At 44.0% G+C, this 72,089-nt stretch overlaps 1 protein-coding gene across 1 annotated transcript; it reads right to left on the minus strand.

Moving 5' to 3' along the window:
* Positions 1–18,487: 18,487 nt before the first annotated feature.
* On the minus strand, positions 18,488–46,736 carry LOC116974562 (P2Y purinoceptor 2-like). The gene is made up of 2 exons (XM_033023162.1): positions 46,244–46,736; positions 18,488–21,929 (listed from the first exon to the last, which is right to left on the minus strand). Exon 2 carries the CDS (start codon positions 21,831–21,833, stop codon positions 20,778–20,780), a length of 1,056 nt encoding a protein of 351 aa, XP_032879053.1. The 5' UTR covers positions 21,834–21,929; positions 46,244–46,736; the 3' UTR covers positions 18,488–20,777.
* Positions 46,737–72,089: the final 25,353 nt, after the last annotated feature.

Genomic DNA, 72,089 nt, shown 5'->3' on the forward strand with positions numbered 1-72,089 from the left:
GAGAAGTTTGCAGCGACCAATTAACCTGTCAACCCACGTGACTGTGGTAAGAAACGGGAGAACTCAAAGGAAATCCACACAGTCACAGGAAGAACATGCAAATCCCAAGCAGACAACATCAGAGATCAGGATTGAACCCAGGTCACTGGAACTGTGAGGCAGCAGCTCTACCAACTGTGTCTCCGTCCTCCCACGCCTTCAACCCGCCTAGATCCTCTTGAGATCCTTTGCTATCTTCCTCAGAGTTCAATTGGCCTCCAAATTTTGAGAATGAAAATTACTTGTTTGGGCATAAAAGAGAGGAACTGAACTCCACAGAAAAGAAAAGGCTCGGGATCCATCTGTGCCTGCCCATGTAGATCCAAACCAGGTGACTTTGCAGTCGAACAAGTAGCCTTGGCATCCAACTCAAAGGCAAATGAAAAAAATATCCTGCTCAAGGTTGTGTGAGTTGGTAGCTTAATTGGCCACTGAGGAGGAGAATTTTGGAGTAGTTAATGGAAATGTGGAGGAAGTAAAATAGGATTAATAAAGGACTATTGTAAATGGGTGGTTGCTAGTCAGTGTCGGCTTGCTGGGTTGAAGAGCCCATTTTCATGCGATAAGACTCTATGACTCAATGACGTTCGTTTGGCATTGGATGAAGACAGCTTTGTTTTGGTCATCATCCCCCCCCCCCCTGCCCTCCCACTAATCAGCTAACAGATAGGCCATTCCTCACTATTTTACAATCCTGAATCATTAATTGTCCACTAAATAGATGAGAATTAGAATAAACCACGATTGGAAGGCTTGAGTGTAAAGGGAGAGGCTGAATAGACTTCTTTTCTTGCAGTGCAGAAGGCTGAGGGGTGAACTTATAATGGTACCATATATAAAACCATGAGGGTCATATATAATGTGGATGGTCATAGTCTTTGTCCCAGAGTAGGAGAGTGTAAAACTAGAGAGCATAGGTTTGAGGCAAGAGGGTAAGATTTCGAGTCATAGTCATAGAGTGATATAGCGGGGAAACAGACCCTTCGGCCCAACTTGCCAACACCAGCCAACATGTCCCAGCTACACTAGTCCCACCTGCCCACATTTGGTCCATATCCCTCTTAAACCGGTCCTATGCATGTACCTGTCTAACTGCTTCTTAAATGTTGGGATAGTCCCTTCATCAACTACCTCCTCTGGCAGCTTGTTCCATACATCCGCCACCCTTTGTGTGAAAATGTTACCCCTCAGATTCCTATTAAATCTTTTCCCCTTTACCTTAAACCTATGACCTCTGGTCCTCGACTCTGGGCAAGAGACTGTGCATCTATTTGATCTATTCCTCTCATGATTTTATACACCTCCATAACATCAGCCCTCATCCTCATGCGCTCCAAGGAATAGAGTCCCAGCCTACTCAACCTCTCCCTATAGCTCAGGCCTTCTGGTCCCGGCAACATCCTCGTAAAAGGATCTGAGGTGCAACCTTTACACACAGAGGGTGGTGGGTGTATGCAATGAGTTGCCTGAGGCAGGATATTGAGCCATGGAGCATGGGTCTAGCTTAAAGAGACATCTTGGTCAGCATGGACGAGTTGGGCCGAAGGGCCTACTTCTGTGCTATATAACCCTCCGACGCCTAAATAATTGCAGAGGGAGAGAGGAACTAAAGTCAGGATCTGATTGTCCTGAAGAAACTTCAGACAGCATTCCTCTCACCTACTGAACTGCTAGCATTTCCAGCAGGTGCGTGGATATTTGTAATGCTCTGCTGCTCCACTGTGAATGGATAACTATTCGCTATGACAATGAAGTGCTGGATGTTCACAACATTAAAATTATCCAAGCGATTTTTCACAATCCCAATGTCATTTGTTAGCCCGCTCTCTGTGAAATTCTGCTCCACTTTACACCACCATTTTATTTTCAAAGCTGATATGGAAATGAAATCACACTTCACCAAGGTTCACCAACATTGCAAGCGAGGGACTAAAGTGTACAATAGCAGTGAGGGGGACAGGTAAAGTGCGACAGACTGCGCAGGTGTGATCCTTACTCCCTCTGAACTATTCTGGCAAATCCACCGACAGGTCAGGGACATGTTGTTTTCCGGTACATTAAATTCATGGAACAGCTTGTGTCTAACTGTGCATCCTTCAAACGCCACCATCTTAACTAGTCAGATAAACACGGGCTGTGGCAGACAATACCAGCTGGAGGAAGACACAAAATGCTGGAGTAACTCAGCGGGTGAGACAGCATCTCTGGAGGGAAGGAATGGGCGACGTTTCGGGTCGAGTCCCCTTCCTTCAGACTGAGACTGAATCCTCTCACCGACGAGAGTTCAGCAACATCCTCCATTCCTTCGATCAGAAACGTCGCCCATTCCTTCTCTCCAGAGATGCTGCCTCACCCGCTGAGTTACTCCAGCATTTTAAGTCTACCTTCGATTTCAACCAGCATCTGCAGTGCTTTCCTACACAATACCAGCTGAAGGACAGGCTATTAACAGAGAGTGGTGAATCTGTGGAATTCTCTGCCACAGAAGGTAGTTGAGGCCAGTTCATTGGCTATATTTAAGAGGGAGTTAGATGTGGCCCTTGAGGCTAAAGGGATCAGGGGGTATGGAGAGAAGGCAGGGATGGGATACTGAGTTGGATGATCAGCCATGATCACATATCGAATGGTATCGAGTAGGCCATTCGGCTCGAAGGGCCCGAATGGGCCTACTCCTGCACCTATTTTCTATGTTTATATGTTTCTAAAACCTAGCTCATTCGGTGGCTCCTGAATGTAAGTGTGGAATAAATGGGCATACACAAGAAATGTGCCCCTGAAGGGCTGATCCGTAATTTTGACATGACAGCCAAGGAAATCATTTGCTCTGAATCTCCTCTATCAAGCCCCTTAACAATTTGGTATATTTCAATTAGATTGGCTCCCAGTACCAACTGATGTGAAGCCTCTATCAGTGGGCATACTTAGAGCATCACTGAGCTAAACCCCATCAAAGCAAATGGGACAAGGATAACGGGAGATTTAACAGGAGACTCTCACTGCTGATCACTAACTTACAGATGATCCATTATAATTGTTATCATCTTTATGATAACGGATTCTCCACCACACTGAAGATTTATTTAACGCAGTGCATTAAAAAAATCCATAACGGAGTTAATCTTGTTAGAGACATTATTATCCTCTTCCATAAGTCAAACTAAGACACTTTAACATAAATTGGACGCCATTTTAACCCCAGATAGACATAAAAAGCTAGAGTAACTCAACGGGTCAGGCAGCTTCACCGGAGAAAATGGATAGGTGACGTTTGGGGTCAGGACCCTTCTTCACACTGAGGAAGGGTCTCGATCCGAAATGTCACTTGTCCATTTCCGCCGGTGATGCTGCCTGACCCGCTGAGTTACTCCAGCATTTTGTGTCTATCTTTGGTATAAATCAGCACCTGCAATTCATTTTTATTCCATTGTCCTTTCAACCTCAGAGTCCGAACAGCAGATTTTTCTGAGAAATCGACCCTTTGAGATAAATATGATGAAATATAGATGAGTTCTGCACTGGACAACCAATTCCCGAACTTTTTCGCATCCCCACTCTGTGTGAAAGTTGCAGCCTTGACTCAGGTGATCTCAGGCAAGCAAAATCATGGGAGGAATTGATCAGGTAGATGCAAAGACTCTCGTTCCCAGATTAGGGGAATCAAGAACCTGAGGACATAGGTTTAAAGTGACGGGGGAAAGATTAAATAGGAACCTGAGGGGTAACTTTTCACACAAGTGCCAGAAGAGGTAGTTGAGGCAGGTATTAGATAGATAGATAGAATCTTTATTTGCCACGCAACCAGGGTTGGTGGTATTTGGGTTCGGTACATGATGGTACACTGCTTTAGTCACATTAACACATATAACAACACAGACCATAGTAATAAAGTGCATCCATACCACATCACAAATCACAAATCTCACCAACAGAACATAGTGCAAAAGAACAGACAAAGACCATAGACAAGACACTATATACATCAAGAGTCCTTAGTGTTGTCTGTCATTGCAATGTTTTAAGAAACATTTAGACAGGTACATGCCAAGGACATGTCACAGGCAGGTGGGACTAGTGTAGATGGGACGTGTTGGCTGGTTTGGGCAAGTTGGGCCGAAGGGTCTGTTTCCACGCTTACAGCGTGGAAACAGACCCTTCGGCCCAACTTGCCCAAACCAGCCAACACGTCCCATCTATGACTCTCCGTGACTCTATGACAAAAGAAGCAGGAGTTGGTCATTGGTGTCTTATGCTTCGTCCTCAATTCGATATGATCACGGCTGATCTTTAACCTTTACACCACTTTTCTGCACTAACCACACTCCCCTAATGCTCTTAATAGCTATGTCTTTCTTGAGTGGAGAATTCCAAATATTCCAACCCACTACCCACTCAGTGAAGAAATCTATGTCCTGAACGGCTGATCCCTAACTTGACATCACAGTCAAGGAAAATATTACCCCTGGATCTCCTCTATCAAACGCCTTAAGGATTTTGTATATTCCAATTAGATCATGGCATGGTAGCACAGCAGTAGAGTTGCTGCCTTACAGCGCCAGAGACCCAGGTTCGATCCTGGCTACGGTTGCTGCCTGTACAGATTTTGTTCGTTCTCCCTGTGACCGCATGGATTTTCTCCGGGTGCTCCGGTTTCCTCCTACACTCCAAAGATGTACCAGTTTGGTGGTTAATTTGGCTTTGTTGTTTTTTTATTGCAAATTGTCCCTAATATGTAGGATAGTGCAGTGTACATTGCTGAGTGGGCCGAAGGGCCTGTTTAGGCATTGTATCTCTAAACTAAACTAAACTAAACTCAATCTGCTCTCTGTACCATCTGATGTTAAGTGATGACCAACCATGATAAAACTTATATTTCTAGAAAGCACAAGACTATGCTTATTCCTTTAACACCATAAGCTGGTGCAGATATAAAAGAAACAATTAGAAACATAGAAACATAGAAATTAGGTGCAGGAGTAGGCCATTCGGCCCTTCGAGCTTGCACCGCCATTCAATATGATCATGGCTGATCATCCAACTCAGTATCCCGTACCTGCCTTCTCTCCATACCCTCTGATCCCCTTAGCCACAAGGGCCACATCTAACTCCCTCTTAAATATAGCCAATGAACTGGCCTCGACTACCCTCTGTGGCAGGGAGTTCCAGAGATTCACCACTCTCTGTGTGAAAAAAGTTCTTCTCATCTCGGTTTTAAAGGATTTCCCCCTTATCCTTAAGCTGTGACCCCTTGTCCTGGACTTCCCCAACATCGGGAGCAATCTTCCTGCATCTAGCCTGTCCAACCCCTTAAGAATTTTGTAAGTTTCTATAAGATCCCCTCTCAATCTCCTAAATTCTAAAGAGTATAAACCAAGTCTATCCAGTCTTTCTTCATAAGACAGTCCTGACATCCCAGGAATCAGTCTGGTGAACCTTCTCTGCACTCCCTCTATGGCAATAATGTCCTTCCTCAGATTTGGAGACCAAAACTGTACGCAATACTCCAGGTGTGGTCTCACCAAGACCCTGTACAACTGCAGTAGAACCTCCCTGCTCCTATACTCAAATCCTTTTGCTATGAAAGCTAACATACCATTCGCTTTCTTCACTGCCTGCTGCACCTGCATGCCCACTTTCAATGACTGGTGTACCATGACACCCAGGTCTCGCTGCATCTCCCCTTTTCCTAGTCGGCCACCATTTAGATAATAGTCTGCTTTCCTGTTTTTGCCACCAAAATGGAGAACCTCACATTTATCCACATTATACTGCATCTGCCAAACATTTGCCCACTCACCCAGCCTATCCAAGTCACCTTGCAGTCTCCTAGCATCCTCCTCACAGCTAACACTGCCCCCCAGCTTGGTGTCATCCGCAAACTTGGAGATATTGCCTTCAATTCCCTCATCCAGATCATTAATATATATTGTAAATAGCTGGGGTCCCAGCACTGAGCCTTGCGGTACCCCACTAGTCACTGCCTGCCATTGTGAAAAGGACCCGTTTACTCCTACTCTTTGCTTCCTGTTTGCCAGCCAGTTCTCTATCCACATCAATACTGAACCCCCAATGCCGTGTGCTTTAAGTTTGTAAACTAATCTCTTATGTGGGACCTTGTCGAAAGCCTTCTGGAAGTCCAGATACACCACATCCACTGGTTCTCCCCTATCCACGCTACTAGTTACATCCTCGAAAAATTCTATAAGATTCGTCAGACATGATTTACCTTTTGTAAATCCATGCTGACTTTGTCCAATGATTTCACCACTTTCCAAATGTGCTGCTATCCCATCTTTAATAACTGACTCTAGCAGTTTCCCCACTACCGATGTTAGACTAACTGGTCTGTAATTCCCCGTTTTCTCTCTCCCTCCCTTCTTAAAAAGTGGGGTTACGTTTGCTACCCGCCAATCCTCAGGAACTACTCCAGAATCTAAAGAGTTTTGAAAGATTATTACTAATGCATCCACTATTTCTGGAGCTACTTCCTTAAGTACTCTGGGATGCAGCCTATCTGGCCCTGGGGATTTATCGGCCTTTAATCCATTTAATTTACCCAACACCACTTCCCGGCTAACCTGGATTTCACTCAATTCCTCCAACTCCTTTGACCCGCGATCCCCTGCTATTTCCGGCAGATTATTTATGTCTTCCTTAGTGAAGACGGAACCAAAGTAGTTATTCAATTGGTCCGCCATATCCTTGTTCCCCATGATCAACTCACCTGTTTCTGACTGCAAGGGACCTACATTTGTTTTAACTAATCTCTTTCTTTTCACATATCTATAAAAACTTTTGCAGTCAGTTTTTCTGTTCCCTGCCAGTTTTCTTTCATAATCTATTTTTCCTTTCCTAATTAAGCCCTTTGTCCTCCTCTGCTGGTCTCTGAATTTCTCCCAGTCCTCCGGTATGCTGCTTTTTCTGGCTAATTTGTACGCATCATCCTTCGCTTTGATACTATCCCTGATTTCCCTTGTTATCCACGGATGCACTACCTTCCCTGATTTATTCTTTTGCCAAACTGGGATGAACAATTTTTGTAGTTCATCCATGCAGTCTTTAAATGTCTTCCATTGCATATCCACCGTCAACCCTTTTAGAATTAATTGCCAGTCAATCTTGGCCAATTCACGTCTCATACCCTCAAAGTTACCTTTCTTTAAGTTCAGAACCATTGTTTCTGAATTAACAATGTCACTCTCCATCCTAATGAAGAACTCAACCATATTATGGTCACTCTTGCCCAAGGGAGCACGTACAACAAGACTGCTAACTAACCCTTCCTCATTGCTCAATACCCAGTCTAAAATAGCCTGCTCTCTCGTTGGTTCCTCTACATGTTGATTTAGATAACTATCCCGCATACATTCCAATTCTTCTCCTTAACTGATTTTTATTCTTATAGGGGAAGTGTCACAACTAAAAGGGTGATTTTAACAAGCTGCCTTTTGGAAAGATTCATCAGTGACAAGGATGAGCAATCAATTGGTCACGAACCATCATTCAGAGAAACTATTTACATGTGCATCTAAAGATAATTGGGACAATTAATCTCCAAGTTGATTTGCTTATTAATCTAATTTTCCTGATTTGAAGATGGTCAATGTTTGCAAAAAGTTACAGTCACAGAAGAACTTTAAATGTTACACGTACTGTTTATAAATGACCATAAAGGCAGACAGTATTTGATTTTGGTGGAAAGGTATAACTCATAATAACCTCTCCTATCCTTGGAGTTTATTTCTGTTGATCAATACTGTACAGCAATGAAAGTTGATGGAAGTGAATGGTTTTAGATGTAGTCTCTTCTGTTATAATGGTGAATGATCACATGTACTTATGTCAGCAGTAAAAGTAATTGGAAACTATTTGTAGGGACCTGGGACATGGCCGGTAATCAGTTATTGAATTGCCACTGATCTGCTGTGTCATCAGACTAAGCCAGAAAGTGCTGATGACTCCACACTGTACTACAGTTGCATGTTATCTTTCACAGAGCTAAATACATGAATTATCTGTCATAGTGGCAGTGGGTTTATAGGATTGCTTGAGAATTAACCAAAGTCAAAGTCATAGAAACATATATCCTACCCACCAAATATCCCTCACCCATTTACACTCACCATACTTTAATCCTATATGTAGGAAGGAACTGCAGAGGCAGGTTTAACCTGAAGATACACACAAAATGCTAGAGTAACTCAGCGGGACAAGCAGCATCTCTAGAGAGAAGGAATGGGTGATATTTCAGGTCGAGACCCTTCTTCAGACGGAAGAAGTATAGGCTGCCCGTCAATACATTAATCCTACTTAATCTTCTATATTTATAGTACATCCCCATCACCTCATGGCCCCACTACAATCAGTGTAAAGAAGGGTCTTGGCCCGAAACGCCACCTATCCACGTTCTCCAGAAATGTTGCCTGATCCTCTGAGTTGCTCCAGCACTTTTTGTCCAATTTTATTGCATTTGTATTCTCCCTACATTCTCATCAAATCCAGATTCTACCCCTATACTAGCACTATAGGGCGGCACGGTGGTGCAGTGGTAGAGTTGTTGCTTTATAGCGCCAAAGACCAGGGTTCAATCCTAACTACGGGTGCTGTCTGTTTGGAGTTTGATATTCTCCACGTGACCTTGTGGGATTTCCTCGGGTGCTCATGGATTCCTCCCACACTCCAAAAAAGTACAGATTTAAAGGTTAATTGGCTTTGGTAAAAATTGTAAAAGCGTGTGGGATAGTGATAGTATACGGGGACTCAGTGGGCCAAATGGCCTATTTCCACATTGTAGCTCTAAACTATACAGTGATATATACTGGCCAATTACCGAGCCATATGTCCTTGCGATGTGGAAGGAAGCTGGAGTGTGCAGTCATACTAAGAACATGCAGACTCCACACAGACAGTATCCAATGTCAGGATTGAACCCGGGATTTTGATGCTGTGAGGCAGCAGCTTCACTAGCTACTGTGCCACTGTGCAGCCCCATGATGCCAATCTACTAACGTGAACATCGACAGAGCTTTAAACTTGAATTATAATGTTGAAGAAACATCATTTGAATCACAAACCAACCCATAAATTCTCCCAATTCTGATCAAGCAAAACATCAACTTTCAATAAAAATCTGTTTTAATGTCAACCAATTTAAGGTGTAACTCCAAGAAGTGCAATAGGAAATAGAACAGTACAACACAGGAACAGGTCGTTCAACTGACAATGTCTGCACCGAACATGATGCCAAATTAATCCCTTCTTCCTGCACGTGATCTATATCCTCCCTGTTCCCTGCATACTCATGTGCCTACATAAAAGCCTTTTGAATGCCACTGTTGTATCTACTTCCACCATCGTTCCTGGTGGCGTATTCCAGGCACTCACCACTGAAATGAACATATGTGAAAAAAACATGGCCCACACATTTCCTTAAACATCCCCCCATCTGGTCTTAAAGCTATGCCCTCAAGTCTTTGATATTTCTACCAGTTCTTCTTCCATCAGTTAGTCCTGCTTTTCACATGAGAATGATCAGGTTAAGTGCCCAATTGTAAGAGTAGTGGACCCCTGCCTAAATTTAGGGTCATAGTCATTCACTTTCCTTAAGCAGAGCCCGCGTCAATTTTGAAGTAAGTGCAAACACTGAATTTCACACAGTGTAGTTATAGCTGCAGATTATTCAAAGGTTTCAAAGGTATTTTATTGTCACGTGTACAATTAAGGTACAGTGATATGCGTATTACTGTACAGCCATAACAAAAAAAAGCAACAAGACACACAACTACATAAAAGTTAACATAGACATCCACCACAGCTGATTTCCCACATTCCTCACTGTGATGGAAGGCATAAAGTCAAATCTTCATCCTCTTTATTATCCCGCAGTCAGGGCAGTCGAACCGACCATTGATACTTCAGTCTGAAGAAGGGTTTCGGCCCGAAACGTTGCCTATTTCCTTCGCTCCATAGATGCTGCTGCACCCGCTGAGTTTCTCCAGCATTTTTGTGTACCTTTGATACTTTAGTATTCATTTCTTCTCACGCGTTCCACCAGCCCGGCGTGAGGGCCTGAACATCGGGCCACCCGGGGCGGCGACTGCGGGTGCTAGGAAGGCCTCGACCACGAGTGAACATCTGGGAAGAACGGAGTGGAGGCTGGCTGGACTATGGTGCCTTCCTCACCTTGGTGCCACTGTGTTATGTTGTGTCGTGGACTTTCACTGTTTGTGCTTTTTTTTTTAATTCTATTTTATTTTTAATATGTTTTATTATTTATTATTATTTATTTATTTTTATTTTTATGATACTGCCTGTAAGGGAAATTCATTTCGTTGTCTCTAACTGAGACAATGACAATAAATTTGAATACAATACAATACAATACAATACAATTTCGCCTTACATCAGATTGCACTTACAATCTTTGCACCATCCTGCTGTTGTGCCTTCATCACTGTAATTAATATGTATCTATGAAAAACAAGTATACTGTTTACGCATGAGCTTCATGAAAGCAAGGAATTTTATTGCACCCTGGTGTATATGACAATACATTAACCTGAACCTGAATTCCTTCAACTCAATGGGTAACCTGCTATCATTGAACAATGGTGGACACAAAATGCTGGAGTAACTCAGCGGGACAGGCAGCATCCCTGGAGAGAAGGAATGGGTGACGTTTCAGGTCGAGACCCTTCTTCAGTCTGAAGAAGTATAGACTGTATGTCTATACTTTAATCCTAGATCTCTTCTATATTTACATCCCCACCCCCTCACGGCCCTGCTACAATCAGTGTGAAGAAGGGTCCTGACCCGAAACATCACCTATCCATGTTTGAACAACGTCTGGCTGCTAAAATTAATCCCTGATCCCTAACTTGACATCAGTCAAGGAAAACATTACCCCTGGATCTCCTCTATCAAATGCCTTAACGATTTTGTATATTCCAATTAGATCATGGCATGGTAGCACAGCAGTAGAGTTGCTGCCTTGCAGCGCCAGAGACCCAGGTTCGATCCTGGCTACGGGTGCTGCCTGTACAGATTTTGTACGTTCTCCCTGTGACCCATGGATTTTCACCGGGTGCTCCGGTTTCCTCCCACACTCCAAAGATGTACCAGTTTGGTGTTTTTTTTTTTGTTTTGGTTTTTCGGTTTATTTTATTTTATTTTTGTTTTTATTTTATTAGATGTAAGTACAATAATGTGGTCCCATAGATACCTAATATATATTTACATGTTACTTTTTATATACAACTTCGTTTTGTTTTTTTTAGCAGTAAAAGAAAGAAAAGAAAGAGAATAGTAGAGAAATAGAGAAGTGTGTGATACCAAAAAGTGAGAAGAAGGAATGGAGAAAAGAGAGAAAATAGAGAGAGAAAAAGAAGAGATAGAAAACAGGAGATTGAAGGAGAAATAGTTATTTATTATTCTTGACCACCCTTCACCCGTTTGGTGGTTAATTCGGCTTTGGATTTTTTTTTTAATTGCAAATTGTCCCTAATATGTAGGATAGATTGCTGAGTGGGCTGAAGGGCCTGTTTGGGCATTGTATCTCTAAACTAAACTAAACTAAACTCAATCTGCTCTCTGTACCATCTGATGTTAAGTGACGGCCAACCATGAAAAAACTTATATTTCTAGAAAGCACAAGACTATGCTTATTCCTTTAACACCATAAACTGGTGCAGATATAAAAGAAACATTTCTTCTCCTTAACTAATTTTTATTCTTATAGAGGAAGTGTCACAACTAAAAGTGTGATTTTAACACTGAGCCCTCTGCCTTTTAGCCAAGCTGCCTTTTGGAAAGATTCATCAGTGACAAGGATGAGCAATCAATTGGTCACGAACCATCATTCAGAGAAACTATTTACATGTACATCTAAAGATAATTAGGACAATGAATCTCCAAGTTGATTTGCTTATTAATCTAATTTTCCTGATTTGAAGATGGTCAGTGTTTGCAAAAGTTACAGTCACAGAAGAACTTTAAATGTTACACATACTGTTTTTCAGTGTTGCCCATGATGCCAATCTACTAACGTAAACATCGACAGAGCTGCAGATTATTCAAAGGTTTCAAAGGTATTTTATTGTCACGTGTACCAATTAAGGTACAGTGATATGCGAATTACCATACAGACATACTAAAAAAAAGCAACAAGACACACAACTACATAAAAGTTAACATAAACATCCACCACAGCGGATCTCCCACATTCCTCACTGTGATGGAAGGCATAAAGTCCAATCTTCATCCTCTTTATTATCCCGCAGTCAGGGCAGTCGAACCAACCATTGATACTTTAGTGTTCAAAAAGGAACTGCAGATGCTGGAAATCGAAGGTACACAAAATTGCTGGGGAAACTCAGCGGGTGCAGCAGCATCTATGGAGCGAAGGAAATAGGCGACGTTTCGGGCCGAAACCCTTCTTCAGACTGATACTTTAGTATTCATTTCGCCTTACATCAGATTGCACTTACAATCTTTGCACCATTCTGCTGTTATGCCTTCATCACTGTAATTAATGTTTCATGAAAACAAGGAATGTTATTGCACCCTGGTGTATATGACTATACATTAACCTGAACCTGAATTCCTTCAACTCAATGGGTAACCTGCTATCATTGAACAATGGTGGACACAAAATGCTGGAGTAACTCAGCGGGACAGGCAGCATCTCTGGAGAGAAGGAATGGGTGACGTTTCGGGTCGAGACCCTTCTTCAGTCTGAAGAAGTATAGACTGTATGTCTATACTTTAATCCTAGATCTCTTCTATATTTACATCCCCACCCCCTCACGGCCCTGCTACAATCAGTGTGAAGAAGGGTCCTGACCCGAAACATCACCTATCCATGTTTGAACAACGTCTGGCTGCTAAAATTGACAAGGTCTCAAATTATAAATGATCACAAAATGTTTTATTAAACTGTTCTTCTTACAAAAAAATCATAAAATTCCAGTTTTTGTAATGGAAAAATATAAATCACCGACTTGTTGTGGAATCCTTGGTTCCCCTCATGATAGAGAATCATGAGTTACATTGGAAAGGATTTTATGTACATTAGTCAACATTGCAAAGTTAGTAACTACAGGGCAAAACATTTTTTGAATGCATGCATCAAAGGCAATATTACCGCAATGCAATGTTTCAGGCCAACTTTAAAATATATATCACAGAATAGTGGGAAGTTGATTCAATGTTCATCACGCTGATTCCCTGGCCCCATAGCAGAAGCGTCCACATCGTGGGGCTGGAAACTGGAAGTATCCTGAGCTAATTATGAGACCACCATCATCTACTGCAACAAGTGATGGCTCCCACTTGTGTCCTTTTCAGGATGGACAATGACAGCGATGTCAACATTTGAAACATGCAAGATGGACATCAAAGAAGAAGACTCTGATTCCCTCCCTGAGTATCCAGAATCTTGGGATTCGTCATAAAGCAATTATCCAAAGCAATTTCACTCTCACTATAGCAATTTCACTCTCACTACAGGAGCAGGGAGGTTCTACTGCAGTTGTACAGGGTCTTGGTGAGACCACACCTGGAGTATTGCGTACAGTTTTGGTCTCCAAATCTGAGGAAAGACATTCTTGCCATAGAGGGAGTACAGAGAAGGTTCACCAGACTGATTCCTGGGATGTCAGGACTTTCATATGAAGAAAGACTGGATAGACTCGGCTTATACTCGCTAGAATTTAGGAGATTGAGGGGGGATCTTATAGAAACTTACAAAATTCTTAAGTGGTTGGACAGGTTAGATGCAGGAAGATTGTTCCCGATGTTGGGGAAGTCCAGGACAAGCGGTCACAGTTTAAGGATAAGGGGGAAATCCTTTAGGACCGAGATGAGAAAAACATTTTTCACACAGAGAGTGGTGAATCTCTGGAACTCTCTGCCACAGAAGGTAGTTGAGGTCAGTTCATTGGCTATATTTAAGATGGAGTTAGATGTGGCCCTTGTGGCTAAAGGGATCAGGGGGTATGGAGAGAAGGCAGGTACAGGATACTGAGTTGGATGATCAGCCATGATCATATTGAATGGGCTCAAAGGGCCGAATGGCCTACTCCTGCACCTGTTTTCTATGTTTCTATGTAATACTAGAACAGAATTATAACAAACTTGGCGAAAGGGAAAGATAATATACATCCACGGTCATCAAATTTGAATCTTTTCCTCAACATCCAACACTATACTTCCTAAATCAAATGTCAACAAGCACTCTACAAAAGCCCAACTACATATCAGATACTAGAGAAGGGCTGAAACAGTTTGCAGTCTCCAGCACTAATGCAGCTGTCATGAACTACAATGTGAACACCAGGCCACAATTCCTTTAGTTTTTAGTTTTAGAGATACAGCGCGGAAACAGGCCCTTCGGCCCACCGAGTCCGCGCCGACCAGCGATCCCCGCATATTAACACTATCCTACACCCACTAGGGACGATTTTTACATTTACCAAGCCAATTAACCAACAAAACTGCACGTCTTTGGAGTGTGGGAGGAAACCGAACATCTCGGAGAAAACCCTCGCAGGTCACTGGGAGAACGTACAAACTCCATACAGACAGCACCCGTAGTCAGGATCGAACCCGGGTCTCCGGCGCTATTTTTTTTAATTAGAATTCTGCTTAAATGTGGCTTCTGGTGGAAGTACCTCTCCGTAATGAAATGGCAGGCACTGGAATGGACAACGAGTTTGAAATGCACATCCTAACATAAAGAACACACCTCCGTGTCAATGTAACAATGATCCCTTGTTTGTTATGTGACCTTAAAACAATGATAACCCATAATTTGCTCGATGATACAACAGGCTAGCAAATACTACTACATAGATTAAAGAATGTAAATTACAATCAATGAATTCTTTAAAACACAAACTGCTGAAGTAACTCCAGCACTTTACATTTAACTTATTCCAGCATCTGCAACTCCTGGTGTAAATAACAATCAATTAATTCTTGTTCTAATCTGACTAGGTAATAAACCTAGTCTAAAGGGTCAGAAGAACCGTCTTGATCCGAAACGTCACCCATTCTTTCTCTCCAGAGATGCTGGCTGCCCCACTGAGTTACTCCAGCTTTTTGTGTCTACCTTGGGCAATAAACCAGCTTTTTATAACTGCTGCTTCGCGAATGACCATGGAGTCACTGCAAGTGGGTGACCTCCCCTATACATTTGTGCTGGGCAGAATGGAATCACTGGAAGGTATAATTTAGCATTGGCACTAACAGCTCTCGCAGTGAATTAAAACGTTGCCCTTTATTGTGCAAGTGTAGGTTCCAAAATCAAAATACATCAAAATTACTGAGAAACATTTTCATTGATATTTGTTCAGTCATCTCTTGCAACCAGTTTATGATATAACTAATTTCTTTAGTTGGAGGACGAATTTTTTAATCAGAGGGTGGTGAATCTGTGGAATTTCTTTGCCACGGAAGGTTGTGGAGGCCAAGTCAATGGATATTTTTAAGGTGGAGATTGACAGATTCCTGATTAGTGCGGGTGTCAGGGGTTATGAGGAGAAGGCAGGAGAATGGGGCTGAGAGGGAACGATAGTTCACAGTGATTGAAAAGCGAAATAAACTTGCTGGGCAGAGAGGCCTAATTCTGCTCCTATAACTTCTGAACATAACGCATTTATCACTAATGCAAGCCAACCAACATACTAACACACCAGGGATTGTTGGTTAGATAGGTTTATCTATTGTAAATGGAGAAACTTCAAAAGGCAAAATATCCATATATCTTGAATTGTTGTATTCATGAATTAGCTCTGAGCAACATCACCAAAGCCAGCATTTACTACCCGTCCTGATTTGCCTTTGTGGAGATAAAGGTGAGTTGTCTTTACGAACCTCTGCAGTTCAGCTTGAGTCAGTGTTCTGATTTTCTCATTTTTATCAAGGTTTTTAAAAATGTTTGCCCGGGATGCAATATTGATTTCAGCTGACACCCAAAGGTCTCTGTCAGATGAGGAGTAAATCTAGCTGAACTGTCCACAGCTGCTGAATATGTCAAAGGGGGTGTTCACGAAAAACTCCAGTACTAACTAAAAATACAATTAAGATAAATTTATCTTTGACTTTAAAAAAAAGTTCAAAAGTCTTCAAAGCTTACATAATAGCAGAATTTAAATATTCAGATAACTTGATACAATACACTGACAATTTCTGTTTCAGATCAAAAATGTTAAAATGTAAAGGAAGAACTGTGTGCCCCATTGTTCAATATTTTTACACAACATTGCAATTGGAGATTTATTGGAATGAAATAAATCGAGTGAAACACAGCAGTGGCAACAAAGTTCTATCATTATTGGAATCCATTCATTTCATAAATGTCGGAACAGATGATGAGACAAGGTCCATACTGATTGTCCGGCTATTGGAGGAGCTGAGAACAAACAAAGATCAGCTCAATTGTATAACCTCTGTGGATTGTGGGAGGAAATGAGGGGGTAAAATATTCTCCTAGTGCTAAATACCTATGAGAGAATGGGCTAATAGAATAGATATCGTATATTCTCATAGCCCGGAAGGGTAAATGCTTGCTAGCTACCAGGGGAGCATTCCCATTGATTCAATCTCCCTCTAAGTGGCACAAGGGAAGCATGCTGGGCAGATAACCCAAAGGTTGATGGATCAAACACCCTCTAAGTGGCACAGAACTTTAGATGAAGTCTGGAGCAGATCAGTCAGGATCATATTGAATGGCAGAACAGACCTGAGGAGGCGGGTTGCCTAATCCTGCTCCTATGTTCTTATCTTCTTTGACCATAAATCAGTACATCATGTCCATGATGTCTGTGCCGAACATGGCGCCTACATAAACCCTTCTGCCTATATCTCTCAACTGTGTACTTATTTGGACTCTTCAATGCAACCATCATATCTACGTACACCATCACCCCTGGAAGCACATTCAGGTACCAACCACACTCGTTTTAAAAACATGCAACACACCACTCTTTAAAACTTTCTCACTCTGACCTCTTTGAGTTTAGTTTAGTTTATTGTCACGTGTACCAAGGTACAGTGAAAAGCTTTTGTTGCGTACTAATCAGTCAGCAGAAAGACAATACATGATTACAATCGAGCCATCCACGGTGCACAGATACATGATAAAGGAAATAGCATGAATAAAGTAAGAAATGCTGCGGTTGGAGTGAAGATTTAAAAGAGTGGAACGATTGTAATGCATGATTGTAGATAAACTTCTGTGACTAGCACACAAACTAGCAAGTCGCCTAGCTTGGGCGGCATTTTTGATATTTTCTTTTGATCATGGATTGTAGCTACTATGACTTCTAGTTTTTGACATTTCCACCATGGAAATAGATTCTTACTACCTACCCTATCTATGTGTCTCATGATATTATAAACTTCTATCACATCTCCCCTCAGCCTCTGATGCTCCAGTAGAAACAATCCGAGTTTGTCCAACTATTTCTTATACCCAATACCCACTAATCATCCTCGTACGTCTGAAGAAGGGTGTCGACCCAAAATGTCACCTATTCCTTTTCTCCAGAGATGCTGCCTGTCCTGCTGAATTACTCCAGCTTTTTGTGTCCATCTTCAGCATCCTAGTACACCTCTTCTGCACCCGCTCCAAAGCCTTCACATCCTTCCTGTAAATAGGGAACCAGAACTGCACACAATACTCCAAAATGCAGCCAAACCAAAGTTTTATAAAGCTGCAATATGACTTCTGATATTATATTCAATGTCTCAACCAATGAAGGAAAGCATACCAAAAACCTTCTTTACCACTCAAACTACTTTACTGTTACTTTGAGGGAGCAATAGATTTGACCCTAAGATATCTCTGTACATCAATGCTGTTGAGGGTCCTGCCAATAACAGAATACTTTACCCTTATATATGACCTCTCAAAGTGCAACACCACATATTTGCCCCAATTATACACTATCTACCACTTTTCTACCCACATCTGTAACTCATCTATAGTTTGGGGTAGGACAGGCTAGATGCAGGAAGATTGTTCCCGATGTTGGGGAAGTCCAGAACAAGGGGTCACAGTTTAAGGATAAGGGGGAAATCTTTTAGGACCGAGATGAGAAAAACATTTTTCACACAGAGAGTGGTGAATCTCTGAAATTCTCTGCCACAGAAGGTAGTTGAGGCCAGTTCATTGGCTATATTTAAGAGGGAGTTAGATGTGGCCCTTGTGGCTAAAGGGATCAGGGGGTATGGAGAGAAGGCAGGTACAGGATACTGAGTTGGATGATAGGCCATAATCATATTGAATGGCGGTGCAGGCTCGAAGGGCCGAATGGCCTACTCCTGCACCTATTTGCTATGTTTCTATGTTTTCTATGTTATACTGCTGTATTCTTATATATATATATATATATATATATATATATATATATATATATAATATATATATCCAAAGCAACAGAGATACCAGCACTGATGCCTGCAACACACCAGTGGTCACAGACCTCCAGCCGGAATTACACCCCTTCACCTCTACTCCCTATCTATACGTAAGACAGTTCTATGGATAAGCAGGCTCTGAATCCAAACTACTGAGTTTCTGTGGATCCCATGCATGTTAATCTTCTGGATCGGCCTACTATGAGGAGCCTCGTCAATTGCCTTACTAAAGTCCATGCAGACAACATTCACTGCCCTACCCTCATCAATCATGGCCCATTCTCGCCCTCCTATTTTCCTGCTTGAGTTCTTCTGTGCTTTCTTTATATTTCTTAGAGGCCCTGTCTGATTTCATCTTCCGAAACCTTACATAGATTCCTCTTTCTTTTTAACAACATTTAAGTCTCTCTTGCCATCCAAGGTTCCCATGCCTTCACATCATTGTCACTCTTCCTTATGGGAATATGTTGGTCCTGAACCCTGAGCAGCTGGTCTTTGAATGACTCCCAACAGTCAGATGTGAACTTACTCAAAAACAGCCACTCCCAATTTGCTCACCCCTGCTCCTGCCTAATAATATTGTAATTTGCCTCCAACGATTTAGTACTTTTCCCCTGAAGGTCCAGGCTTATCCTCATTCTTATTTTCTCCTTATTGTCCTGTATCCACTGGTCACAGCAAGTCTAGAAAGGAGACATAGGAAATTACAGGTGCTGTAGTCTGGAGTAAAATACAAACTAGTGTCAGAATTGAGCAAAATGGGTGGCATCTGTGGAGGCAAATGGTTATGATATTTCAGGTTGAGATAGGATATACTTACATACATTTTCATTGAACTAAATACAAAATTAACGCAAGATAACAAACAATGGAAATTTATGAAGATCAAAAAATGTACACAATCAAAATGAAATGTTTAAATCTCCTCAAGTTTACTTTAAAGATTGACATATTTGGCAGCACCTTTTTCAAAAAAGCCACCCCCAGACAGAAAATTTCCAATTATTTTAAATGCCTTCAAATCCAAATGATGTCAAGAGATACAAATATATTCATAGGAAATTCTACCCCCAGCTATTTCAATGGCAGTTTTGACCCATTGGAATTATTAAAATAACGTAGAACATGCACCCTTGAAAATATCTCTCATATTAAAAAATCTGTTCAATGTCACAATTGGGATCGCAGCTAAATGCACCAAGCAACATGCGTGCAAATTGACAGAGGTAAGACATTCAATACCGGGTTAGTACATTGGCGGATGTGAAATTTGATCCGAGGCAACATTTCGGTTTGTTTATCTAACTTGAATTTGAATGAGATTAGACTTTTTGAAGGTGAAATCACTCCCAGAAGTACTTGAGAGTTCATTTGTTGCATTTCCCTTGCCTGCAGCAAACAGGTGCTACTGTGGATTAGCATATGTAGCTTTCCAGTGATAAAGAGCTCTGCATTTAAGATGAGCATTGGGTAAGGTGGAATGAGTAAGGCTGCAGTATGGAACTAGATTGGCCAAGTGCCTACCCTCTTTCAATCGGTCTGAAGAAGGGCTCACACCTGAAACATTGTTGCCTGTCCATTACCTCCAGAAATGCTGCCTGATCCACTGAGTTACTCCAGCACTGTGTGTTCTACTCAAGATTCCAGCATCTGCAGTTCATTGTGTCTCCATTATACTGCCCACCCCCTTTGTTGAAGGTTTCAAGATTATTGGCGACCACTAGTCAATTTCAGGGCCAAACAAGCCCTGATGTCATTTTGCAGTGCATATCTTTGCTTACTGGCTAGTAGGCAAAGATACCTCGATGCAGCTTGGAGGTTCTGGAATGGAAGAAGATTGTTTTTGAGTTCATAGGGTCAAGCCAAAGAGTGAGGGATGACTGTGGAAAAAGTCCTGAGTCTGCCTGCCATGGATTAGGGTTCATTCAGGAGACTGGGGAGATCCCTGATCCTCCTCTTAATCTCAACAACAATTTAAAAAAAATGAAAGATCGAGTTTTTAAGCAGACACCAACAAACTAGAGCCGCTCCATGTCTGGTACCAATCTGTGGGTGATGTATGGTAAACACTTGTCCTCTTGCAGTTAAACATCACATCTGGGTTCCTACAATCATTGTAGGGCCACAATTGAAGTTATCTTCAGCTTGTTTCAGGCCAGGTTAATTTCTCACTGACCAGCCCATGTGAAAATTGAAAGTTAGATCTTGATTTCGATGGGGCATCCAAGTGCGTTGCCCACTGATATTCGACCACAGGCTACCACTTCCAGCCAGCGCTTGAAATTCACCCCTTTAAAACCAGCCCGCAATATTGAATGACTTTAGACACCATCGCTATTTCCACCTTGCTTTATTTCCTCAAGCCTGATTTCCGTGGCTTGAACAGAGCTTGCAATTTCTGTATCATTGGTTGTCTTTTGGGCTGAAGGTTGGTTGTTCTTTTTCTCCACACCATTGCCCTTACGCGCCAGTTTACTTCGGTACGTCTGCCCAGCCAGGACGTAGAGTATGGGATCAAGGCAACTATTTGCGCTGGCGAGGGGTCTGGTTAGTTTGTAGGCCAGGTTGACTGCGTCGAGGGTTCTGCAGCTGACATGAAGGCTTCTGGAGGAATAATAAATGGAGCGCGTGACGTGGAAAGGCAAGAAGCATAAGACGAAAACGGTGAGCACGGTAATAATCATCTTGATGGATTTTTTTCGGGACCTGGCATATTCCGGCCGAATGTCACTGGGACGAAGGAGTTTCTTCGCCGTAATCCCATAGCAGATCATGACTATGGTGAAAGGACCACAAAAAAGCAACACCAGCTGCACAGCGCTGTAGATCACAAACTTATTGAAGTTTTTTTGGTTTGAAGTATCGTAACAAATGGTAGTGTTACCAATCGTTTCAACGTTAACAAATATAAATATCGGTGTCTGGAATATGATCACTACAACCCAAATAACGATGCACAGTATCCGGGTATATCGCAGGTTTGACCACCTCAGTGTCTGCATTGGAAAGCAAACCCCTAGGAATCTATAGACGCTCATACAGGTGAGAAACAGAATACTGCAGTACAAGTTGGTATAGAACAGGAATCGGACAATTTTACACAAAGCTGCCCCAAATGGCCAGTCATTGTGTTTGGCATAGTAATAGATCAACAGAGGCAATGATATATCATACATGATGTCTGAGAGAGCTAGGTTGAACATATAGGTGGTTGTAATGTTCCACGGTCTCATCCGAAATACAAAGACCCATATTGCAAGAGCATTGAGGACAAGTCCTACAGCAAACACAATGCCATACGATACTGGAAGGAGTATATATTTAAAATCTTCATTAAAAGTACAAATATGTGAATTCCCTTCATAAGTTTTGGTCATGTTCAAGTTATAAAACCAGGATGGAAGACGTAAATGCGAATTTACTGCTTTGAGCAGAACTGTTCCAACTTAATTTCCGATCCTTCCCTTCGGTTCCTGAAAAAACAAATAAAACGTTTTGATAAAGAAAGATTTTGCTTACAACAAGAAACTTCACCAATATTTGTTGTTAGCACTTAAACTCAAAAGGTATCGCATCACCGTTACAACATCACAATATCTGCTTCATGGAAGGAAGCAGGGGGTGATGGTGGAAGGTTGTTTATCAGACTGGAGTCCTGTGACTTGTGATGTGCCTTGGATTCCGGGCTGGGTCCATTGGTGTTTGTCACCTATATCAATGATGTGGGCAGGTGGGACGATTGTGGATTGGGCATCTTGGTCAGCATGGGAAATTTGGGCTGAATGGCCTGTTTCCATACTGTGTGACTCTAATGTAATCATGAGATGACAGCCGCTAACCTCTTTGGTGTGTTCTAGTATATACTATTTAAATGACGTCAAGTTGGGAAAAGGGGAAGTACAACGGGATCTGGGGGTCCTTGTACATCGGTCTATGAAAGTAAGCATGCAGGTATAGCAGGCAGTGAAGAAAGTGAATGGCATGTTGGCCTTTATAACAAGAGGAATCGAATATAGGAGCAAAGAGGTCCTCCGGCAGTTGTACAGAGCCCTAGTGAGACCACACCTGGAGTATTGTGTGCCATTTTGGTCCCCTAATTTGAGGAAGGACATTCTTGCTATTGAGGGAGTGCAGCGTAGGTTTACAAGGTTAATTCCCGGGATGGCGGGACTGTCATATGCTGAGAGAATGTGGGCTTGTACACTCTGGAGTTTAGAAGGATGAGAGGGTATCTCATTGAAACATATAAGATTGTTAAGGGTTTGGACACGCTAGAGGCAGGAAACATGTTTCCGATGTTGGGGTAGTCCAGAACCAGGGGCCACAGTTTAACAATAAGGAGTAAGCCATTTAGAACGGAGACGAGGAAACACTTTTTCTCACAGAGAGTGGCGAGTCTGTGGAATTCTCTGCCTCAGGGTGGTGGAGGCAGGTTCTCTGGATGCTTTCAAGAGAGAGCGAGATAGGGTGGAAGGAAGGGCAGGACAAAGCCTGGCAAGTAATAGGTGGGTACATGCGAGCTGGGTTTTTGATAAGCAGATGGTTGGACAAATGCCAGGGAGAAAAAGACAAAATGAGTGCGATAAAGATAAAATTGTAAAACCTGAGGAAGGAATGTACGAGAAAGGAAAGGGGAAGGGGAAGGGGATGGGTAGGGGGGAAATAGGTGTAAGTTCTGGTGGGGCAGAGGGAAGAGACGGGGGGAGAAAAGAGGGTGGGGAAGGTGGGGGACAGGGACGGGGATTGGGAGGGGGGCGGTGTGTTTGGTTAGTTACCTAAAATTGGAAAATTCAATGTTCATACCTTTGGGTTATAGAAACATAGAAAAATAGGTGCATGATCAGGCCATTCGACCCTTCGAGCCAGCACCGCCATTCAGTATTATCATAGCTGATCATCTAAAATCAGTATTCAAGAAGGAACTGCAGATGCTGGAAGATCGAAGGTACACAAAAATGCTGGAGAAACTCAGCGGGTGCAGCAGCATCTATGGAGCGAAGGAAATAGGCGACGTTTTGGGCCGAAACCCTTCTTCAGACTGATGGGGGGTGGGGGGGGAGGAGGAAGGAAAAAGGGAGGAGGAGGAGCCCGAGGGCGGGGGGATGGGAGGAGACAGCTCGAGGGTTAAGGAAGGGGAGGAGACAGCAAGGGCTAGCAAAACTGGGAGAATTCAACGTTCATGCCATCCGGACGCAATCAACCCAGGCGGAATGTGAGGTGCTGTTCCTCCAATTTCCGGTGTTGCTCACTCTGGCAATGGAGGAGACCCAGGACAGAGAGGTCGGATTGGGAATGGGAGGGGGAATTGAAGTGCTGAGCCACCGGGAGTTCAGGTAGGTTATTGCGGACTGAGCGGAGGTGTTCGGCGAAACGATCGCCCAACCTCCGCTTAGTCTCCCCGATGTAAATCAGCTGACATCTAGAGCAGCGGATGCAGTAGATGAGGTTGGAGGAGATACAGGTGAACCTTTGTCGCACCTGGAACTGATCTAAAATCAGTACCCCGGTCCTGCTTTTTCCCCATATCCTTTGATTCCACTCGCCCTAAGAGCTAAATCTAACTCTCTCTTGAAAACACCCAGTGAATTGACCTCCACTGCCTTCTGTGGCAGCGAATTCTACACATTCACAACTCTCTGGGTGAAAATCTTTTTCCCCATCTCAGCCCTAAAAGGCCTATCCCTTATTCTTAAACTTTGACCCCTGGTTCTGGACTCCCCCAACATCAGGAACATTTTTCCTGCATCTAGCCTGTCTATCCTTTATGAATTTTATATGTTTCTCTAAGATACCCTCTCATCCTTCTAAATTCCAGTGAATACAAGGCTAGTCGACCCATTCTTTCATCATATGTCAGTCCCGCCATCCCGGGAATTAACCTGGTGAACCTACGCTGCATTCCCTCTATAGCAATAAAGTCCTTCCTCAAATTAGGAGACCAAAATTGCACACAATACCCCAAGTGCGGTCTCACCAGGGCCCTGTACAACTGCAGTAGTTCCTCCTTGCTCCTGAACTCAAATCCTCTCGCTATGTAGGCCAACATGCCATTAGCTTTCTTCACAGCCTGCTTACTTTCAGTGACTGATGTACAAGCACACCCAGGTCTCATTGCACCTCCCCATTTCCTAATCCGACACCATTTAGATAATAAACTGCCTCACATTTATCCACATTATACTGCATCTGCCATGCATCTACCCAATCACCCAACCTACCCAAGATACCCTACAGCCTCATAGCATACTCATCGAAGCTCACACTACCACCCAGCTTTGTGTCAGATGTCACATTTAATTCCCTTGTCTAAATTGTTAATATATATTGTAAATAACTGGGGTCCCAGCACCGAGCCTTGCGGCACCCCACCAGTCGCTGCCAGCCATTCTGAAAAGGACCCATTAATTCCTACTCTTTGCTTCCTGTCTGCCAACCAGTTCTCTATCCATATCACTACCCTACCACCAATACCATATGCTCTAATTTCGTACATTAATCTCTCGAGTGGGACCTTATCAAAGGTTTATTGAAAGTCCAAATACACCATATCCACTGGCTCTCCCTTGTCCATTCTACTTGTTACATCTTCAAAAAATGAGTCAAGCATGATTTCTACTTCATAAGTCCATGATGACTTTGACCGATCCTGTCACTGCTTTCCAAATGCGCTGCTATAACATCTTTAATAATTGACTCAAGCATCTTCCCCACTACCGATGTAATGGCTCTATCCCACGCGAGTTCATTCAAGAGCTCTCTTGAGCTTAAAAAAAATCAAACTTGTGGTAAGCACGGAGAATATACGTAGCGGGTACGTCGGAGCTCGGGGACGTCTCTTAGCGGCTCATAACGCTAACGGCAGGTACTCGGGAAGACTCGCTAACGGCAGGTAAGCTCGGGAAGACGCGTGAAGATTTTTCAACATGTTGAAAAATGTCCACGAGAGCCCTGAGTACCGACGAGCGGCCATTACCGTAAATCTCCGAGTTCGAATCAGGGCAAACTCGGGAGAACTCTTCGAATGAACTCATACAGTGGGACAGGACTTTAAGGCTATCTGGTCTATAATTTCCTGTTTTCTCTCTCCCTCCTTTCTTAAAAAGTGGTTACATTGGCTACCCTCCAGTCCACAGGGACTGATCCAGAGTCGAGAGAACATTGGAAAATGATCACCAATGCATCCACGATTTCTGGGGCCACCTCCTTGGGTACTCTGCGATGCAGACCATCATGCCCTGGGGATTTATCTGTCTTCAGTTCCATCAGTTTACCTAACCTGGGTGTAAGCTACCCAAGAGGAATACGAGGTGGGGTTGCACCACTTTGCATGTGTCCTTACTCTGGCAATGGAGGAGCCTCAGGACAGAAAGGTCAGTATGTGAATGGGAAGAGGAATTATATTGGTTATTAACTGGAAACACAGGAGGCCGGAGCCAGCAGAGCACATGTGTTCAGTGAAACGGTCACACTTGGTCTTGCTGTTATAAAAGAGGTCACGTTGGGAATGTCAGATGCAGTAGATGAGGTTAGAGGAGTTGCACGTGAACCTCTATCTCTTCTGGAAGAACTGCTAGGGTCCCTGGATGGATGTGTGGGAGTAGGTATAAGGACAGGTGTTGCAGCTCCAACAGTTGCAATGATAGTACCTGGCGAGGGGGTGATTTAGGTGGGAAGGGATGAGTGAACCAAGAGGTTGAGGAGTGAGTGGGCCCCGCAGAAGACAGAGAGGGATGGGGATGGGAAGATGAGACTGTGGGTGGGATCACGTTGGAGGCAGCATAAATGTTAGAGAATGATTTGTTGGATGCGGAGGCTGGTGGGGTGAAAGGTGAAGACTATGGTAACTCTTTATTCCTTGAGCAAATGGGATGATAGCCTTACAAAAGAGGGGGTGTAGTCAAGATAGCAGTGGGAGTCATAGGTTATGATAGATGTCAGTAGGTAGTTTGTGTCCTGAGATGGAGACAGAGATATCCAGAAATGGGTGAGTATCAGAAATGGTCCGTCTCTTTGAGGGCTGGTGAAAGTTAGTAGCAAAAATGATAAATTTGATGCATTCCGCAAGTGCATGAGAACAGAAGTACAAGTAATGGAGGAAAAATGAGAGATGCCCACTTTGCCAATGTAGAGGGGGAACAATTTTTTTCCTGAAAGAGGTAGACTTTTTAGATATCCATGAATACAATGATAGAATACAGCATCTGCACTCTTTTGTGTCTCGAAGATAGGCGCAAAACACGGGCCATCTCTGGAGAGAAGGAACGGTGACGTTTCGGGTCGAGACCCTTCTCCAGCACCTTGTGTCTATCTTCAGTGTAAACCAGCATCTGAAGTTCCTTCCTACTCTTTTAAGTAAGTAAGTAAGTTTGTTGGCCAAGTATTCACATACAAGGAATTTGCCTTGGTGCTCCGCCCACAAGTAACAACATGACATACAGTGGCAGTTACGAATGACTCAGAAAACACTAAACATTAATAATAATAAAACATTAATGATAAAACACCATTGATCAAGCATGTGAACCAACAAAATACCAGATCAAAGGGAGGCTACAGATTTCTGGCTGTTGAGTAGAGCAACTACTCGTGGATAAAAACTGTTTTTATGTCTGGCTGTGGCAGCTTTGACAATCTGGAGTCGCTTTCCCGAGGGAAGTGATTCAAAGAGTTTGTGGCCAAGGTGAGAGGGGTCAGAGATGATCTTGCCCGCTCACTTCCTGGTCCTTGCAGTGTACAGTTCATCAATGGAGGGAAGGTTGCAGCCAATAACCTTCTCTGCTGATCGGACGATTCGCTGCAGCCTCCAGGTGTCGTGCTTGGTGGCTGAGCCAAACCAGACCATGATGGAGAAGATGAGAACAGGCTCTACGATGGCCGTGTAGAATTGTCACCATTGTTTCTGTTAAATATGATAAGAAGCGTTTTTTTTAAATTAGCTGAGGAAATGCAGCAGAACTGATATGAGATGTAAATCTCCAGACTGAGATGTAAATGTCTCTTGGTTGAAGTGGCTTCCACTGTCCCATGACGGTGTGCACCGCAGTACAGTCGGTTGCTGGTTATTTTGTATCCTTATTTGAAGGATCGCAAATAAAGATAAGCCGCACCAAAAATGTGCGATCATTAATTTGGAGGAGACAAGGGTATATTACCAATTATCTGGAGGAGAACTGCAGGAAGAATGCGGGATGAACTGATATTATTGATCCCGGTGAGTGAGATAAAACCAGCCAACTAACATCAGGTGCTGACCGTAAAGGACAAAGAAGGTCAGGGGCTGTGTCATTTCAAGCTAATTAAGATAATTAAAGCAAGTGTTTGCATTGACTCTATATTAAAGACCATATCTGGTCATTGGCTACATGGCCTAGGACTGAGGGACAAATATAAGCACACAAAGGAAAGATATAGGGAGACAGGAAAAAATATATTAGACTGGAGACAATCGAGGGTTGTGAGCTACTCACTAAATATTGCCTGATGACTAGAGATGGAAATTAGCTACTGATCTCGCATATTTACATGCAAATGTTCATTAATATGCACTGTCCCTATAAAAAAAAACAAATAATAAAATTAAATATTAAGTATAGAATTTTGTACTTAATAGAGTCCACATTTTTTATACATTGGTTACTTATTTATAACAACCCTTGATCTTCACAGTCTAATGTCCTTATTTATAACTCTAAAGGCATCATTATATCTCAATCTGTGGAGCTATTTCCTAGAATATACATAATTTCATAACAACATCTCAAGGTTCTGGGAAATGATCCACGCTGTATGGTCTGTGACTCTTTGCCTCTAAAATGTCCGCCTTGCTAGCGATTATATTGGGCTGATACAAGAATGCCTACTTGAGGGGCCTGAATTAAACATTCCATTCCACTTGGCACAGTAATGCTTGAAAATATGGTCGACTGTATCTCAGTTGGTGTAACCAAAGGGAGTTTCCTGATGATCACCTTAGAATTTTTTTGTATGCAGTGCATATAAAGCACATATTTCTGTGATTAACCTAGGCTGATCTCAGAAGAGAAGGTACATAATACCTCAAAAGAATACAACCATTGTTCTGAATGCTTTTGCTAAATCTAGAGACTAATCTCCAGGTTCATCCACATTAATGGATGAAAAAGGCAAAGATTCAACACAACAGGTCTCCATTCATCTTTCCTCAGACATTGGTCTGGGAACTCTGTGTACATAGGCTAAAGAAAATCAATTACCTTCCCATTCCAGTCAGATTCAAATCTGATATGCTGCTGGCACCATGGGGCCTTTGAGACTTCAGAACAAGGACTTATTAATCAAAGTTAGCACAATTTACCACCTAATAATTGTTATATACTGGAGGCGATCATTTACTGATGTGGCAAACCAATTTAAACATGCAGCAAGCAGTAAAACTGCTCAAAGTAGTCTCACTACCAGAAGTGTAATTACCTGCTTAATGGTAATTATGCTGTTAATTTTCTAACACTCTGAATACAGAACCAGTTTCTTTGACAATAAAGACACACAGATGAGTAAATCTGGTTTTAATTATTTTTCTATCATGTTATCAGTCATTAAAAGCTAACCAACCCCTCAGATCAAACTGCACTTAAGATCCTTTCATCAAATATTACCCTCTACGGCCAACGAAATACTTCTTAATGAATAGTTGCAGCAGCAATATAGGAAAATAGTCATTAAATATGTTGGCGTAATGCAATGGTGAGTTCTTGAATGAACCCAGGGATGATTGGGTTAACATATGATGAGCGTTTGACGGCACTGGGCCTGTACCCGCTGGATTTTAGAAGGATAAGGGGGAATCTCATTGAAACTTACTGAATAGTGAAAGGCCTGGATAGAATGGATGTTTAAAGGATGTTTCCACTAGTGGGAGAGTCTAGGACCAGATTAAAATGACTTACCTTTAGAAAGGAGATGAGTAGGAATTTCTTTAGTCAGAAGGTGGTGAATCTGTGGAATTCATTGCCACAGACAGATGTGGAGGCTGTCAATGGATATTTTTAAGGCAGAGATTGGTAGATTCTTGATTAGTACAGGTACCAGGGATTATGAGGGAAAAGGCAGGAGAATGGGGTGGAGAGGGATAGATAGATCAGCCATAATTGAATGGCAGAGTAGGCTCGATGGGCCAAATGGCCAATTATGCTCCTTGAATTTATGAACTTGCCAACAGATGATCCCACCCCTCATTATATGTTTGTGTGCATTCATCACAGTCCAGAACTTTCATTTGGGCATGTTGTAGATTGCTGTTGGCATTAGGAAACCATTAAGTAATGTTATTCTGTCCGAATTATTTACTTACAATAGCAGAATGGTGGAGATTTCTACTAAGAGGCATTGGTCAGTTTCTATGTCACGAAATACTTCCAAGCCAGACTGCAACATGTGCCACATCCATCAATCTGGAACATGCATATGTATAAGTAGACCGACCATTGCATTAGAAATGAGTGGTATCTTCATCACTTTTCCCATGGGAAGGAAATATGAGGAGGCTAGGACACCCGATTCTCACCCAATTTCATTTTGTCCTCAAATCCAAGATCAGCACACTGAATGTTTGGGTTTTCAGAACAAGACTGGGACATTTGTGAAGCCAAAAGATTTGTCTAAAAAATTCACATTAATTAGGTCCACAGAGATCTCATAACATAATTGTGGCTTTTATCCAATCATCGGCCAGGTTACTTCATAAAATGTTCTACAAAGTTAAATGTGAGGTCAGATAACCCACTGGAAAACTCTGGTAATCTGCTATCTGATTATTTAGAAACCCCAATGATTCATTGTCTAATTCACTGGGTAATGTTTCCCATGCTCCCTTCAAATTTACTGTATGATGTTGCACTAGATGGTAAGGAGCAGGGCTGAGAGATAATTTTGGCATGACAGATTATGGTGTAGATTTGGTTCAAGGTGACAGATCAATTTGGTTCAAGGTGACAAATAACAAATAGCTTAAGACAATGGTGGCAATTGTGTATATGCCAGCAAATAGTGTTTTTAATATTGACGTGGCATAAGTCAGGAAGTTAGAAGACTAAGTCATTGGAGTAATAGAGTAATTATTGGAGATTTTACTTCGGAGTCACGTGAGTGACTACGTGAAGAGCCCGCTCAGCACGCATGCGCGGCCATTGCGTTCAGCAGTGCAGCAGCGGCCGCATCGGGAGTCAGGCGCTCCCGCTACAGGGTGAAAGAACGGATCGTCAGGTAAGTACCCTGAGGTTGGTTTTCTTTCACAGGAGAGCCTTCTGCTTTGTTTCACAGGCAGAGAACAAAGACTCTTGAACAAACCTGTCCCCCGCTCGACTCCAACGGAGGAGCGTTCCATCTGGGGGGGGGGGGGCAGCAACAGGCAGTAGGACCGCTTACCGGGCGCTCCGCCATCCCTGACACCGTGCCGAGCCAAGTCCCGCTAGCGCCTGAGCAGCGGGCTGGATGTAAAGCTACCAAAGAAGCGTCCGGCCGGTGGCTTCCGACTTGTCGGACGGGGACGTCTCTCCACCCGCACGGGGGAGAGACAGCCGCCTGAGCCGCATGGAGCGGCTCCTGGAGCAGGTGCTCCAGCGTGACGCGCTGCGTGAGGGGCGCTCTCGCAGGGGGAGTTCAGGCACTCCCTCCACAGTGCCTTGTGCACTGGCCATCGCTTCCTCCTTACCCGAGGGTAGCTTTGGTGACCAGGACTGGGCTGGTCAGGAAGAGGGGACGCTGGCTGAAGAAGTCGGGAGTATGCAAGGGGTGCAGGACCAGGAAGAGCTGCTGGGTGTGGTGGACCGCTACGTGGCAGCCCCACGTGCAGGAAGGTCATTAAAGCCTAAACTAGCGGCCAGCATCAACCACCTCTCCAACAGGCCCCTACAGGAGCAGGTGGTTAATGAGGCCTTAAAAATGTACACAGCTCCAGAAAATTGTGAGTCCCTCAAAGTGCCGGCTGTCAACAGCCAAATCTGGGGGCACGTCGGGACAAATATTCAGAACCAGGAGCTGATACTGCAGCGGATCCTCAGGCTCCTGACGACAGCCATCACATCATTGCTCGTTCTGTGGACAATACGGAGATGACCACAAACCAACAAGACACTCTCGCACTGTTGTACAAACACGCAGTTCGAGATAAATAACCTCCGTAAATAAATCATAAGACCTGCCCTAAATCCAAAATTCGCGGGGTTGTGCAAAACCCTAGCCATTGAGCCAGACACACTGCTCTTTGGCAAAAACCTCACGAAAAAAGTAAAAAAATATGGAAGAGGCCTCTAAAACTTTTGGTCTCATGAGGGCAGGCCCCGGGACGAGCAAATCCAAAACAACAATACCCAAGCGGCAGCACCCCATCGCGTCCACCAGTCGACGTCTACCATATGGGACTGGTGAAAGCTCGGGGTCCGCATTTTATCACCCAAAGTCTTTTTTAGACCAAGGCCCCATGGAAAATGCGCCACCCCCCAACATCACCGCCACGTCAGACAACGCGCAAGACTCGCTGGTCTGGGAAGAGACAGAAGAAACACCCATAACCATGGAGGTAGGTGGGTCTGGTTCCTACCAGCATATAGAAATAGGGGCGCAATATCTAACAGGGGGGAAGTTACACCTGTTTAAGGAACCATTGGGAGTCTATCACGAGTGACAAGTATATACTCAATAGCATTAGGGAATACAAAATACAATTTATACTAGAAAAATTGCCACCAGTTCAACGTTCACCCCAGAGGGTCTTTTCCCTCTCAGTTAAAGAGAAACGAGAGGGACAAGCTGAACTGGTGAGGGTATCACTAAGGGTATCATGGGAAAAAACAAAACATGAACCCTTGGAATTTGTGACAAATATATTCACTAAAACTAAAAAAGATGGTGGGTGTCGCATCATCATTGACTTAACTTCACTAAATATGTTTTGTTAAGTATGTACATTTCAAAATGGAAACGTTTGTTACTGCCAAACAACTGATTTCCAAAGGATACTTCATGGCAAGCATTGACCTCAAAGATGCTTACTATTCAGTACCCATTCACAAGGATCATCGCAGATACCTGAAATTTACCTGGATGGGGCAGCAATGGCAGTTTAAAGCATTACCAGATGGTTTAACATCAGCCCCAAGATTATTCACCAAGATACTAAAACCAGCCCTGGCAATATTAATAAGACAAAAACATATTGTCATGGCATATCTTGATGATATCTTAATAGTAGGCAAGACCATGGAATTGGCATGTCAGCTGTGTCAGCTACCAAGCAGTTGTTCGAAACCTTGGGATTTGTCTTACATCCAGATAAATCTAAGTTGAAGCCATCCACAACCATGGACTACTTGGGCTTCACAATTAACTCAGCCCACATGTCTGTGACTTTGCCAAAAGACAAAACAACTGAATTGGCACAATCATGCAACAATTTAATGGTCAACGAGCGACCAACTATTCGACAAGTAGCACGAGTAATTGGGGAAATGGTAGCAGCATTTCCGGCTACACAATTTGGACCTTTGCACTATCAAAACTTACAAAGAGCAAAGGTACAGGCACTAAAACGACATGCAGGTCATGACCGGATCATGAAATTACCCACTGAAGCAATATCAGAACTACAGTGGTGGGCAGAAAACGTTTGGCATAGTTTCAGCCCTATCATCATCATTAACCCTACTTTAGCTATCCAAACAGATGCCAGTACTCAAGGCTGGGGAGCGACTAACTCCATATCCAGCACAGGTGGTAGATGGACTTACCTAGACTCATCATTACTACTTACACTGGGCATTAACTATCTAGAGATGTTGGGTGCCTTTTATGGTTTTAAAAGCATATGCATCGAATATGCATCACTTGCATGTACGGTTACAAATAGACAATACTACGGTGGTGGCCTACATTAACCATATGGGCGGCATAAAATCGATATCATGCAACAAATTGGTCAACACAATTTGGCAATGGTGTGTCGAAAGACATATTTGGCTATCAGCAACTTACCTGCCAGGTAAGCTAAATACAGTGGCAAACACCAGGTCACACAAATTTAATGACAACACCGAATGGATGTTAAACCCCAAAGTGTTTGCAAAGATTATTAAACAAAATGGCACGCCAGATATCGACTTATTTGCATTAAGGCTAAATCACCAGGTACCTATGTATGTCGCTTGGGAACCAGACCCTGAGGCAGCAGCGGTAGATGCGTTCGCGCTGGATTGGGGAAATTTCTTCTTCTATGCATTTCTTCCCTTCTGCCTCATCAGCCGTGTACTACGCACAATACAAATGGACTCTGCTTCAGGTATTTTGATAGTACCCGACTGGCCTACACAGCCATGGTTCCCATTACTCCACGACATCCCTCCGAACATCCACAAGAAAACAGTACTTGTCCAGCATCAAAAAATGGGAGAAGTACTACTTGGATACAGGGACCACCTACTCAACCGCTACAGTTACCAACGTACTGGAATTCCTGGCAAACCTTCACCACGATGAACGACTCAGCTACAGTGCCATCAACACAGCTAGAAGTGCCCTGTCTGTCTATTTAAAACAAGCTCCAGGACAACAGGCCATAGGGTCCCACCCGCTGGTGGTCAAACTAATGAAGGGTATTTACAACTCTAACCCCCTAGACCAAGGTACACCCATATATGGGATGTCAGTGTGGTCCTGACATACCTCAGGGGATGGCCACCAGCCAGATCCCTCAACCTGGAACAATCTATGCTCAAAACACTCATGTTGATGGCACTTGTATCTGCACAGAGGGTCCAGTCACTACACCTATTGCGACTGGACAGCATGCTTACAGCTCCAGACCAGATCTCTGTCATTATCCAGGGACTGATCAAGCAGAGCAGACCAGGAACACCTAATCCAGTCGTGGAATTCCGGGCTTACCCGCCAGAACCACGGTTATGTGCCATGACCCACCTACTGTCCTACATAGACACAACCAAAAATATTCGAGGGAGTGAAAAAGCCTTATGGGTCAGTCATAAAAAACCTTATGGTCGGTTGACGAGCCAAACCATTTTGAGATGGCTCAAGCAGGTGCTAAAAGCTGCTGGGATAAACACTAACATGTACAAATCTCACTCCACCAGGGCAGCATCCACGTCGACGGCCAAAAGAATGGACGTGCCTATAGACCACATCCTGGCTACAGCAGGGTGGTCGGGGGAAAGAACGTTCAGAACTTTTTATAATAAGCCATTGGCAAAACCTGCTTTATTTGCAGAATTTTTTTTACAGACTGCAAATATTTAATTTAAGCCCAGGGGAGCAATTTAATTTCTTTGTTGTTATTGTTAAAAAATACCATTGTGTTTTTCTACAAACAGATTAATTGGTTGATTACGATAACACACTTCCTCCCTCAAGGACTTCGGCAGTGAGTGAAGTAATAACTGTTACACGGTTTGAAATCACAGAGCTTTAAAATCTTCACGTAGTCACTCACGTGACTTCGAAGTCAAATAGTAAGATTAAACGAGAACTTACCAGTTTGAAGTTTGATCTGTATTTTATGAGGAGTTACGATGAGGGATTACGTGCCCTCCGCTCCCACCCTCAATAATATGGGTCAAACTGATAATTGATGTCTCCTTTTCTTTACTATGTTTATTTCAATAACTGTGTCTATCTGTGATTCCACACCGCTGCTTTGAAGTATGCCGCGCATGCGTGCTGAGCGGGCTCTTCACGTAATCCCTCATCGTAACTCCTCATAAAATACAGATCAAACTTCAAACTGGTAAGTTCTCGTTTAATCTTACTATTTTAACCTACACATAGACAGGAGAAATCAAAATTTCTGTCGTAAATTGGGAGATTAATTAATTTGTTTGAGAGGCTTTTCTAGATGTTGAGGTACCAACTAGCAAAATGACTACCTCAGATCTCATTTTGTGCAATGAAAGGGGCCATTTGTTGTCAAGAGAATTTTTGGGGAGAATGATCATCATATGATAGAATTTTACGTTGGGCTTGGTTCAATTAAGTCGCTGTGAAACTTGGGTTGTAAACGGAGGAAAGTATAAATGCATAAGAAGGCAGTTGACACTGGTATATGAAAGAATAATATGGAAGAAGGGGCGGCATGGTGGCGCAGCAGTAGAGTTACTGCCGTACAGCACTTGCAGTTCCAGAGACGCGGGTTCGATCCCAACAACGGGTGCTGTCTGTACGAAGTTTGTATGTTTTCCCTGTGACCGCGTGGGTTTTCTCCGAGATCTTCGGTTTCCTCCCACACTCCAAAGATGTACTCCAGGTTTGTAGGTTAAATGGCTTGGGTTTGTATACTTCGTGTAAGTGGAGATTGTCCCTGGGGTCTGTTCCCGTGCTGTATCTCTAAACTACACTAAATTAAACTAAATATTACAAGGCTTGCAATGATGGATAAGATTTTTTTAATGAAATTACAAAAAACAATTTAATCAAAGGAAAGAATTCATAAAGTTTCCAGAAACAGTGGTAGGCCTAAGGATTTAAAGCATTTTTAGAACACAGAAATAAATAAAGAAAGGCTGGATAGAATTGTGTAGCCTGGTAAGAAACATAACATCAGATGATAAGATCTTTTGTAGGCACTTTAAATGGAAAAATCCAGCTATATTTAAGAAGGAGTTAGATGTTGCCCTTGTGGCTAAAGGGTCAGGGGGTATGGAGAGAAGGCAGGTACAGGATACTGAGTTGGATGATCAGCCATGATCATATTGAATGGTGGTGCAGGCTCGAAGGGCCGAATGGCCTACTCCTGCACCTAATTTCTATGTTTCTATGTTTCTATGAGAGTAAATGCAGGCCTCTTTCAGGAGAATTTATGATGGGGAATAAGGAAATGGAATTATTGAGCACCTATTTTCATGAAAGACTCAGAAAATCTGCAAGATATAATGTAAGGAAAGGCCTAGCAAGAATGAGGGCCGCATAAACTATTGCTAAAAAGATGGTACCAGAGAAGTCGCAGGGCTTCAAGACTGGTAAATCATAAAGATCTGGTGATCTACAGTCAAAATGTTGAAGGGTGTAGCTTTAGGGATAATAGATATCTGAAGAAGGGTCTCGACCTGAAACATCACCCAGCCCCACTGAGTTACTTCAGCTTTTTGTGTCTTTTATTGATATCTGATTGTTGTACTTCAAATTTCTGAAGATTCTGGAATTGTTTCTGTGTATTAGGGAATAGCAAATGTATCCCTGGTTTAAAGGAAAGATGGGAACTACCAATCAATTAGCATGTTATCAATGGTATGGAAAATGCTCGAATATAAAAAGAATTCCTGCAGTATTTTTCCTGAATGCTGGCTTAATTGGAGGGTTTCAGCTGCAGGGAGAGGTTGGATAGACTTGGATTGTTTGTCTGGAACGTCAGAGGTTAAGGGGTGGCTTGACTAACATTAGAGGGCATAGATATAAGGTGAAATGGGGAATGTTTAATGGAGATTTTTTTTTACACATAATGCGGCCGGGGCTGGAAAGCACTGTCAGGGGAGGTGGTGGAGTCAGATACAATAGTGATATTTAAGAAACCTGTCTAAAGACAGGCACATGGTAGTGCAGGGAATAGAGGGATATGGACCATGCACAGGCAGATGAGATCAGTTTACCTTGGCATTATGTTCGGCACAAATGCTGATGAGTTAGCAGATGTGCTAACGGACATCTTCAACATCTCCCTTAGTCAAGCCATTGTTCCCACATGCCTCAAAACTTCCATAATAATCCCAATAGCAAATAAATCAGTTGTGGCCTGCCTAAATGATTACCGCCCTGTCGCCCTGACCCCCATAGTAATGAAGTGCTTTGAACGACTAGTGAAACCTCACATTACTGCCAGCCTCCCCTCATCGTTAGACCCCCTCCAGTTCGCCTATCGCCCCAACCGTTCTACAGAAGATGCCATCTCTACTACGCTGCACACAGTACTCACTCATCTGTAAAACAAAAACACCTATGCCAGAATCCTGTACATTGACTTCAGCTCAGCTTTTAACACCATCATCCCACAGAGACCTGTGAAGAAACTAACCCTGCTGGGCCTCAACATCACCCTATGTCAATGGATCCTGGACTTTCTGACAGAGAGACCGCAGTCAGTCCGTGTTGGCAAGAACACCTCAGGCTCGATCACGCTGAGCACCGGCTCCCCTCAAGGCTGTGTGCTCAGCCCGCTGTTGTTCACACTGCTCACACATGACTGTGCATAGCAAAGGACAGACTGCACCCCCTCCACACACATCTGGATCTCCTGCCATCAGACAAGAGATACCGTAGCATCAAAGCCTGGACAACCAGACTGCTAAACAGCTTCCTTCCACAGGCTGTGAGGCTTCTAAATAGTCACTCCACCTGATTCTGCTGCTTTTGCACTGACAATTTAATAACTCTGGCACTGGCCACTTAAATCAGCTGCCGTGGACATTTTATGACTGTTTTGTATTTTAATGTTGCTGTTTTTACCTGCACTTTTTAACTATTCGTACTGTTTTATCAGGGACTGGATTGTTTTTATTGTTTTTATTTTATGTGTGAAATGTTGAAGTTTTGTGTGCGATGCTCTGGTATTCCCTGGGAAATGTCTTCTCATTTTGCACTGTACAACTGTTGTTTTGCAAGATGACAATAATTGATTGATTGATTGGTTGATTGATTGATTGATTGCTTGCTTGATTGATTGATTGATTGATTGATTGATTGATTGATTGATTGATTGATTGATTGATTGATTGATTGATTGATTGATTGATTGATTGATTGATTGATTGATTGATTGATTGATTGATTGATTGATTGATTGATTGAACGAACATTGTGGGCCGAAGGACCCGTTCTTGTGCAGTACTGTTCTATAATCTAACTGTATTATAACAAAATACCTTGAAAACAGCTTGAAAATAATAATAGGAAAATGCCTTGAAAAGAATACTAGGAATTAGCTTAAGCAACACAGATTTGTGAAGGGAAAATCATGTTTGACGATTCTGTAGGAGTTCTTTAAGATGTGAATAGTGATGTAGGTAAAGGGGAAACCAGTCAACAATGTATGGAAAATGCAAAGCAGCGCAGCATCTCACAGAGAAAACATGTGTGCAGAAGTTCAACGTGAAAGTGGTGCTTCCTAGAAGTAACTTAAGTGCGATGATCAAAGAACTGAGAAATAACCTTCCTGGTGGTGTTTTCAAACAACAAGGGACCTTATAACCATATAACCATATAACAATTACAGCACGGAAACAGGCCATCTCGGCCCTACAAGTCCGCGCCGAACAATTTTTTTTCCCTTAGTCCCACCTGCCTGCACTCATACCATAACCCTCCATTCCCTTCTCATCCATATGCCTATCCAATTTATTCTTAAATGATACCAACGAACCTGCCGCCACCACTTCCACTGGAAGCTCATTCCACACCGCTACCACTCTCTGAGCAAAGAAGTTCCCCCTCATGTTACTCCTAAACTTCTGTCCCTTAATTCTGAAATCATGTCCTCTTGTTTGAATCTTCCCTATTCTCAAAGGGAAAAGCTTGATCACATCAACTCTGTCTATCCCTCTCATCATTTTAAAGACCTCTATCAAGTCCCCCCTTAACCTTCTGCGCTCCAGAGAATAAAGACCTAACTTATTCAACCTATCTCTGTAACTTAGTTGTTGAAACCCAGGCAACATTCTAGTAAATCTCCTCTGTACTCTCTCTATTTTGTTGACATCCTTCCTATAATTGGGCGACCAAAATTGTACACCATACTCCAGATTTGGTCTCACCAATGCCTTGTACAATTTTAACATTACATCCCAGCTTCTATACTCAATGCTCTGATTTATAAAGGCTAGCATACCAAAAGCTTTCTTTACCACCCTATCTATATGAGATTCCACCTTCAAGGAACTATGCACGGTTATTCCCAGATCCCTCTGTTCAACTGTATTCTTCAATTCCCTACCATTTATCATGTACGTCCTATTTTGATTTGTCCTGCCAAGGTGTAACACCTCACATTTATCAGCATTAAACTCCATCTGCCATCTTTCAGCCCATTTTTCCAAATGGCCTAAATCACTCTGTAGACTTTGGAAATCCTCTTCATTATCCACAACACCCCCTATCTTGGTATCATCTGCATACTTACTAATCCAATTTACCACCCCTTCATCCAGATCATTGATGTACATGACAAACAACAAAGGAGCCAACACAGATCCCTGAGGCACCCCACTAGTAACCTGCCTCCAACCCGACAAACAGCCATCCACCATTACCCTCTGGCTTCTCCCATTCAGCCACTGCTGAATCCATCTTGCTATTCCTGCATTTATACCCAACAGTTTAACCTTCTTAACCAACCTTCCATGAGGAACCTTGTCAAAGGCCTTACTAAAGTCCATATAGACAACATCCACTGCTTTACCCTCGTCAATTTCCCTAGTAACCTCTTCAAAAAAATTCAAGAAGATTAGTCAAACATGACCTTCCAGGCACAAATCCATGTTGACTGTTCCTAATCAGACCTCAGTAACCACTTTGGTTCAGTCGTAATTTCTCTTTTTATTGTTGCCAGTAACATCAGTCACAATTAGAGGTATTGTCTTTTGTCATATCTGTCATGGTCCCTTCAACTCTTACACTGAATAAAGAATATAGGACAGTACAGAATGGGAACAGGCCCACAATGTCTGTGCCGACAAAATGATGCCCACTTAAACAAATCCCTTTTACATGCATGTACTCAATATCCCTCCTTCCCTGCATATTCATGTGTCTATTTAAGTCTATTAAACAGCACTCTCTTATCTCCTACCACCAGCACCCTTGGCCAGTGGCAGACTGGCCAGGGTGTCAGCTTGCCCGATGGCAAGTGGGCCCCTGATGAAGTGGGCCCCCTATATTAAGTGGGCCCCTGATGAAGTGGGCCCCCTATATCAAGTGGGCCCCTGATGAAGTGGGCCCCCTTTGTCTCCTGGCAAGCAATATTTTTAGACCCAGTCCGCCACTGCCCTTGGCAGCGGGATCCAGGCAACCACCACTCTGTGTAAAAAGCTTATCTCCTTTCAACTTTCTCCCTTTAAAAGCAAAGCTATACCCTTTATTATTTGACATTTCGTAGAGTTCAGGGATAGGGCCAGTGTACGTCTGGAACAGTGATTGTTCGACGTACCCTAAAAAGAGGCAGGCATAGCTGGGACCCATGTGAGTGCCCATAGCTACGCCTTGGATTTAGAGGAAGTGGGAGGAGTCGAAGGAGAAGTTGTTGAGGGTATGGACCAGCTCTGCTAGGCAGAGGAGAGTGTTAGTAGACAGAAATCAGCTGGTTCTGTGCGAGGAAGAAACGGAGGGCTTTAAGACCTTCCTGGTGGGGGATGGAGGTGTAGAGTGACTGGACATCCATAGTAAAGATGAGGAAGTGGGGGCCTGGAAAACGGAAGAGCTTGCGAGGTGTCTTGGACATAGGTAGTGAGGGATTGGACCAGGGGGGGTGGGATGGAGCCGAGGTATGTGGAAATTAATTTGGTGGGACATGAACAAGCAGAAACAACGGGTCTGCCAGGACAGTTCTGTTTGTGGATTTTGGGGAGAAGATAAAATTGGGCCGTGCGAGGCTGGAGAACGATATGGTTGGAGGCTTTAGAGGGCAGAGAGCTGGAAGTGATGGAATCAGTAATGGTGTTTGAGATTAAGGTCTTGCCTGTTGGGTCATGGTCCAAGGATAAGTAGGGAGAGGTGTCTGAGAGTTGTTGCCTGGCCTTAGTCCGGTAGACATCAGCGGTCCAGACTACCACGGCACCTCCCTCGGCAGTGGGTTTGATTATCCAGTCGGGGTTGCTGCAGAGTGAGCGAAGGGCTGTACGTTCAGGGGGGAGAAGTTGGAGTGAGTAAGGGGAGTGGAAAATTTGAGACGGTTGATATCCCGCAGGCAGTTGGAAATGAAAAGGTCTAAAGAAGGTAGAGGGCCATCCGGGGGAGTCCAAGAGGAGGGGGTCCGTTGGAGACGGGAGAAGGTTGTCATCACTGGGTGGTGAGGACTCCTTCCCATAGAAAAAGACCTGCAGGCGGAGGCGGTGGAAGAAGAACTCTACATTGTGGCGGTCCAGGAACTTGTTGAGGTGGAGGCGGAGGGGAACAAAAGTGAGGCCTCTGCTGAGGACAGACTGTTCCGTATCAGAAAGGGGTTAGTCAGGGGGGATGGTGAACAAATGGCAAGGTTGGGGATTGGGGTCGGATGAGGGCAGGTGAGTTCCAGGCGTACACCGGCCCTATCCTCGAACTCTACTTCCGCTACATTGACAACTGCATTGGTGCTACCTCCTGCACCCAAGCAGAACTCACTGACTTCATCAACTTCATCACTCATTTCCATCCTGCACTCAAATTCATTTGGACCATCTCCGACATCTCCCTACTGTTTCTAGATCTCACCATCTCCATCACGGGGAAACAGACTATTGACCGACATCTACTACAAACCTACTGACTCCTATAGCTATCTTGACTACACTTCTTCCCACCCTGCTTCCTGTAAAGACTCTATCCCCTAATTCCCAATTCCTCCGTCTACGCCGCATCTGCGCCCAAGATGAGGTGTTCCATACCAGGGCATCGGAGATGTCCTCCTTCTTTATGCCTTGGAAAAAGAGCAACACAATCAAAAACCTGTCCCACCCCGGTCACCCCTGCTCCCATCCAGCAGAAAGTACAGAAGCTTGAAAACATGCACTGCCCGACTCAGGAGCAGCTTCTTCCCTTCCATTAACAGTCCTTTGAGCGTTCGTTCCATAAGCTAGGGTATTACTTCACCCCTACCACAGAGATGACATTGGACTTTGTCTAAGAAACTGAAGCGTTACAATGCATTTCAGTGCTGAGAACAATATTTTGCACTCTGCATCTTCCCCTTCATTCTATCTATTGTATTTGAGTTTGAACTGGAATAGGTGACTCTTCAGGTCAAGACCCTTCTTCAGACTGAGAGTCAGGGGAGTGGGAAACTTCTCCAGAGATGCTGCCTGACCTGCTGAATTACTTCAGAATTTTGTGTCTATCTTCTTTTTATGCCTTGCCTATTTAAGTGTATGACTTAGCCTCTTAAACATTATAATTGCATCTGATTCCACCACTTTCTCTTTGGCATTGGGTGCCAGATATCAACAACTACAAAAATTATATCCCTCAGATCCCCTTTAAAAAGTCCCGCCTCTCACATTAAACCTATGCCCGAAGAAGGGTCTCATCCCGAAACGTCACCCATTCCTTCTCTCCAGAGATGCTGCCTGTCCCGCTGAGTTACTCCAGCATTTTGTGTCTACCTTCGATTTAAACCTATGCCCTTTAGTTTCTCAATACCCCTATCTTTCACAAACAATTATGACTATCTACCCAATTTATGCCTCTCATAATCTTACCTATTTCTATCAGTTCACCGCTCAGCTTTTTTTTACTCCAGGGAAAACAAGTCCAACCTATACAATTTCTTCCCACAACTAACATCCACCAATCTAGGCAACATGCCAGTGAATTCCCTCTGCACTCTCACCAACACTATCACATCCTTCCTATTGTGTGGGGACCAGAACTCCCCACACTACTCCAAGTGTGGCGTAAACCAGGGTGCTCCCGTTCCCTCCCACACTCCAAAGACATACCCATTTGTAGGTTAATTGGCTTCGGTAAAATGATAAATTGTCCCTCGGGTGTAGGATAGTGCTAGTGTGTGGGGTGTTCGCTGGTCGGCATGGACTCGGTGGGCCGAAGGGCCTGTTTCTACGTTGTATCTCTAAAGTCTAGAGTCAGGATTCCAAGCTCCATATCTGCAAGAGGTATGCACGACAACAAAGGTAGTCTCAAATCTCTTTGAAAATGTGTAACTTTCTCACCAACTTATGGGGATTTTTGGCAGCTAGATGCAGAAAGAACATTTGTGATAGCATCTAGATCCTCAAAACTATGCATCAGGAGCACACAGAAACGCCCCAGTCTTTCTGTCTGGTCCATATAAAGGCCATCATGTCTGGGCAACAGAAAACATAAGCACCGTGCAGAATTCCCGGAAGCCCGACCCACACCACCTGTGGCTAAATCTTCAGCAAAGATCATCTTTGATCTTCAGTAACCTCAGAATGCAGAGAACTGGAATTAAATGTAATTTACAGAAGTGTAAATGCCACTTTGCTGTCATGAAAACAGCATAGTCAAAGATTTATCTTGAAAGGTGCAAATCTTCCAAGCGACAATTGATATTCTGTGGAGCAGTTTCACTGAGGTCGGCTTTCACTCATGGTCTGGAGAGACTAAATCACTGGTGTAGAAACATAGAAAATATGTGCAGGAGTAGGCCATTCGGCCCTTCAAGCCTGCACCGCCATTCAATATGATCATGGCTGATCATCCAACTCAGTATCCTGTACCTGCCTTCTCTCTATACCCCCTGATCCCTTTAGCCACAAGGGCCACATCTAACTCCCTCTTAAATATAGCCAATGAACTGGCCTCAACTACTTTCTGTGGCAGAGAATTCCAGAGATTCGCCACACTCTGTGTGAAAAATTTTTTTTTCATCTCGGTCCTAAAAGATTTTCCCTTTATCCTTAAACTGTGACCCCTTGTTCTGGACTTCCCCAACATCGGGAACAATCTTCCTGCATCTAGCCTGCCCAACCCCTTAAGAATTTTGTAAGTTTCTATAAGATCCCCCCTCAATCTTCTAAATTCTAGCGAGTACAAGCCGAGTCTATCCAGTCTTTCTTCATATAAAAGTCCTGACATCCCAGGAATCAGTCTGGTGAACCTTCTCTGTACTATGGCAAGAATGTCCTTCCTCAGATTAGGAGACCAAAACTGTACGCAATACTCCAGGTGTGGTCTCACCAAGACCCTGTACAACTGCAGTAGAACCTCCCTGCTCCTATACTCAAATCCTTTTGCTATGAATGCTAACATACCATTTGCTTTCTTCACTGCCTGCTGCACCTGCATGCCTACTTTCAATGACTGGTCTACCTTGGGACAACCTACTAGAACATATACCACCGGTGGGTGGTGGGGGGGCACAATGGCAGCCTCGCCAATAGTCTATCTATCTGTCTTTTCGTCTTTTTTTTGTTATTTTAGTGTGTTTGAAAAGTTTGTGTTCTCTGGGTTGTTTTATATGGGGGGTGGGGGAGGGGATCGGAGGAAATTTGTTTTCAGTCTCTTATCATGCCAGAGACGCGATTGTTTTCCGGATCGTATCTCCGGTCGCTCTGCGGCCTAACCACATGGTGCTGGAGGCCTTGCTCGGGACTGACTTTGAGCCCCACCGCGGGGACGTGGACTTGCCATCGGAGCCAATCCTTTGCCTGGGATCGACGCTCCAACCGCGGCCTGCGGATTTCAACATTGCCCCGAACGTGGAGGGCCCGGCAGCCGGCTACGGGAACCAAGATCGTCCCGTCAACGGAAGGCTCGAGGCCCCCAACCGCGAGAGAACAACGAAGGGAAGAGAGTGAACTTTTTTTCGCCTTCCATCACAGTGAGGAATGTGGAGGAGTTGCTGTGGTGGATGTTTATGTTTAAATGTATTTTGTGTGTTTTGGTGCTTTTTAATGGTATGACTGCACGGCAAATCAAATTGCAAATCAAATTGCAAAACATACTTGGCTAATAAAGTATGATTGTGATTATGATTAACGTAATCTCCAAATACCTTGATTCCATCTTATCCCCACCTTGATCAGTCCCTTCCCACCTACATACTGGACACTACACATGTTCTTCACTCTTCAATAACTTTCAATTTCTAGGACCCTTTTACTTCATCTTTACCATGGACCGCCAGTCACTCTATACCTCCATCGTCCACTAGGAAGGACTCAATACCCTCTAGTTCTTCATTTAACAGAGTCCTAATCACATTTTTATCTCTATGTATCCTTATTCACTGAGACATGGAACTCTTCTATACTTTTCTCATTCCTTTAGTCTTTTTATCTCTGGCCGTTGTCCAATCATCAGCCTATGCAACACCCCCCCCCCCCCCCCCCCCCCCCTCACCTGTATCCACCTATCCCTTGCCTGGTTTATTCCTGTCCCTCCTCTCTTCCAGCTTTCTCCCCCTTCCCCTCCCCACCACCATCAGTTTGAAGAAGGGTCCCAACCAAAACCACACTTATCCATGTTTTTTAGAGATGCTGCCTGACCCTCTGAGTTACTCGAGCACTTTGTAGTTTGTTTTTGTAAAAAAGCATCAGCAGTTTCTTGTTTCTACCGTTCAGTAACTCCGTCCATCCAGTAATTTTCCGACCGTTCGGTGATTAATGATACTTTTACTGTACTGTCAAACATTCCGCCCGTTCGATTAGGAATTTACTGAGAATCGCTGCGTTGCAAAATCTAAGTAAACTCCTCGTTACACAACGTTACACAACGTCTAAAACTCTCGGGCATTGCCGCATCTGTAGGGCGGATAATCGCGCAATTCTGCGAATCGTGCAATCCCATTCGAGATCATCATCGTTCTCATCAGCCTCTTGTTCAAATCTTCTTCGCCCGATTCCCCTGATCTCCAAGCACCGCCACAACACTAAGGACAAACTCTGTTGTGTTGCAAATGTTTTTTTTTAAAAACGCCACTCTTACGATTTTAGTTCCCCGCAGCCAGCGTCAAAGTTTGAAACCATGCAAAGAATCATTCCTTCAGTGTCTCGTAAAGACGAGGACAATTCACCAATGCAAAAACAAATATCATAATGCGTACAAAGAAAGTAGGAAAGATCGGAGTATCCGCTTGTGTACTTACTCGGAGTGAGTCTAATGCATTGGCCGCTGATCATCGGCTCTGGGACCTTTGGTTCGCCCGCGGGGGAGCAGTCGATGAATAATAAGCATTTCTTTTGGGATCTGTGTTTCTTCGAGTTGGAGGGAATGGGGTGGGGGTAGGAGGAGGGGGGGTGACCTGCTCTCACTTAGTGTCCCTTACAGCAATGTCTAAAACTCTCGCTGGATGGCAACGGGCGCGACTGTAGAAAGCGGTGACATTTCACTCTTCTCTCCGGCGGAGGCTGCGTTTGGGAGCATTAACCGCTGGGATACTGGCGAGGCGAGGTTCAAGGTTGGTGTGTCACGGTGGATCTCAGCAACCTGGTGCAAATGCACGACTCAGGGACCAGCTTAGATACGCAATGAGGTATGTCCGATTTCAGCTTGCACAAATTCCTTTGTCAGTTCACAAGAATTACATTCTGCAAGTGATTACAATAATTTCAGAACGGTTTGTTGAAGGTTGGCAGGCGCTTGAACCAGAACTCGGGTTAATCCTCGGCCAGTCCCCACGCAATGCTCTGCAAAGTACACAATTCTGGAAAGAAAGTATCTTTGTTCAGACATTATAAAATATAATTGTTCAGAATCAAAGGAACTGCAAATGCTGGAATCTTGAGGAGAGAACTCAAAGTGCCGGAATTACTCAGCGGGTCAGGCAGCATCTCTGGAAGACATGAACAGGCGACGTTTCAGGTCCGAATCCTGATTGGAGTCGGGGGGGGGGGGGGGGGGGGCGGTTGAAAGCTAAAAGGGAGGCGGGGACAGGCCTTATCCCGCCCCCCACCTCTCTTCGAGCTCCCCCCTGTACTACAATCAGTCTGAAGAAGGGTCAAATTCCGAAACGTTGCCTATCCATGTTCTCCAGAGATGCTGTCTGACCCTCTGATTTGCTCTAGCACTTCGTGTTTTTATTATTTTACAGATTCTGGGCTTTCTCACTCAGAAAGAAGAGAATGTGAAACTTGCTACCAGATAGAATGAAGAACCTGGTTAGTACCGATGCGTGGAGATAAACTCATTAAAGGTCACGGGAAGGAGAAAGCAATTATTTTAAATATTTCAGTATTTATCCTGTTAATGGGAATTCAGTGGCCATTTGAAGGTAATGAGTCGAGTCCGCCACCTTGCACTAGCAATGTTACAAAATTTTTAGATTTAAAAAATCAAGTCTTTAATTTATCCCATCAGATAAAGCATAAAAAGAAGTTTAATTTGACACCTAATTCACTTTCATATCTTCAGTATTACAAAAGTTATGGCCATTTTCATACTCGGAAATTGGCATCTTGTTCCCTATTGCTTTTTCATTGACTTAACACAAAAGCTGTGATCGAGAACATTTAAAAGCCGATAACTTTCTTAACATTTAAGAGAACTGAAAGAAATTTTCAGTTATTATTGATTGAAGCATTCTGAAACAAATATGAAATAATCTTACTTAGATGACTTGAAATTAGAGCATATAATTAGTTTAAATCAGCCTGCGAGTGGGATTTTCTGGAATGGGACCATTTGGAATGTTCAGAATGTGGTGAATTTATACCCCCATATCTGCAGCAAATACACTGCCGGTTCTTCGGGGGGAAAAATCACCGTTTCGCAACTTAAAATGTGAATTAAATACATCTTAAGAAACACTTTTATACATAAAAATAAACTACATTGTGGCGGTCCCTGTGGGGTAGGCCACTCCTTGGATCATCCCCCTCGCCGATTGAGGGACAGGGGCGTTGGTCTGCCACGGGGTTTCCTGACGACTCCCCAGGGGCGGAGATACGGGGTTTCCTGACGACTCCCCAGGGGCGGAGATACGGGGTTTCCTGACGACTCCCCAGGGGCGGAGATCAGGGTGTCGTGTGTGTGTTCTCGTACTGCTACCATTAAAAAGCTTCTTTAGAATCCGCCTGGTGTCCGGTCTTTTCCTGACCTCGACCAGGCCACTACACTGGTGACCCCGACGTGATGGTGAGAATTCCACAGCTCGTCGGCTTGTTCACCCAGCGCCTGCATGTCGGTAAACGGATCCCTGGCGAGCTGCATGCGAATGTCGGGAGGCAGCTGCTGCAGGTAAGCATATTTAAATAAAAAACACGGCTCATGGTCCCCCATTAGGGTGAGCATGTCTTCCAGGAGGGCAGACGGCTTGCGGTCGCCCAGGCCGTCCATTCTGAAAATGCGAGCTGCCCGCTCGGCGTCACCCAGGCCAAACCTCCTGATGATAAATGCTTTAAGGCCATCATATTTGTTCGTTACCGGGGGGGCCCTGAGGAAAGGCTTAACTCGCCTCGCAGTTAGTTGGTCAAACGAGCCAACCACATAATAATATTTAGTCTCATCCTGCGTGATACCTCTCACAGCAAACTGTGCCTCTGCCAGCTGGAACCAGGTTTCGGGTTCTTCGGTCCATAGAGTTGGGAGCTTCAACGCAACTGCGTTATTCTCCATCACGATGCGTGATGAACGACGCGGGGTCACCAGTGTAGTGGCCTGGTCGAGGTCAGGAAAAGACCGGACACCAGGCGGATTCTAAAGAAGCTTTTTAATGGTAGCAGTACGAGAACACACACACGACACCCTTATCCCTACCCCTCGGGAGTCGTCAGGAAACCCCGTATCTCCGCCCCTGGGGAGTCGTCAGGAAACCCCGTGGCAGACCAATGCCCCTGTCCCTCAATCGGCGAGGGGGATGATCCAAGGAGTGGCCTACCCCACAGGGACCGCCACAGGACCTCCCCCCCAAGTACCCGAGGTACGAAACGGACAGGAGGGCGTACACGGCGGCCAGCCCGGGTGCACACAACGCTCGGCCCTGGAACAGGCGCCTGGTCAACAAGTGCGGGGGACGAAGTAGCCAGAGGAGGAGGTACCCTAGACAGAGGCCGCCCTCGCTTTCGGGGCAGCGCCACCAGCGCCGGCCGATCGATATCGATATGTGCTGGCTTCAACCGCGCAACTGAAACAGTCTCACGCCGACCCCCAATGTCCAGGACGAAAGTCGACGAGCCATGTTCCAAGACCCGGAAGGGACCTTCGTACGGCCGCTGTAGAGGTGTCCGATGTGCATCCCTGCGCAGAAAAACAAACTGGCAGTTCTCCAGAGCAGAGGGAACGTGCGGACGGAAGGACCCATGACGAGACGTGGGCACCGGCGCCAGCTTGCCCACCGTCTGCCGAAGACGTTGCAGAGCGTCCGAAGGCTGCTCCACCTGGCCACGTGCCGGCGGGTACTTGGGGGGGGTCCTGTGGCGGTCCCTGTGGGGTAGGCCACTCCTTGGATCATCCCCCTCGCCGATTGAGGGACAGGGGCATTGGTCTGCCACGGGGTTTCCTGACGACTCCCCAGGGGCGGAGATACGGGGTTTCCTGACGACTCCCGAGGGGTAGGGATAAGGGTGTCGTGTGTGTGTTCTCGTACTGCTTTCCTCGTCGACACTGGTGCGGAAGTGAGTGTTCTGCCTCCCTCCATTGCCGACATCCGTGCGGGCAAACAAGGCCCCCTCCTCACCGCGGCGAACGGGAGTGCTATTCGCACCTACGGGTTTCGCACCATCCCGCTCAACTTTGTCGCAACTCGTTTTCGTGGAGGTTCGTCATTGCAGACGTTTCCCAGCCGCTGCTGGGCGCCGACTTCCTTCAAGCCCATTCACTGCTCGTGGATGTCAAGCGGCGGCGCCTGATGCACTCTGTCACGCTGGAGCCGGTCTTCCTCCGTACTGGTGATCCGGTAGTACGCCCTGATGGCCCCCTGTCATCCGTGGATGCGACTTTCGCGCGCATCCTGGCAGATTTTCCCGGCATTCTCGAACCCCACTTCCGCTCCTCCACCCCGAAGCACGGGGTGGAGCACCATATCCCCACTACTGGCCCGCCTGTGCACGCCCGAGCACGTCGTCTCGCCCCAGACAAGCTCCGTCTAGCTCGGGAGGAGTTCCGCCAGATGGAGGCGATGGGCATCGTGCGACCCTCCGGTAGCCCATGGGCCTCACCGCTCCACATGGTCCCTAAGAAGAACGGGGGCTGGCGCCCGTGTGGGGATTACCGTCGCCTGAACGATGCGACCGTCCCCGACAGGTATCCGGTCCCGCACATTCAGGACTTCAATGCCCATCTTGCTGGAGCATCCATATTTTCCAAGGTGGACCTCGTGCGGGGGTACAATCAGATTCCGGTCCGCCCCGACGATATCCCGAAGACGGCAATTATCACACCATTTGGTCTGTTCGAGTTTGTGCGGATGCCGTTTGGGTTGAAGAATGCCGCGCAGGCCTTTCAGCGGCTTATGGACTGCGTGTGCCGCGAATTGGACTTTGTCTTTGTGTACCTGGACGACATACTCGTAGCCAGTCGCTCGCGGCAGGAGCACTGCACCCACCTCCGTCAACTGTGTCAGTGCCTCAGCAATTTCGGTTTGGCTATCAACGCGTCCAAGTGCCGTTTCGGGGTGACGGCTATCGACTTCCTCGGCCACCGCGTGACTGCACAAGGGGTGGTGCCTCTGCCGACCAGGGTGGACGCTATCCGCAGGTTCCCCCGTCCGACCACAGTTAGGGGCCTGCAGGAATTCGTGGGGATGGTCACTTTCTATCACCGCTTCCTGCCGTCAGCGGCTGCAGTCATGCGTCCGCTTTTCCACCTGATTGCTGGTCATCGCAGGGAGGTTGATTGGTCCGTGGAAGCAACAGCGGCATTTGAGAGGGCTAAGGAGGCACTGGCTGATGCCACAATGCTCGTCCACCCACGAGAGGACGCCACGACCGCCTTGACGGTGGATGCTTCTGAGGTTGCGGTTGGGGCAGTGTTGGAGCAGCTCGTTGAGGGTTCCTGGCGGCCACTTGCCTTCTTCAGCAGGCATCTCAGTGGTCCTCAGCGTCGTTACAGCGCCTTCGACCGTGAGCTCCTTGCCCTGTATCTCGCCGTACGTCATTTCCGGTATTTTCTGGAGGGGAGACCATTCACTGCATTCACGGACCACAAGCCACTGACCTTCGCGTTCGCCAAGGTATCAGACCCGTGGTCTGCCCGGCAGCAGAGGCAGTTGGCGTATGTGTCCGAGTACACTACCTCCATCCGGTTCATTGAGGGCAAATTTAACAGGGTGGCCGATGCCTTATCAAGACCTGCAGTCCACACGGTTCTCCAGGTCGGTGAGGGGATCAACTATTCCGCCCTGGCAGCCGCTCAGCTTGCCGACGAGGAGATTGTCGCCTACCGTACGGCGGTCTCGGGCCTGCAGTTGGAGGACGTTGTCTGTGGCCCTGGGGGTACCACGCTGCTGTGCGATGTCTCCTCTGGAGTTCCGCGACCCATCGTTCCCATCGCCTGGCGGCGCAGGGTGTTTGACGTGCTCCATGGACTTGCACATCCCTCCATCAGGGCGACAGTAGCCCTGGTAGCCTCCCGCTTCATGTGGCACGGGCTGCGGAAGGAGGTTGGACATTGGGCGCGCACTTGCATCCCGTGCCAGACTGCCAAGGTGCAACGACATGTGCACGCGCCATTGCAGGAGTTCCCCATTCCTCATAAACGTTTTGACCACATTCATGTGGACATCGTGGGGCCGCTGCCGTCGTCCCAGGGCATGACGTACCTATTCACCATTGTGGACCGCTTCACGCGGTGGCCTGAAGCCATTCCGCTACAGAATTCCACAACAACCACCTGTGCTCGAGCATTGCTGGCGCACTGGATCGCCCGGTTCGGTGTTCCACTGGACATAACGTCCGACCGGGGGCCTCAGTTCACGTCAGAGCTGTGGTCGGCCATGGCACGCCTCCTGGGTGTTCGTCTGCACCACACGACGGCGTACCACCCGCAGTCGAACGGCCTAGTGGAGCGGTTTCACCGGCAGCTTAAGGGTGCCCTGAGGGCGCGGCTCACTGACCCAGACTGGGTAGACGCTCTACCGTGGGTTTTGCTGGGGATACGCACCGCACCCAAGGAGGACTTGGCCTCCTCCTCCGCCGAGTTGGTGTATGGGTCTCCGTTAACGGTGCCCGGGGAGTTCATCCCGCCAGCACGTGGCCAGGTGGAGCAGCCTTCGGACGCTCTGCAACGTCTTCGGCAGACGGTGGGCAAGCTGGCGCCGGTGCCCACGTCTCGTCATGGGTCCTTCCGTCCGCACGTTCCCTCTGCTCTGGAGAACTGCCAGTTTGTTTTTCTGCGCAGGGATGCACATCGGACACCTCTACAGCGGCCGTACGAAGGTCCCTTCCGGGTCTTGGAACATGGCTCGTCGACTTTCGTCCTGGACATTGGGGGTCGGCGTGAGACTGTTTCAGTTGCGCGGTTGAAGCCAGCACATATCGATATCGATCGGCCGGCGCTGGTAGCGCTGCCCCGAAAGCGAGGGCGGCCCCTGTCTAGGGTACCTCCTCCTCTGGCTACTTCGTCCCCCGCACTTGTTGACCAGGCGCCTGTTCCAGGGCCGAGCGTTGTGTGCACCCGGGCTGGCCGCCGTGTACGCCCTCCTGTCCGTTTCGTACCTCGGGTACTTGGGGGGGTCCTGTGGCGGTCCCTGTGGGGTAGGCCACTCCTTGGATCATCCCCCTCGCCGATTGAGGGACAGGGGCGTTGGTCTGCCACGGGGTTTCCTGACGACTCCCCAGGGGCGGAGATACGGGGTTTCCTGACGACTCCCCAGGGGCGGAGATACGGGGTTTCCTGACGACTCCCCAGGGGCGGAGATCAGGGTGTCGTGTGTGTGTTCTCGTACTGCTACCATTAAAAAGCTTCTTTAGAATCCGCCTGGTGTCCGGTCTTTTCCTGACCTCGACCAGGCCACTACAACATTCTTTTACCTGGTCCTCCATAAAATCCGTCCCAGTGGTCGGCATTGACGGCTTCAGAAGCTGGTTTTAAAATGACTCCAGCGATTAACTTGTCGGGTGAATTTTTTTTTAAAACACACAGAGGAACGATTCTTTAGCAATATCTTGCACTCCAACAAATATAATTGAGGACCAGGTCGGGAAAAAACCCCATTTTAACCCTGCCCCCCCCCCCCTCAAACACGGCAAAATCGTGCACACGGCCAGCGGCAGAATTGCAGCGCCGCTGAAGTTAAGTTTTGTAACATACCTACTTGCACCAAAACAAATTGGCCCATCTTTCCCATGATCTCTGGCACTCTGGAATCTCTTTCCACACCTCTACTCTTATCCTTAATCATCTCTGTAGACGAACTCCAGGCACGCTATGTGATCCAAAATCATCTTTAATCAACACTTAAACTTTGAAGGATGGTTAGATGTCAGAACATGCCAACTGCTGCTCGAACTGAATAGTGCCAGAAGCAAGTGTTAATATAAGCGTTATAGCGGGGTGGGATTAATGATGCTAACTGTGTGTGATTGGTTAACATGCATAGTCAATCTACATCCTTCCCCCTAAAAGCTAAATGTGAAAGGGCACCCGTGCCATAGAGTTAAACATACTCGCAATTTCTATCTGGCGGTCTACTGACACGGCCCGAGTGCGTCCGGACCAGACCCTCTCCTCCCTCTCCTGAAAGATGAGGCGGAGAATCCGGAGGCGAGAATGGCGCGGTAGAGGCTTGTGGTGACCGAAAAGGAGAACGTGCAGGAGGGGAGGCCCCGTGGCTAGTCACAACCGTTGTACGTGGAGGGGTGCAAGGCATGCGGGGACGGGGACGGGCAGGAGACATGGCAGCGGGCGGCTGGAACTGGAGCGGTGGAGCATAATGCCCCTGTCCCACTTAGGAAACCTGAACGGAAACCTCTAGAGACTTTGCGACCCACCCAAGGTTTCTGTTCAGGTTTCCTAAGTGGGACAGGGGCATTATGCTCCAACGCTCCAATTCAAATTTTTACCAAAGCCAATTAACCTTTAAACATGTACGTTTTTGGAGTGTGGGAGGAATCCATGAGCACCCAAGGAAATCCCACAAGGTCACGTGGAGAATATCAAACTCCAAACAGACAGCACCCGTAGTTAGGATTGAACCCTGGTTTTTGGCGCTATAAAGCAACAACTCTACCACTGCACCACCGTGCCGCCCTATAGTGCTAGTATAGGGGTAGAATCTGGATTTGATGAGAATGTAGGGAGAATACAAATGCAATAAAATTGGACAAAGGTGCTGGAGCAACTCAGAGGATCAGGCAACATTTCTGGAGAACATGGATAGGTGGCGTTTCGGGCCAAGACCCTTCTTTACACTGATTGTAGTGGGGCCACGAGGGGATGGGGATGTACTGTAAATATAGAAGATTAAGTAGGATTAATGTATAGACGGGCAGTCTATACTTCTTCCATCTGAAGAAGGGTCTCGACCTGAAACATCACCCATTACATCTCTCTAGAGATGCTGCTTGTCCCGCTGAGTTACTCTAGCATTTTGTGTCCATCTTCGGGTTAAACCTGCCTCTGCAGTTCCTTCCTACATATAGGATTTTACTTCGGAGTCACGTGAGTGACTACGTGAAGAAGGGCCGTCCGTCTGCATGCGCGTCATTACGTCTGAACGCAACACGCACGACAGACTGGCAGGCATTGAGCCTCCCAGGCCGTCGGGATGAGCAGGTAAGGGAAGTTGAAATCACTTACCTGCGTTCTTTCGGGCTTGAAGTTTTTTTCAGAGCCCAGATGTCGAGGAGACGGCCCGCGGGGATGTCGGCTGCCGAAGACCGCAGCTTTCCAAATAGCGGGCGACGGTCTTGTTCCCGACATTAGCGCCGACAGCAGAATCGGCAGGAGACTTTGCGCGGGAGCAGGAGCTCCATGGTTGTCCTGCGGGACGTAATGCCACCCGCAAGTCTAAACTAACCCGTTGACTCAGATGAGTCCGGGGAAGAGGGATACCCTCCCTCAATGGAGAGCGTCTGTGGACGACTTCTCCCACATGGAGCAACTTATGGAGAAGTTGCTCCAACAATAATCTGCTCCAAAGGAAGGAGCAGTATCAGCACGGCCTACAGCAGTGCCGGTGCCGGGAGCCTCGCACATGGGGCAGCCCAATGTCTTCCCCATTGAAGGGGGAACTACATGTGGAAGAAACCACTCTGAATCAGAGTACAAAGAGAGGGGGGGGAACCTTCCCAGGGACAAGCAGAAGAAAGGAAGTAAGTAAGTAAGTTTTTCTTATATTGCACTGTTTAAGTCAACACCAAAATGCTTTACATAAAAGGAATAATAAGCTTCCATACAAACAAACAGAAAATAAGTGCTTCTGCAATCATCCAGGTTCCACTGGGTGCTTCCCTGGATGGAATCTAGCTCTTGACAGCCCGGGTATTATGGAGAACCCGCAGGCAGCAGCACCTGTTTTCAGGGCTGCACAAATGTCTCCTGCTCTAAGGAGAGGAGCATTCATGGTCCTTTTCAGTCTGACCAAAGCTAGAATCTCATTTAGGTCCACTGGAAGGGCCATGTCAGCACAGGTATCCTCAGGGGCCTGCGGCAGCACCTGTTTTCAGGGCTGCCTACGAACCTCACTCTCAGTGGAGTGGTTCACTGAATCCGGTGGTAGCTTGAAAGCTGGGCACGGAAATATGATCAGAGTCGTCTTTCAAGGCAGACTCAAAATAATGGCCAGAATTGTCCTACAAGGCAGGCTCAGTATGATGAGGTTTCAGACTAGACCCAAGCAGAGGTCGGGAGAAACATGGAATCCACACTCCTTACCAGTCCTACTCCCAATCAAGGAGAGGAAAGGAATCCGCATCAGGGGCCTTTGGGCTTACCACAAGACCACCGGTAGCCATGGAGGTAGGTGGGTCTGGGTTTACTGAAACAAGGGATTGTGGAGCAGTTACATGTTGGTAATTTACTCTTGTGTTCTTGTTCAAAATGACAATAACAAGAAATTTCAGAACGGGGTTTTTAAAAACAGATAATAACGTGATAATATTACTGCACAACATACACAGGTTCCAAGCAGACTTGGAACTCGGACTGGAATTGTCTTCGAGGCAGGCCCAGTATTTTTGGGCAGGATTGCCATTCAGGACATGTGACAGATGGAGGATGTCACTTCATCCAGGTGTAACTCATTTGTGCAGTATAGACTTTTAGAAACAGTAATTTTGTTACGGTTTAACTACTGTTTTATAGGAGCTTCCTATAGAATGGTCACATGGCATGCATCGACCTCAAAGATGCATACTATTCAGTGTCTATTCACTAAGAACAGGAGATATTTGAAGTTTAACTGGATGGTATGGATCTGCCAAATGGGTTGACATCAGCTCCTAGACTATTGCAAAAACTACGGAAACCAATTCTGGGCCTACAAAGGTCTCAAAACCACATAGTAATGGCATATTTGGAGGACTTTTTCATTTTGGAGTCACCAAGAATTGGCAGAAGCATGTCAAGCAAACCAAAACCCTGGTTGAAAGAATTGGTTACCTCATCCATCCAGTTAAATCAAAATTGACACCTACAAGGGTAATTGATTACCTAGAATTTACTATCAAAAACAGTAAATATGTTGGTGACTTTGCCTAGGGGCAAACGACAATATTAATTAAGCCTGCAATGACCTGATAGTCAAATTCTAGCCATCTATCAGGCAAACAGCGAGTGTAATTGGCAAATAGTAGCTGCATTCCCAGCAGTACGGGCCTTTGCATTACCAGAACTTACAGCAAGCAAAGGAATGAACACTCAAATTATATGCAGTCCGAATTGGCAAACTATGGATTGCCAGCAGAGGCCATTGTTGAATAACTATGGTGGATAACGAATGGGAGACAGCTCAGGGAAATTTTGCTTGAAAGCCATCGAGGGTTCTTCAGACCTATGCAAGCGGCTAAGGATGGGGAGACACCAACACAGTCTAAAGCTGTGGGGGCAGATGGAATGAGCAGGAGTCTGTAATTCCCCAACACATGGAATCAATTACCCAGAATTGTTGGGGGCACAATATAGACTCAAGGTTCTCTGTAGCGATATGCAACTGGTGCTTGTTCAAATTCAGATTGATAGCACCACTGCGGTGGCATATATCCATTAACAAGGGTGATGTAAAATCTGTATCTTACGACAGATTGTCGAACCTCATTTGGCACTGGTGTATCGAGAGGAATATTTGGGAAATCTACGAGGTAGATATAACACGGTGACAGATGCTGGATCATGAATGTTTAATAACAACACAGAATGGATGTTGAATCAGACAGTATTTAACAAAATAACTACACGATTTGGCATACCAGATGTTGATCCGTTTGCATGTAGACTAACCATTAGTTACCCAGATATGTGTCCTGCGAGCTGGATCCAGGAGCAAGGCAGTGGATGCTTTCTCCCTCAATTGGGGAGGAATATTTATGTATGCTTTCCGCCAATTTGTCTCAAAAACCGATGCTTGACAAAAATCAAGCAAGACTAAGCCACAGGCATATTGGTAGTGCCAGATTGGCCTACTCAAGCCTGGTCCCCAAAAATTTTGGGAATTATAGTCCAGCCAGTAATGGCTGTACCCAAGAGCAGGGACCTCCTAGTGAACCCAGTTACAGGGAGTAATCATCCACTACATGAACGTATAACTTGTTGGTCTGCAGATTCTGAGGAGGCCATTTCAAGGCATAGGACTGTCCGAACAAATACAACACAGTTCGGATAACGGATGTCTTGTAGTTCCTATCAACTGTACTATAACTATAAACTAAGTTATAGTGCATCTATAGTGCCAGAGGCGCACTCTCCTCCAATCTGATGCCGGAAGCAGGGCACAGTTCGATAGGAACGCACCCCTTTACAACAAAATTCATGAAGGGAATTTACAATTTAAGACCTCCAAGGCCAAGGTACACTGACACATGGGATGTGGGCGTGGTACAAGCCCTACTTTGACAGTGGGGACCACCTATAACTAACCCTGAAGGTGGTATGCTGACAAAGAGTCTAGACACTGCAAAAGCTACGGTTGGACTACATGACCACCAATATGAACAACATAACATTCCTAATCAGGAACATGATAAACAGAGCAGGCCAGGAATGCCAGGGATGGAGATCCAGTTCTTGGCATATCCAGAGGACCAACGGTTTTGTGGGTGGTAACATACTAACACCACTATCTGAGAGTTACGGAGAATCTCAGAGGCACAGAACAATCGGTCCTCATCAGCCATAAAAAAACCACACCAAAAGGTGTCAACTCAAACCATCTCCAGATGGTCAAAAGAGGTAATGGCGGTAGCAGGAGTAAACATTTATGTGGTTAAATCTCACTCCACCAGGGCTGCATCTACGTCGGCAGCAAGAGCTATGGACGTGCCCCTTGACGACATCCTAGTAGCTGCAGGATGGACGAATTAAATAACGGTCCACCGGTTTTATAACAAACCTATAACCGGACTGGGGGTGTTTGCACGTACCATTTTAAGTTCTGTCCCTTAGTTTCCCCCCCAAGGTTGGGAGGGGTAACTTTTTTTAAAACTTTTCTTTCATTTAAAGCATCAGTTTCTTTACTTAACTACGTAATGTCTGAATGCTTTAATGATTACACGCATCCATGGTCAATCCATTCAGTGTGTGACGCCTGGATTCGTAACCGGCGTAAAATCACAGAGCTTTGAAATCTTCACGTAGTCACTCACGTGACTCCGAAGTAAAATAGTAAGATTAAACGAGAACTTGCCAGTTTGAAGTTTGATCTTGATTTTATGAGGAGTTACGATGAGCGATTACGTGCCCACCGCTCCCACCCTCATATTATCAAGGTCATATGGAAGTTCAAGTTTTTCACAATCTTACTATTCTCAGGTCTTCATTTTTATCTGTGATTTAACACCGCTGCTTTTAAGATTGACGCGCACGCAGACGGACGGCCCTTCTTCACGTAATCGCTCATCGTAACTCCTCATAAAATCAAGATCAAACTTCAAACTGGTAAGTTCTCGTTTAATCTTACTATTAAAGTATGGTGAGTGTAAATGGGTGATGGATATTTGGTGGGGACTGGGTAGGATATATGTTTCTTTGACTTTGGTTAGTTCTCAAGCAATCCTATAAACCCACTGCCACTATGACAGATAATTCATGTATTTAGCTCTGTGAAAGATAACATGCAGCTGTAGTACAGTGTGGTGTCATCAGCACTTTCTGGCTTAGTCTGATGACACAGCAGATCAGTGGCAATTCAATAACTGATTACCGGCCATGTCCCTGGTCCCTACAAATAGTTTCCAATTACTTTTACTGCTGACATAAGTACATGTGATCATTCACCATTATAACAGAAGAGACTACATCTAAAACCATTCACTTCCATCAACTTTCATTGCTGTACAGTATTGATCAACAGAAATAAACTCCAAGGATAGGAGAGGTTATTATGAGTTATTCCTTTCCACCAAAATCAAATACTGTCTGCCTTTATGGTCATTTAAAAGCAGTACGTGTAACATTTAAAGTTCTTCTGTGACTGTAACTTTTGCAAACACTGACCATCTTCAAATCAGGAAAATTAGATTAATAAGCAAATCAACTTGGAGATTCATTGTCCCAATTATCTTTAGATGTGCATGTAAATAGTTTCTCTGAATGATGGTTCGTGACTTATCCTTGTCACTGATGAATCTTTCCAAAAGGCAGCTTGGCTAAAAGGCAGAGGGCTCAGTGTTAAAATCACACTTTTAGTTGTGACACTTCCTCTATAAGAATAAAAATACAATTCTTACAGATACAATGCCCAAACAGGCCCTTCAGCCCACTCAGCAATGTACACTGCACTATCCTACAAATTAGGGACAATTTGCAATTTAAAAAAAATCCAAAGCCGAATTAACCACCAAACGGGTGAAGGGTGGTCAAGAATAATAAATAGCTATTTCTCCTTCAATCTCCTGTTTCCTATCTCTTCTTTTTCTCTCTCTATTTTCTCTCTTTTCTCCATTCCTTCTTCTCACTTTTCGGTATCACACACTTCTCTATTTCTCTACTATTCTCTTTCTTTTCTTTCTTTTACTGCTAAAAAAAATAATAAGAAGTTGTATATAAAAAGTAACATGTCAATATATATTAGGTATCTATGGGACCACATTATTGTACTTACATCTAATAAAATAAAAACAAAAATAAAATAAAATAAACCGGAAACTGTCTGCCTTTATGGTCACTTAAAAACAGTACGCCGTGTAACATTTAAAGTTCTTCTGTGAATGTATCTTTTGAATATATTGAGCATGTTCAAATCAGGAAGGTTAGATTAATAAACAAATCAACGGAGATTCATTGTCCCAATTATCTTTAGATGAACATGTAAATAGTTTCTCTGAATGATGGTTCGTGACCAATTGATTGCTCATCCTTGTCACTGATGAATCTTTCCAAAAGGCAGCTCATTAAAATCACCCTTTTAGTTGTGACACTTCCCCTATAAGAATAAAAATTAGTTAAGGAGAAGAATTGTTTCTTTCATATCTGCACCAGCCTCTGCAGTTCCTTCCTACGTATAGGATTAAAGTATGGTGAGTGTAAATGGGTGATGGATATTTGGTGGGGACTGGGTAGGATATATGTTTCTTTGTCTGTTTAATTCTCAAGCAATCCTATAAACCCACTGCCACTATGACAGATAATTCATGTATTTAGCTCTGTGAAAGATAACATGCAGCTGTAGTACAGTGTGGTGTCATCAGCACTTTCTGGCTTAGTCTGATGACACAGCAGATCAGTGGCAATTCAATAACTGATTACCGGCCATGTCCCTGGTCCCTACAAATAGTTTCCAATTACTTTTACTGCTGGCATAAGTACATGTGATCATTCACCATTATAACAGAAGAGACTACATCTAAAACCATTCACTTCCATCAACTTTCATTGCTGTACAGTATTGATCAACAGAAATAAACTCCAAGGATAGGAGAGGTTATTATGAGTTATTCCTTTCCACCAAAATCAAATACTGTCTGCCTTTATAATAATAATAATAATAAATTTTATATTTAATGGGCGCCTTTCATACAAAATCTCAAGGACACCTTACATAGTAATCGGAATAAAAACATATAATCGGAGTAAAACAAGTAATTAAAGACATCACAATGACACAAATTAAAAACAGAATTCAATCCAAAAACAGAAAATCAAAAACACAGTGTGAAGAGAGAGCAGCGGCAACCAATTCGTGCCAGCGTCCACTCTCCCTTCACGGCAGCCATCTTGGACACAGACCTACAAGACTACAGTTAGACAAAAAAAAAAAAAAAAATCATCCCCCCACAGTGGATAGCACTGTGGAGGAAGGCACAATGTCCAGTCCCCACCCCATGTTCACCCCAAAGTCAGACCTATTGAGGCCACCGCATTTGCCTCTACGGAGGCCCGATGTCCCTGGCCGTTCTCACCGGGTGGTCTTGCCCCGGCGTCGGGAGAGTCCTTTCGGCGGCTGGGCCACTTGGAACGGCCGCTTCTTGGTTGGAGCCCGCGGCTGCCGAAGCCGACAAGGCCGCGCCGGTTTGGAGCTCCTAGGCTCCCGATTAAAAAGTCGGCGCCCGCTCTCGTCACTGCCGCCTTGCCTTATGGTCACTTAAAAACAGTACGTGTAACATTTAAAATTCTTCTGTGACACTTTTGCAAACATTGACCATCTTCAAATCAGGAAAATTAGATTAATAAGCAAATCAACTTAGAGATTAATTGTCCCAATTATCTTTAGATGTACGTGTAAATAGTTTCTCTGAATGATGGTTCGTGACCAATTGATTGCTCATCCTTATAACTGATGAATCTTTCCAAAAGGCAGCTTGACTAAAAGGCAGAGGGCTCAGTGTTAAAATCACACTTTTAGTTGTGACACTTCCTCTATAAGAATAAAAATTAGTTAAGGAGAAGAAATGTTTCTTTTATATCTGCACCAGTTTATGGTGTTGAAGGAATAAGCATAGTCTTGTGCTTTCTAGAAATATAAGTTTTTTCATGGTCGGCCGTCACTTAACATCAGATGGTACAGAGAGCAGATTGAGTTTAGTTTTGTTTAGTTTAGAGATACAATGCCCAAACAGGCCCTTCAGCCCACTCAGCAATGTACACTGCACTATCCTACATATTAGGGACAATTTGCAATTAAAACCTTGGGTGGGGCGCAACGTCTCCAGAGGTTTCCGTTCAGGTTTCCTAAGTGGGACAGGGGCATAAGGTGGACGAGGTTCCCGCACAGCAAGCAGGTGTTGTCGACTTCTCCGGTATACCGCTCCCTCACAGTCCACAAGGTAGGATCGTGGTTTGTCAGCCAGGTTAACAATGGTGCCCAGGGAATTCCGGTGGCGCCATGCTGGACTAGCAGCCGCAACTTTTAGCTCCGCTGCTGTAAAATCGCGATCTTTCGCGTTAAAATCGGGTCTGGAGGTCGGGACCAATTAAAAAAACTTACCGGAGCCCCGGGACGTCGCGCTGATGACGTCATCAGTAAGCGCTGTGATTTAAACGGAGGATAAAGGCTTTTAAATGAAAAAAACATCGCCAGCTCAGAGCCCTCAGAGAACAATCTCAAAACAACTGCTGAAAACCCAGAAACCTGAAGAACAGACCTCTGAAGTGGATTCTGGAATGGCTACAAGATAATAATAATAATAATAATAAATTTTATTTAATGGGCGTCTTTCAGACATCTCAAGGTCACCTTACATAGTAATCGGAATAACATATAATCGGAATATAACAAGTAATAAAGACATCACAGAGACACAAATTAAAAACAGAATTCAATCCAAAAACAGAAAATCAAAAACACAGTGTGAAGAGAGAGCAGCGGCAGCCAAAGCGCGCCAGCGTCCACTCTCTCTTCACGGCAGCCATCTTGGACACAGACCTACAGGACTACAATTAGACAAAAAAATCATCCCCCCACAGTGGATAGCACTGAGGGGGAAGGCACAATGTCCAGTCCCCACCCCATGTTCACCCCAAAGTCAGGCCTATTGAGGCCACCGCAATTGCCTCTACGGAGGCCCGATGTCCCTGGCCGTTCTCACCGGGTGGTCTTGCCCCGGCGTCGGGAGAGTCCTTTCAGCGGCTGGGCCACCTGGAACGGCCGCTTCTTGGTTGGAGCCCGCGGCTGCCGAAGCCGACAAGGCCGCGCCGGTTTGGAGCTCCCAGGCTCCCGATGAAAAAGTCGGCGCCGCCTCTCCGCACTGCCGCCTCTCCGCACTGCCGCCTCTCCGCACTGCCGCCTCTCCGCTCCGCAGACCCGCAGCCCGGAGATGTTGCTCTCGGCGGTCCAGCTCGCCAGAGCTCCAGCGCGTCGCTCCAGCGCGGCGACCCAGGCAAGGCATCGCCCGCTCCACTCCAGCGCTTCAATGCTGTGCCGCCGCCGAGGCCGAGGTGCTGGGCGGTCCCCGCCAGGAAACGGCGCTCCAAGCCCGCAGGTAGGCCACGAGGACGGGTCGACGGGCAGCCCGGAGAAAAGGCTGCCACACCGACCAGGTAGGGACCTAGAAATAAAGTTTACACCTACCCCCCCCCCACATTAAAAAGACCATATCACCTACAAACAAAAAACAGGACTCACTAAAAACTATTTTAAAAAATACGGATTTAAAACGGACGGCTGCTGGCTAGCAGCCGTTCACCAAGATGGCTCCTCCTGAGATGGCTACTAAGGAGAAAAATGAAATGGAGGAGATAAAGAACTCGGTAAGAGAACTGAGAAAGGATATTGAGGCTGGAAACTCAAAAATGATGGAAAATATTAATGTTAAATTGATGGAAAATATGTCGAACATCAATGCGGGTAATCAAAAAGTTATTGACTGCATTGGCATTATACAAAAACGAATTGAGGATGTGCAAGAAGAGCTAACGGGGAGAATTAATAAAGGGGAAGAAGAGTCTACGAAGAAGTTTGAGGCTGTGCATGTAATTGTTTCTTCACATGTAACTGCAATGAAAGACATGGAAACAGTTGTTGAACAAATGGCTGAAGATATACAGGGAATGAAGCTAGAACTAGACAGCCTCAAGAGTCAACTGGCGAAAGTCTCAGATAAATGTCTTGATCTCGAAGCTCGCTCAAGACGCCAAAATTTACGAATACTGGGAGTAACAGAAGGGGCAGAGGGAAACAACGCCCGTGAGTTCACTGCCAACTTAATCAAACATGTACTCAATTTACCTGTGGAACCGGAAATTGAAGTGGCACATCGAATACCTAGATTTAAGCCAAGATCACAAGCAGATCCAGCCCACCCACGACAGATCATAGTCAAACTTCGGGACATTTCAGCACTTGAAGAGCTGATGGAAAAAAATCAAATACGGAGTGAAGGTGACGTTTGGAAACGAGTCTATTAAACTTTTCCGGGATTATCCCTATGAGATCGTGCAAAAGAGAAGAAAGTTCTCACAGACAAGACAGATTCTTCATGGAGTTAAAGATGTCAGATGTGGCGTTTTTTATCCGGCCAGGATGCGCATTACTTTCAAGGGAAAAGAGAAAACTTTCACTAATTCGGACGCATCTTATAAATATGCCCAAGAGATTGTGGCAGAAACAGAAGATTAATCAAGGCAGCGGGACGATATGGACAAATTCTTTCCTTTTATTACTTCACAGAGAACACCTGAAGATAAGGGAAGAAATACCATTTTCTAAAAGTTTAAAATGGAAGAGCATTTCCACGTGCGCTGGTCTAGACACCTTATCTCCTTTGGACGCTTTGGAATTCAACTCAAGGACATTCTTTGTTCAAAATGAAGGAAAGACTGATAAGCAACGCAGAGACGAACAGCAGAGCCGAATGTGGAAAACATCACAATGACAAATGGCGGTTTAAGATCTTAAAATAGCTTTACAAAATATAGAAAATTAACAATAATTAACAATACTAATATAGAAATATAAATGGAAACTAATTTAAACTATATAATGGGCAAAATGTAATAACGTGTTAAAAAGACTGACTAGCTCGTATATAGAGCGAGACAGTTAAGCGGGGATAAAGAAATAATAAATAACAAATTTTAGAACTAACGTAGATAATACTGAAAGTTTAAGTGCTATGTAGTTCGTGTGGGGAAGGGAGGAGACTCAGGCACCTGGCAAAATTCAAGGAGCCTGATTCTGGTTAACCCTTTCAGCCAACAGCTTACTATTATCAAAGGTATAACTAATTATAAATAATTAGTAGATAAAAGTGTTAGATATATAAATTTCACAGTAGCTGAACACAAGATCTGATAAGTCTGAATGAAATATATATATATATATTGTGTAATTGAGTGAAATATAACTGATTTTGAAATGGTACCGCCCTCCTAGGTTTAGAGTAATGAAGGGAGCGGAGCTAATTGTACAACATCAACTTCGGAAGTCGAATAGATGTCGAATGCCACAGACGGGTGGGACACTCACTACAGTGTCGAATACTCCAGACACTGTAATTTTACCAGTTCAATTTTTTTTTTAATCACAATATGTCACAACTATGTGGCTTTTTTTCAAGGACAATCACAAAAGGGATCTACCAAGGAAGTTAGTAATATAAACGCCCCCCAAATATCCAGAGTCCTGAGGTATGGATGCACCGTAATAAATAAGGGTATTAAAATCAGCGAAAATGCAAGATGATAAACAAAAGAAAATGGGAGGAATCACACTGTGTAGCTGGAATATAAGGGGTATTAATGAACCAATTAAAAGGGGCAAAATACTAGCTCAGTTGAAATCATACAACACGGACATTACTTTTCTACAAGAAACGCATCTTAAACATCAAGATCAGATGAGATTGAGGGCGAATTGGAAAGGCAAAACATTTCACTCCTCACATACTTCGAAATCCGGAGGCACCGCAATTATTATTCGCAAAGGAATACCATTCCAATCAAAGAACATTATATCAAATAAGGAAGGGAGATATCTTATAGTTACAGGAGAGATCCATGCTACACCAATCACTTTGGTAAATATATATGCGCCCAATTTTGATAATCCTCAATTTTTCAATAAAATCCTGAATACAATCGCAGAATTTAACTACCAAAATGTTATAATTGGAGGAGACTTCAATTGTGTTTTAGATCCGTACTTAGATAAATCGATGCAAAAACAAAGAGGTAATATGAAATCTAAAACTAGTGAACTCTTAAATACATATATAAAAAATACAAATATAGCAGACGTTTGGAGGATCGCGAATCCGACTGGAAGGGAATACTCGTTTTATTCAATGGTACACAAAAGATACTCATGTATAGATTATTTCCTAGTGGATACAAAACTAATCCCTTATACTAGGAACCCTAAATATCACACCAATACGATTTCAGATCACTCCCCGCTAACTTTCGTTTTAAAATTAGAAGGAATGTCTACGAACAAATTGTTCTGGAGGTTTAACTCGCAAATTCTGAAAGACCCACAAGGGAGTATATATCTAAAAAAAACAGATGGACCTATTTTTTGAGACAAACGATACACCAGATATATCGCCCACTTTACTATGGGAATCCTTCAAAGCATTTATTAGAGGAGTCATTATCTCGTATCAAGCTTTTCAAAACAAAAAGAATAAGAATGAACAAAGACAATTAGAAGAACAAATCAGACAACTAGATATAGATAATGCTAAAGATCCAACTATGGATAAACATAATAAAATTTTAATATTGAAATTTAAGCTAAATAAATTATTGTCAGAGAAAGTTATAAGACTATTCCAAATTACAAAACAAGAACATTTCGAATTTGGGGATAAACCCCATAAACTTTTGGCACGCCAACTGAAAAAACGGGAAAAAGATCATGCAATTTTAAAGATTAAATCAGATAGAGGGGAATTATTAACACTACCTAATGATATCACTAAAAGATTTGCTCAATTTTACAAGAATTTATACACATCGAAAACGCTAATAGACAATAATAAAGTTTCAGAATTTCTGGACAATTGTAACCTTCCAAAACTAGAACTGAAGGAACAAGAGGAACTGGGAACACAAATTACATCTAAGGAAATAGAAGACACAATAAACACACTTAAGAATGGAAAAACACCAGGACCAGACGGATTCAGTAATGAATTTTATAAATGTTTTTACGACATAGTTACACCACGTCTACAGAAAATGTATACATACGCTTTTAAAGAACAAATCTTACCTGAAACACTAGCAGCATCAACGATCGCATTAATACTTAAAAAAGATAAAGATATAGAAGAACCAGGTTCATATGGGACTAGGGGAGATTATGTGTTCGGCACGGACTAGAGGGGTCGAGATGGCCTGTTTCCGTGCTGTAATTGTTATATGGTTATATGGTTATATAGAGATATTGCTTTGTTAAATACGGATCAAAAAATATTAGCGAAAACACTAGCTAGAAGACTAAGTAAATATGTTAGTAAATTAATAAATGAGGATCAAACGGGATTTATACCTAAGAGACATTCATTTAATAACCTGAGACGTCTGCTTAACATAATGCACTCTCACAAACCTCAAGAACAAGAGTTATCTATCATTTCATTGGATGCAGAAAAAGCGTTTGATCAAGTAGAATGGGATTATATGATTAAAGTATTGCAAAAATTTCAAATGGGAGAGAATTTCATCGAATGGATAAAATTATTATATAACAAACCCACGGCTAGAATATTAACTAATAATATACTATCTACGAAATTCCAATTGTCAAGGGGCAATAGACAAGGATGTTCATTATCACCGCTGTTATTTGCTCTGGTAATTGAACCTTTAGCTGAAAAAATCAGAACATTTACGGTTATAATACAAAAGATTCAAATAACAAAATATCTTTATATGCAGACGATGTACTACTGTATATCACAAAACCCCAAATCAGTATACCAAACATATTAAATCTAATTGAGGACTTTGGATCTTTCTCAGGATACAGAATAAACTGGAACAAAAGTGAAATTATGTCGATAAAACCGAAAGACTCAACACATCTCTTGAAATTCCCCTTTAAAATAGCCAAAGAAAAATTCAAATATTTGGGAATTGAAATTACTAGAAACTATCACGCTATGTTTAATCCCACAGAATACAAAGAGCACACCTTAGTAAACCAAAAGAGATGGGTGGTCTAGCGCTCCCTAACTTTATGTACTATAATTGGGCAGTAAATATTAAAAATATGATTCACCTGCTGGACAACTCTGCCCAGCAGGTGGACTGGATTGTAATGGAGAGAGAGGACTGCTCTCCGTGTAATACAGGAGCGACTCTCCTCTCACCAATGAATCTGAATAACAAAAATTACAATAAAAATCCAATGATACATAGCACAATTAGAACTTGGAAACAAATAAAACAGAATCTAAAATTAAGAAATCTATCTCTTTTAATGCCAATAGTCAATAATCCATAGTTTAAACCTTCAATTATAGATAAATCATTTACACAATGGGAAAGAATGGGAATCAAAACGCTCGGAGACTTGTATGAATTGGGAAAATTATTATCATTTCAACAATTACAACTGAATATAATTTGAAAAATAATCAATATTTTAAATATCTTCAAATCCGTGACTATCTGAAAAAATACACAAAAGACTATCATAACATGCCCCCAGACTTATTGGATGAAGCCATGAAGACAATGGCTGAATCAGCAAATCTAATATCATACTTATACAACATTATTTTAAATATAGAAATACCTACAACTGATGGTATTAGAAGAGACTGGGAACAAGAACTAGCTATAAAAATTTCAAAAGAGAGCTGGGATAAACACTTACTATATGTGCATAAATGCTCGATCAATGTACGACATACTCTAATTCAATTCAAAACATTACATAGACTATATTATTCAAAAAACAAAATAAATAAACTTTTCCCCAATGTCTCACCCACTTGTGATAAATGTCAGTCACAAGAAGCTACCATAGCGCACTCTTTTGTTTTTTGTATAAAAATCCAAAAATTCTGGAACGAAATATTTGAAATCTTCACAAAATTAATTAAAATAAAACTTGTACCAAAAGCAGAATGGATCATTTTTGGAATATCGGAAGGTAACCCCGAACTAAACGTGTTTCAAAAGAACTTACTTAATTACGGGCTAATAATGGGAAAAAAGCTTATACTCAAATTCTGGAAAAACGCTCCAATACCAACAATAAAAATGTGGATTTCAAACATGTTCGAAACATTACACCTGGAAGAGATGAGACTCCTCCTAGCAGGCAAAGCAGACCACTTCCAAAAGACGTGGTCTGCATTTATGGAACTATTACAAGCATAAGGTGCAATAGTAATTAAAAATAAATGGTACCAGGATCTGGTAACGGGGGGTATATCCTTTTTTGCGGAGTTTTGTGTTATAATAGAGCGATTGTTTCTCCTTTTTTTTTCTTTTCTTTCTAGGGTCTATTTCCTTTCTTTTCTTCCTTCTCTAACTTCTTCTCTAAGGGGCTTTCTTTTCCCAACACTTTCCTGCACCTTCACGACTCTTGCCCACTTTCCTTACTTCTTTTATTTCTACCTTTTTTAAAGCTCGAAAAATGAAGTGGTACAACAAATGTAATAAGATATATGTGATGTGTATTACTGTAATTTACTGTACTTCTAATAAAATTAAATTATAAAAAAAATTTAAAAAAATTAAAAAACAATGGTGCCCAGACGGGAATGTCCAGTTGAGATTTGTAAACGGACGACTTGTCCCGGCAGTAGAGGCTTATGTGATTAGCTGTATCTGTCATATGATCGTTTCTGGATGTCATGCTTCTCCTGGATACATTTCTGGACAGTGGCGGGCTTCAGCACCCAATGGACCAGCTGTTGTTTTGCGATCAGGACTGGAGATCTTGTCGATCTGGACATAATTCGCTGTGCTGGCGATCCCAGGGTTCCGTCTCTGGCAATATTTCTGAGATTCAAGAGATCGAGATACATGTCTGAGTTTGAAAAACGTGCTTTCTCTAACAGTTGATTGGTGCCTCTGACGGTGCATTCAGCGAGCCCATTACTCTGGGGATACTCAGGGCTGCTCGTGATGTGCTGGAAGTTCCATCTGTCTGCAAATAGCTTGAAACATGCATAGTCAATCTACAATCTCATCCACCCCATGGTTTCATTTTGTTTCCCCTGCACTCCACATATCTCCATGATCTCCACGTATTTTAAGTCCATCGGTGTGGACATGGTTAGTTGAGGTTGGACACAAAGTGCTGAAGTAACTTGGTGGGTCAGGAAGGAACGGCAGACACTGAAGGTAGACACAAATTGCTTGTGTCTTTTTGTGTAAACCAGCATCTGTGGTTCCCCTTTTCTCTATTAGTTGAATTAGGAATCATTACTGTAGCTCCCCTGCTGTAAAGATCCACTAAGAGCCACTACACTAACCCTCCATATGAAAACAATCCTGTGTGAGGCATCTGTTGAGAGAGGAATTGTTAATTTAACAGTAGATGCACGAGGGCAATACAGATGAGAGCCAGTGGCAGATGTGTGAGATGTTCATGTCAATCAGATGGAGGAAGCCTTCTCTTAACTATCATGTCAGGGCATTGCATTAACGTTGATGTTTTGCCTTTATTCTTCCCCATCTCTCTGCAAACAAGACATTATCGAGTGATGTCAATATGCTTGATCAATGGTACAAGCAACACACTACATCCCATGTAAGGATGTGAATGAATCAATGAATATTACAATGGAAATTGATAATGTAATGAACATGGTTCTGCTTTATGGCCTTGATAATTCAGTAACTGATTGCCAACATTAACACAATATGGCATGTTTTGGATAACTACTGTACATGTAAACTTACTCTCTGTTCTAATTCTTTATTCTCCACTTAAATTGCAATGCCTTATTCTTGATAGCATTCAAATTAATCTATTTTGCAACCTCTATAAATGTTCATATCCTAAGATGTGTAGTGAAGATTCTGTAGTGAACAGAATCCATCACCAGAGCTGAATCATTGTTTAATAAAGCTGCAGCATAACCACCTTACGTTTTACTCTCATGTTTGTATTAATAATCCATTTCCTTTTTAAACCTCTCAATGTGTCCTGCCATGATCATGTACACCCAAGTCCCACTGGTTTTGAAATTGTATCATTCATTTGATATTACATCTCTTTTTCCTACCAATGTCTCTGTACTTTCCACAATTTCTACATTTAGTTTGTCCAGGTCGTCCTGAAGTTGGTCATTCTTCTTAGTTTTTATATATTTCCTGTCCTATTGACAGCTTTAAATTGACTCCTCACCACTTACCCCCTAAAAAGAGGACCCTGGCCCTCATAGTTTATTTTAAATAATTTTAGTAACCTCAATTAAGTTTCCTCTTTGCTTCACCAAAATCTTCTCTCTTACAAATATAATCTTTCATCCTTGATATCATTTTAACCATTCATAATGCACAAATGCAGCTTAGGAATCAAGAATTCGAAATCGATTACACAAATCCAATTTTGATGAATGGTGTTTCCTGGATCCTATTCTTTTAAAGGGAAATATTTATGATGTGATTCATTTCTCCCCTTTTTTGGTTATTCTTACCATTTTTCATGTGTTGAAAGAAATGCATGGAATGCTCCGAGCCAAATACACAGCCTGCTACCTATTTGTAGCTTTCTGTCTCTTGTTAAAAATAATGCTAATTGTCCAATCTTTTAGGAGAAGGGAAATGCTTACATGTGAAAGCTGAATTGGTTTCAGTTGAGTTTAGTTTAGTTTATTATTGTCATGGGTACCGAATAAAAAGCTTTTTATTACATGCTATCCAGTCAGCGAAAAGACTATGCATGATTACAATCAATCAAACCACAGGGTACAGATATAGGATGATGTTTAATGTAAGATAAAGTCCAGTAAATCCGATAAAAGATAGTTTGATGGTCTCCAATGAGATAGATG

This window comes from Amblyraja radiata, chromosome 6, assembly GCF_010909765.2.
Source record: "Amblyraja radiata isolate CabotCenter1 chromosome 6, sAmbRad1.1.pri, whole genome shotgun sequence".
NCBI lineage: Eukaryota > Metazoa > Chordata > Chondrichthyes > Rajiformes > Rajidae > Amblyraja > Amblyraja radiata.

Bases quoted from the DNA above. Each gene is read 5' to 3' on its own strand.
- LOC116974562 (XM_033023162.1), bottom strand. From the start codon at position 21,833: ATGACCAAAACTTATGAAGGGAATTCACATATTTGTACTTTTAATGAA.